General features: G+C 36.5%; 5 protein-coding genes and 2 pseudogenes across 5 annotated transcripts; 5 read left to right on the top strand and 2 right to left on the bottom strand.

The window, feature by feature from the left end:
- The first annotated feature begins 2,290 nt into the window (after positions 1 to 2,290).
- LOC138384928 (olfactory receptor 4C11-like) lies at positions 2,291 to 3,051 on the top strand (annotated as a pseudogene).
- Positions 3,052 to 13,214: 10,163 nt separating this feature from the next.
- On the top strand, positions 13,215 to 14,150 carry LOC138384417 (olfactory receptor 4C15-like). The gene has a single exon (XM_069469922.1). It carries the CDS (start codon positions 13,215 to 13,217, stop codon positions 14,148 to 14,150), a length of 936 nt encoding a protein of 311 aa, XP_069326023.1.
- Positions 14,151 to 24,076: 9,926 nt separating this feature from the next.
- On the bottom strand, positions 24,077 to 25,012 carry LOC138384416 (olfactory receptor 4C15-like). Its single transcript, XM_069469921.1, has one exon. It carries the CDS (start codon positions 25,010 to 25,012, stop codon positions 24,077 to 24,079), a length of 936 nt encoding a protein of 311 aa, XP_069326022.1.
- Positions 25,013 to 40,754: 15,742 nt separating this feature from the next.
- Positions 40,755 to 41,690, top strand: LOC138384415 (olfactory receptor 4C15-like). Its single transcript, XM_069469920.1, has one exon. It carries the CDS (start codon positions 40,755 to 40,757, stop codon positions 41,688 to 41,690), a length of 936 nt encoding a protein of 311 aa, XP_069326021.1.
- Positions 41,691 to 46,128: 4,438 nt separating this feature from the next.
- Positions 46,129 to 46,921, bottom strand: LOC138384414 (ARL14 effector protein pseudogene; annotated as a pseudogene).
- Positions 46,922 to 57,193: 10,272 nt separating this feature from the next.
- Positions 57,194 to 58,117, top strand: LOC138384413 (olfactory receptor 4C15-like). Its single transcript, XM_069469918.1, has one exon. The coding sequence runs from the start codon at positions 57,194 to 57,196 to the stop codon at positions 58,115 to 58,117; it is 924 nt and encodes a 307-aa protein (XP_069326019.1).
- A 10,727-nt stretch (positions 58,118 to 68,844) lies between these two features.
- LOC138384412 (olfactory receptor 4C16-like) lies at positions 68,845 to 69,777 on the top strand. Its single transcript, XM_069469917.1, has one exon. It carries the CDS (start codon positions 68,845 to 68,847, stop codon positions 69,775 to 69,777), a length of 933 nt encoding a protein of 310 aa, XP_069326018.1.
- Positions 69,778 to 72,089: the final 2,312 nt, after the last annotated feature.

Raw genomic sequence — 72,089 nt, 5'->3', positions numbered from 1 at the left:
TCACACAAAATAAATTATATTTGACAAATATTTATAGAAAAACTATTATTGCAAAGGACCATTCTAAGTAGCAATGAAAACAAATCTTATATTCACAGCTAACAATATATTGGATTATGCTCTTCAAAAACATTTTATAGCAAGTCCAGAAATTTTGTGAGTTCTCAGAACTTGAAAGTATTGCATGAATTTTTCTTCTACTATGGATTGCCAGTTTTAAAAGAGAATGCTTAAGTTTATGTTTTGAATTCCCTCTAGCACTATAACTTTCCCGTTTTCATCACAGATCTCATCTCCCCCAAACCCCAACACATACACATCAAATCCCCTTTCATTAGATCCTCTGGATCTCAGGTCAATAATAAGCAGAATCCTCTATCTCTCCAATCTCTTTAGTGAACATTTCTTTTCTTTTATTCCTTTCCTCTTTCTCCTCTCCATGTTTCCACTTAAATGAGGCATGTTTCTTCCTCTGTAGTTCTCATGCTGAAGGCCTCCAGATGAGACTTCATTCTGGTTGCTTCTCACTGCTACTTCCAGCTCATACCCCTGCTTCAATTTGTAATTATTCCGAGTTTCTAATCTCAAAGTGATCATGCCAGACTCCACTTTTCCTTATAAAAATCATTCACTGCTTCCAGGGTCATTTCCTCTTGTACCTTAAAGGTGCCAGCTCTTGGTTCACTGTCACTCACAGTGGTTCTGCCATACTTCTTGGAGATTTTAACATCCACACAGATGATCCTTCCAATATACTGGCTCCTAAATTGGCCAACTGGCCAATTTCCTTCTAGGAATCTCGTCCTTTAATCTATCGCAGCTTCTATGGTCATACCATAGACCTTGTCATTACCATCATTTTCAAAGCTTCATTAATCTCAATTTCATACTCACTAATATTCAAACACATATCCATTATTTCCAGCTTAATTCTATGAATTCTGCTCAACTCTAACAATTCTTTAACCCCATCACGACATACGAACCATTGTTCCCATCAACTTTTTACATGACTTCAGACACACTCCTGCCTAAGAAACTACGAAAAATAATTCTCTTTGTCTCAGTTATTCTTCCTCCAGATATGTGCATGTCTTACCTCCTCACTTCCTTCAGTTAATTATTCAAATGTATCTTCTCAGTAATACATTGTCTGACTGCCTTGCAGTATAGCAAATCCCAGCGACATTTTGTGAATCCTATTCCTACATTTCTGTTTAAGTTTTCTACTTAACATTTATCATCACCTAACATGTCATACAGCTTAGTTATTTTTTATTGTTTATACACTAGAAAATAATTTATAAAATGATAAGGATTTTTATCTTTCTCCAAAACTTTACTGTGGGATCTTAAAGTCAGATGATTAAAAAAAGAGAGATACTTTTAAATCCCCAGCACCTAAAATAGTATCTGGCACATAGTAAGTGTTCAATACATGCTTGTTGAATTGCTAAATGGATAATAAAAATAAATAAATGGACTTCCTCTCCTTGATGCAGTGCAATAACTCATGGCCAGAAATACTCTTGCTGAGAACAACTAGAAATGCCAGATAAAATATGGGACTCACCTGTATGAGCTACTGGAGACCCACTCAGAAAACCAAAACTGAAAGGGATAAGACTAGAGAGACAAGATCCTCAATAAAGTGAGCTAAATTTTGTGGCCACTTTTACCTTGGGAGCATGACTTGATTCTTGGCATTGGTGGGAGGTGGAGAGTCTGGGCTTTGCACCAGTGAAGGGTCACTGCTGGAAGTGGGGTCGAGGAAGAGACACCAATAGAGTTTTTGGAGAAAATTTGGAGAGCCTGAATCAGGCATCACTTTTCCCCCAGTTTTAGGGGCTGTATAGGATTGTTATGGATTGTATCCCTGCGAAAGATGTTGAAGTCCTAACCCCCAGTACTTGTGAATGTGACTTTATTTGGAAATAAAGTCTTTGCAGATGATCAAGTTAAGATGAGGTTGTTAGGGTGAATGCTAATCCAACAAAACTGTGTCCTTATAAAACTGGGAAACAGAAAAACACGCACACAGGGAGAATGTCACATGTAGAGGGAGGCAGAGAGATTGGGTGATTCAGCTATGAGCTAAAGAATTTCAAAGAGTGCCTGCAAATCATCAGAAGCAGGGGAGATAAATGGAACAGATTCTCCCTCTTACTACTCAGAAGGAACCACATATTACTTCCATGTGAGAACCTTAGTGTTGATCAGTTAGTGCCAGTTTAATGTCGAGTACATGTGGTGCTTATTCTTCCATTTTTGTGAAACCCCACTTTGGAGGATGGGCTCAAGCTCTATGAGGTACTTCTTCCTATTCCACCTGATGCAAGCTAATGCTTCCTTCTCTACAACCACAGCCACCAGCTTGATTGTGAATGTATTTTCTCAGAAGACCATTTCCTACAATGAGTGCATGACTCAGGTCTTTCCATCCCATTTCTCTGGATGCATGGAGATCTTTTTGCTCATCCTCATGGCCTTTGATCGCTACGCAGCTATTTGTAAGTCCCTGAACTACACAACCATTAAAAGCCAGTGTGTCTGTCGTACATTGGTAATTATGGCCTGGAGAGGGTCTTGTATCCATTCTTCAGCACAGATTTTTCTGGCTTTGAGATTGCCTTTCTGTGGCCCAAATGAGATTGATCACTATTTCTGTGATTTGCAGCCTTGTTGAAACATACCTGCACGGACACTTATGTGACAAATTTGCTCATTGTGTCTAATAGTGGGGACATATGCATGGTGAGTTTCATACCTCTGTTAATCTCCTATATTGTCATTTTATACTCTCTGAGAAATCACAGTGCAGAAGGAAGCTGAAAAACACCTTCCACATGCACTTCCCACTTTATTGTGGTTGTCCTATTTTTTGGTCCATATATATTTAGATACACACACCCTTGAACCACTTTTCCAATACACAAGATGGTGTCTGTGTTTTATACGATTGGCACACCCTTACTCAACTCTCTGATATATACACTGAGGAAAACAGAAGTAAAAAATGCCATGAAAAAATTATCATGTAGCAAAGTATGACATCAGCTGATAAATAATATATGAAGATTCTAATGCCTATTTCCTTAACCATTTAGTTTTGTTGCACATACTGAAAAGAAAAAATATTCTTGTCAGTAAATAAACAATCAAGACATGCATGCAGAAATGTATGTGTGCATGTGTGCGTATTTGTATATGCAAATATATAAGTATAGATGTATATACCTTGTTCTGAGAAGATGGCACTAGACTATGATAGCTTAAAGATCATAATCATTTTAACCAATCTATGATGGCCCTTACTTGGATTCTATCCACATCTGGCCATTGTTGCATGGTAACTTAGTTTCCTATACAAGTTTTCCTTTAAGAAGAAATGTACTGACTAATGGTAGAATGAATGTCTGTGTGTACAGCAATTGTTTTCTAGATTTTATTCTAGTCCATTGTGAATGTGATCATAAGAGGTAATCCACAGGACTCTGGACACTCACAGAACCAAAATTATTTTCTTGCCAACCTGAGAATTAAAGAGATTCTCCCAGAAAATTCTACTCTGCAAATAGATGCTTAATCCTGCCTCACTGGAGATATCTATCTACATTAATAGACCCTCAAACTCCAAAAAAAGATGAAGTATTCAGAGAAAACCTACTGCAAAACCACTCAAAATTCTTGGTAAGAAATAGGCATTGTTTTAGCCCATTTGGGGATGCTATGACAAAATATCAGAAACTGGGTATCTTATAAACAACAGATGTTTTTTTCTTAAAGTTCTGGAGGCTGGGAAGTCCAATGCAATGTGCCAGAAGACTCTGTGTCTAGTGACGGACCCTTCCCATTTCACAGGCTACAGTCTTCTTGATATAACCTTGCCTGGTTTAAAGGGAAAGGATCTCTCCGGGGCCTATTTTATGAGGGCTCTAATTACCTCCCTATCTGCTGATACAATTTACCACAGGGGTTAGAATTTCAACATATGAATTTATGGGGAAGCAGAAACATTTAGAATACAGCAGGCATAGAGTCATTTCAACACACTTTGTAACTCTACATCTATTGTGTCTAGTCAACACTCTACACATAAAACTTTGTTATATGTAAAATTTTAATTCATGAATAACATATCAACACTGGAATTCAATAGAATTTATTTTCATTTAAAATGAGATTGTACTTTACTCCAATTTGTTGGCACTGATATAAAGGTAGACTTCTATAGACAGAAGTTAATATGATTAAACTTATATGTTTTTTCCATTTCTGAGGTACCTCATTTAAGATAATGGGCACAAAGAGATATAAAGGACATTGGAAACCAAGGCAGGGAGAGAGTGGCAAGGGAATGAGGGTTAAAAATATCACCTATTGGGTACAATAAGCACTGTTCTAGTGACAGGCACACTAAAAGGCTTGAATTAAACATTATGCATGGTATCTATTTAACAGAAACATTCGTACTGCCTTAGTATTTTGAAATTAAAAAACCCTTATCTGTAAACAAGAAAGACTTCAGAGTGAATTGAAACTTCAATTGACTCTTCAAAGTGAGTGAACTGGGCAGAGACTGACTTTAGAAAGAGGTATTGAATTTCAGGATTTGAATTTCTTTCTGGTTCACTCTTGGTAGGTTGCATGTGTCTACGAATTTATCTGTTTGTGCTAGGTTTTGTAATTTATTGCCATATGATGGTTCACAGTAGTTTCTAACAATCCTTTGGATTTTTTTGATTTTTCAGTATCAGTTGTAATATCAACTGATAAGACAATTTTAAATCAGTAGGAAAGACTAGAATACTCGATAAATTCTGGAAAGGAAAATTACTATCCCCTATCTACTATTTCTTCTCCTTGGCTGTGACTCCCTCCGTCTCTATCTTTCTCTTTTCTGATTTAAATTTTATAAATAACTTACCCTATTTTTCATAACTGTATAAAAATAATGCTTCTTATATTATCTACCTTATTCCATCTTTATAATCATATTTTTATTTTATTCCATTTTGTTCCTCTAACAAAACAGATAATAAAGGATTAACCAATCAGGGCATGGAATGAAGTAAAAGATGCTAACTGTGGCTTGGAGTGAGAACGAGGATTTCAGAATGAATTGGTCAAGTGCATCGCTGAGTGATATTGATAAAATATCACCCTAACTAGGACTGTGGTCCATATCAGGTGATTCTTCTGTACCAGGACACACATATAAAATCTTAACCAAAAAAAATAAAAAAACACTTCTTTCTTAATTCCACTAATAGTCTAAGTGATGGTGCTTCTGGGCCTTGACTTTTCTGATAAATAACGTCAGTTTGGCATTTTTCTGTGAGTTGAGAATAAACATATAAGTAGGCAGGATAAAATGTTTAAAGACTGTATGAAGCAACAAATTGGTGTCATCCCTCTCTGAAGGGACATGAGCTAAGTTCAAGTTGTCCCTCAGGCTCCAGTCTCAATGCTATGCTTCCTTAGAGTAACCAGACCTACCCTAACTTCTCTTCAAATAATATGAAAAGAGAAAAATTCCTTTACTCTCTAGAAATTGTACTTTTATTATTTTTTTTTTTTTGTATTTTTTTTTATTTCATCTTATTGTTATGGGGGATACAGAATTGCAGGTTACCTACGTTGTCCATGTACCGCCTTTCCCCCCAAGTCAGAGCTCCAGGCGTGTCTGATCCCCAGATAGTGCGCGTTGCACCCATCATGTAGGTATCTATCCCTCCCTTCCCCACCCTCCCTTCCCGAGTCAGCACCTTCAAGCGTTACCATTCCCCAAACGGTGCACAATGCACTCATTGTGTAGGCATAACCCCATCCCCTCCCCCCACCCCCCACCTCAGTCTGATATCCGATTGGTGTCGTTCCCAGATGTGTATTTAGGTGATGTTCAGGGAAACCAATTTTCTGGTGAGTACATGTGATGCTTGTTTTTCCATTCTTGGGATACTTCACTTAATATAATGGGTTCCAACTCTCTCCAGCAGAACCATAGAGATGTCGTATCTTCATCATTCCTTATAGCTGAGTAATATTCCATGGTATACATATACCACAGCTTACTAATCCAATCATGTATTGATGGGCATTGGGGTTGTTTCCACATCTTTGCGATTGTGAATTGTGCTGCTATAAACATTCGGGTACATGTGTCTTTGTTACAGAATGACCTTTTTTCCTTTGGATATATGCCCAATAATGGGATTGCTGGATCGAATGGCAGGTCTACTTGAATCTGTTTAAGATACCTCCATAATGCTTTCCACAGGGGTTGCACTAGTTTGCAGTCCCACCAGCAGTGTATCAGTGTTCCTGTCTCTCCACATCCACGCCAACATGTGTTGTTTTGGGTTTTTTTGATAAAGGCCATTCTCACTGGGGTTAAGTGATATCTCATTGTGGTTTTGATTTGCATTTCTCTGATGATTAGGGATGTTGAGCATTTTTTCATATGTTTGTTAGCCATTTTTATATCTTCTTTTGAGAAGTTTCTATTCATGTCATTTGCCAGAAATTGTACTTTTGTTTTTAAAGTCATGGAACATCAAGATCAGTTCTGAGAGAAAAAAATAACATTTTGATTAATCTATGCATCTTTACATACTTACACATAAAATGTTATTCTTTAATAAGCACTCATTGCTACCCTAGTACCCAAACAATGTATGTTGTCCTTATGGATTGATGCTATCTTATCCCAGAACTCAGCTCTTTTACTTAGTAAGTACACAGGAAGTTGCCCTAAATCTGTTATTCCATCACAGTAGATACAGTACTCTATTCCTGAACATGAAGGAAAATGAAAGCATCTTGTAATAGAAACTGGAAGTTGAAAAAGAAAAAAGAAAAAATGCCCTCTAATTGATCAGGAACATAAAAGTTTTGCAAAGACTTGAGTAAGTCAAAGCACACATAATAAAACTGTGTCTTAGAAAATCATACTGATGGGAAATTCCCAAATCCTGGGGGAGTTGAGAAGCAATTTTACAGGTTCATGACCCCTCAGGGAAATTTCTTTAAATTACTGTAGGAAACCAAGGAGGAAACTTTTGCTGCTTTATTTTTTTTTCCCGAGACTATGTTAAATACAGCATTGATAGACCACAGGAGACATTCTCTACCTGTCTGCCAGAGATGCTCTTCCTCTCTCTTAGATCTACAAGGAATGGTTGGAAACAACCTTCCTGTTTTGGCCAGCCACCAAATGGACTTTTCTTCTAGAAAATGGGACATTACCATCATCAGAATCTGCAAGGAATTGAAAAATGGTGAGATTTATAATTCCCATGTTTGCATTTTCAGTGAGGATTTCAAATTGTGATGCAGTGCTTCAAAGTGTGGGTGTTGTGGTCTGGCTATAAAGTTTAATGCAATGCATGAGCCTATCACTTAAAACCGTGTACACTTGGGCTAGTTATATAACCTTTCTGGCTCTTAGACTCCTCATACTTAATGAGGATAATATTAATAATATTATCCAGCTGAAAATATGGGGAAAAAATAAAATAATACATGTGGAGCCCATAGAACTACACTTGATACATAAGTGTCCAATAAGCAGCAGCTGTTAGAAAGCAAATTAGTGTTTGTTTTGGGGGAGAGGTGGTAAGAACACCTAATTAATTCAATTCTAATGAAATTAAACCTATCTTCAGCCTTTCATGAGCAAGTTAAATCCACATAACTTAGAAAAGCAACAAATGCATATTTTTGTCCTTCCTCTCTAATAGTAGCTTATTTATTCTTTGTAAAATATTCTCATTTATCATTTATGCTCTGATGCTCTCCCCATCCTGATATTTTAGATTAAAAAGCAGATTTTTCTGCTGTTTAAAGGCTAAATAAGGAACACTGACATAATATGGTAAATTCAAGGGCTGCTGTACCGTATAGAGGGTTATTGATGTAGAATAAAGCACTTACTGTTTCCACAACACCCTAACAAATGGCACAGGGATGGACTTGAAGGGTAAGAAAACTGCCTCACATCACACAGTAGAGTCTTCTGATTTTAACTACGTCCACCTTATTTTCCTAAGCACATTTGATGTGACAAATACCATTAGGTTCCTGCCTCAGAATAGTTCAGGAAAATTTAAATTGCTTTAGTGCTCATTGTCCTGGCTTTATCTCACCCCTAAAATGAGCTACACCACTAAGACAACATAAGACAACAGAAGAAAAGAAGGTTCAGGCATGGATCAGAAAAGATGCCAGTGGACACAGAGAAAGGAATTTTTTTGTCTGTCTGTTTGTTTGTTTGTTTGTTTGTTTTTGAAATTCCAGAAATGGTAAGAGTATAAAAGTTGAGAGATTTAGGGAAATCAGCAGAGCAATGTAGAGAGGAGAGAAAAGGATCTGAAATTCTGACATTTGAAGAGACCATCCCAGGTTTCCAGGGAAAGGAATGTGCTTTGAAAGACAGGGAAGGAATAAATCTTTTATTGCTGAATAATAATCCTGGATCAAAAATATGGTGGATTTAAGAAACTTAACAGGGAGGGTAATTAGAAATAGGATTTCAATATATTCTTTTCCTTTGTAATAACAATATTTGGAAAAATGTATGGAAATGTGACTGATATGCACACATATGTACATATAAATGCATCTCAAATTTACTGCTTGAAATGTATCTACAAAACATTACGGGCTGGGTGCGGTGGCTCACGGCTGTAATGCTAACACTCTGGGAGGCCCAGGCCGGAGGATTGCTTGAGCTCAGGAGATCGAGACCAGCCTGAGCAAGAATGAGACCCTGTCTCTATTAAAAATAGAAAAATTAGCCTGGTGTTGTGGCCCACACCTGTAGTTGCAGCTACTCAGGAGGCTGAGACAAGAGGATCACTTGAGCCCAGGAGTTTGAGGTTGCAGTGAGCTATGATGATGCCACTGCACTCTACCCAGGATGACATAGTGAGATTCTCTCTCTCAAAAAAAAAAAAAAATTACTTGTAATGACAATCTTGCTACTAATTCCTCTTATAATTCTGAATGTTATGTATATTTCAACCTTGAAACAGAAATTCTATTATTTTCAGAACGACTGATGCTATGATTAGTTTTATGGCAAAAACTGATGGGAAAGAAATAGTAGGCAATGTGGATAGTGGGAATGAGGAGGTCAACTTCCCAAGGTCACAGTTCCAAGAGATGCTGCAAGGGGGACCTGGGCAATCTGAGGTGCAGCCCCAGCATATTAAGGGTGTGGCTGTCAGGAAAGACCAGGAGAAATATGTACAGAATAAGCTGCTACCTAGAGGAGAATGTGAATTTAACAGTGATATCAAAGTGAGGGCTTAGAGTACACAGAGGGCTGGTCCCGTGGTATGGATGTTTATGAAAAGTATACAGGAGTTTATAATTTTAATGTAAGATTCTGTGTAATCTTAGCATGTTAATTCCATCTATGCAAATGAATTATCCCCGAACCCCACCTCCTGTGTCTGAACTATTTAGATGATAAAATATATGGTATTGTGGTTTTTAAACTTGATGTTTAATTTTAAATATTCTAATAATAATATACATTGCAAATAAAAAGTCACTATAACTTTTATGATTCCTCCTAGATTATAAAATTATATTTAAAATATCTGTACAGATGAACAGAATAATTACAACATTTCCTGTTTTTCTCACTCATATTATAAAAATGCTTCTCCTATGTCCTCATAGTATTAGTGTTTTATATATATATAGCACCATGGGTTATTAAATTATGATAGCCTGGTTTACATAAACTTCCTGTCATTGAATATTTTAGATATTTCTCAATTTTCACTATTATAAATGACATGGTACCATCTTTCATTATAAAACTTCCCCATCTCATTTCAGCTTCAGAATAAATGTTCACAATTTTCACAATTGGGGTTACTAGTACAAAAAACACAAATATGTTTATAAATCTGAAATTATTTACTAATATGTTTTCTAAAAGGATTACAGGAATGAAGCAGTTTCATTGCAATTTTAGAATGGGTATAATTAAAAATTAGCATGATTTTAAAAACACATATTATATTCCTAAGACAGATTCAATTTTCTAGCTCGCTTTGTGTCCATAGGTAGATGCTGCTTAAAATTAATGGTGACATCAATATTTGATTTCTACTTGCAAAATACATTAATAATAACTGTTTATTTTACTTTCATGGGTCAGGCAGCTTGAACAAGTGTTACTATCTCTTTTATAGCAGAGGTGGCTGAGGCATAGTGATTTGCTCAATGACACGTGGCTAGTATTTGATGAAGCTGGGATTGCTTGAGTTTTGCTAGCACAAATTGAACAATTTTTACTTTTTAACTAATTTTTCATGTGGAATAATTTTAGATTAAAAGAAAAGTTACTAAGAGAGTATAGCAACTTTATTCAGTTTCCCTTAGTCTTATCAACTTACATTACCATGGCTACATTTGTCAAGACTATTAAATGTATGTTGACATATTACTCTTAACAATACATCACATTATATCCACATTTCACTAATTTGTCCACTAGTGTCCTTTTCTGTTCTAGGATTCAATCTAGGACGACACATTGCATTTAGGGCAATTATTTTTCAAATGATTTAAAATCATAAATCCTGTGGTCACAAACTGTGAGGACAATATAGTCTCCATTGTCAAAGCTTTAACACTAACTTTGGAAATTCCTTTGCCTGAGAGAAGAAGGAGTGGGTTTGTTATATCTGAATTATATTTTAATTCTAAAATGGTATTGCTCTTAGACTACCCACGATAAAGGAAGTGGAGCAATTAAGAATTGCATAATTATCAAATTAATACAGAATCTTCTGTTCCTTTCCACCACCCACCCAATTAGGTTTTCTTTGTGCAATGAAGCTGTCTGAACAGGAGTGGATGCCAGTGGGACTGAGAGCCACAATCTATTCAGGAATTATGAAGGATGTTTAAAAGTGTTATACATTTAAAAAATGTCACTTCTGTACTGAAACCGATCGTACAAAATATTTCACACTTGCCAGTTAATAACAGGATGTGTAAAAACCATGTTGCTCATGGTAAAGCAGAAATTCGGAGTAAAGATGTTATCATTTCTTCTCTGTGTCAGTGATTCTGGGAGCTTGTTCTTACCACTCATCATGACCTTCCATGCTTGTTAATGCATCAATGTTTTTGTGTGTGTTGCCTTATCTGATTCTCATAAGAACCCTATCAATAGACATTTTTCTTGTACCCATTTACAGAAGTGGCAGCTGAGGCTTTGAAAATTTGAAGAATTTTCAGTAACATGCTCCACCCCAGTGGAAGATCCCAGATTTAAACCCATGTCTGTCAATCTGCATGTGATGATGTTCTTACTCATTTCACTTCATTCTCTTTCAGCTTTGGTCCTAGGCTAAGCTGAGCACTGCTGGGGCATATGGTGATATTTTTTGCTTTGTGGTAAGTGGGAGTTGACTGATCCAATGACCTTACAGGGTTTGGTTGAACTCTTGATTTCTTGGCAATAACTTCTAACTGGATATGGGGTTCATCATGCAGACACCAGTAACAAAGACCCTATAGACATAGTGGAAATGGTTGTTTTAAAACTGTGTATTTGTTAGTTTTATTAACATTTGATTGTTTCTGTTAACTCTAAGTGGCATTCATAACAATCAGCTTGTTTACAAGTCTCACAATTCCTGTTTTTCTTTTATCCATTTATTTTTCAGCAAAAATATATATGTATACATATACAAATATTAACACATGCAGACATACATATGTGCTATTTGACTGATACATTTCAGTTACATGTACAGACGAGGATCCAATCATCCTGTGAAGCTGTGTCTACCTGTGGAAAATGAAGTCAAAAGTTGGATCATTATCTGGATGACTGAGTCCTTCTGTAGGTAAGGTGGATGGCTTTGTAAGTGAGATAATAGTAACTACAATGGGTAAGGGCACGTTATCATAAGGAGCATTTTCACATTTTCAAATTTGACCCTCATTATAATCCTGGGAGATGTTCAGGTAAGCTATACACACCTCTCTGCTTTATGATAATGTCAAATACATTTGAAACATGTATATCCTTAGTAGTTATACTGGATCAGACCTGACAACATGTAAATAATTGACAAATAGTTAATAAAGCCTCAAGACTCTGTCCTGTAGGCAACTTGTTTCTCTTCCTTGCCTATGGGGTGGCTGCCAATTTGTACATGTAAGTGCTTGTAGAAAGGTCAACCCTATTCTGATGTTCTGGTTGAAAAAAGAAAATCCCACTCTTCTCCTTGTTGATGCAGTAGGTGCTGGAGCCAGAGGCTCTGTGGTCAAAGCCCAGATCAAGCATCTGTTGTTTGCTGGTACTTAACCTCTTCAAGCATGAATTTCCCACCAATCAACAGGGACAATAGGACTATCACAGACTGTGTTTTAGCCAGTGGGTCCTGAGACCCACCTATTTCACTTGATCACCATGAAGACACTCTGATACAGGCATTATTATTTTTATAAACTTCTGTTCTCATTTTAAAATAACAGATTAAAAATAAACTGAACACTGAGTAGACACTTGTTATGTATTAAGTTTCCAGCTAGGCATTTGCCACCAATCATTCTCTTTTGCGAAGAATGAAGTAATTCATTTAAAGGCCTAATACAGTTCAGACTTTCAAACAAATATTTGAGGAGTAGCCATTATTTTCAAGAGGCTTTTCAACTGTATTTTATTTCTTGTTCTGTTTGTAGGTGACGCAGTCTCCAGATTAGGATGGCATACTGGTCACCCCTGCTCCCATTCCATGTCAATGGCAGGCATCACTAATAACTTACAGTTCTCTTTTACTCATAACTTGGAAGTGGCTTCAGAATGCTTCACAATAATTCACTCCAAGAAGCCACTAGTAAATAATCAAAGCTGGCACTTGAGATGAAAACTATTTCTCTTTTCTACCACTTGTAGATTCTTCCCTTCCCCAATATTGAAACTATGGCTCTCTTAAAGCATTCAGTAACTTATCTCCACCTCATTTCTGCCTGACCTTTCACTACTACCTTCAACAATTTCAAGTTTTGTGTTCTCCGTGAAGACACCAGTCACCCACACAATTTTGTATGTGGATGCTCCAAACTTGTTGATGACCATAATACTACAAATGGAACTGAAGCAAATTTTTCTTTATCATGACTGCAGATTCTATATGATCACCACTGTTGCAGATTTCACCTTTTCCTTGGAAATTATGCACAACCAAAGCTTTGTAACTGAGTTTGTCCTCCTGGGCCTTTCGCAGAATCCAAATGTTCAGAAAATATTATTTGTTGTATTTTTGTTTGTCTACATTGCAACAGTTGGGAGCAACACCCTAATTGTAGTAACCATCCTTAGCAGCCCTGCACTACTTGGATCCCCCATGTACTTCTTCTTGGCTTTCCTGTCCTTCCTCGATGCATGCTTCTCCTCTGTCTTCATGCCAAAGATGATTTTGGACTCCCTCTATGAGAGGAAAACCATCTCCTTTAAAGGCTGCATGATGCAGATTTTTGCTGAACACTTCTTTAGTGGGGCAGAGGTGATTGTCCTCACAGCCATGGCCTATGATCGGTATGTGGCCATTTGCAAGCCTTTGCATTACTCTTCCATCATGAACCGCAGACTCTGTGGCATTCTGATGGGGGTGGCCTGGACAGGAGGCTTCTCACATTCCACGATACAAATTCTCTTTACTTTCCAGTTGCCCTTCTGTGGTCCCAATGTCATTGATCACTTCAGTTGTGACTTTCAGCCATTACTGGATCTTGCCTGCACTGACACTCACATCTTTGGACTTTTTGTGGTCGTCAACAGTGGGGTTTTCTGCATCATAATCTTCTCCTTGTTGCTTATCTCCTATATTATCATCTTGTTCTCTCTGAGAACTCATAGTTCCAAAGGACGGAGAAAAGCTCTGTCTACCTGTGGATCTCACATTACTGTTGTTGTGTTGTTCTTTGTCCCATGCATGTTTGTATATGCACGACCTCCATCTGCTTTCTCCTCTGACAAAATGGTGGCAGTAGTTTATGGCATCCTAGCCCCCTTGCTCAATCCTCTGATTTATACGTCCAGGAATAAGGAAGTAAAAAATGCCATAAGGAAACTATGGAAAAGATTACTGGTGGTTTCCGATGGAAAATAAAATATTAAACTTTTTTTTATAAAATCAAGGTTAAGGGTAAATAAGTCAAAATAATATTGGACAAAAACTTTTTTGGATATACCTTGAGTATCTTCGGTGGGACACCTTTTATTACTGCATCTATCTTGTTACTTTTTATTGGTTTATTCAAGTTTTGGATTTCTTTCTGTTTGTATGTGTCTAGCAATTTATCCATGTATTCTGTGTTTTCCAATCTATTGGAATATAGCTGCTCATAGTAGTCTGTAAGGATCCTTGAATTTCTGCAGTCTCAGTTGTAATATCTCCTTTTTCTTTTTCTTTCTGTTTAAATAATTTTTTATTTCAAAATATCATGGAGGTAAAAATGGTATTTGTTACATGAGTCATTTTTGTAATGCTTGAGTCCTGGTTATAGGTGTGCCTGTCACCCAAATAGTATTCATAGTACCCATTATGTTGGTTTGTTCCCCTCCCCTCCCCCTCCGGGCTGCTTTCTACTGAGTTTTACTTTCCTCTGTGCATTTGAATGCTCATCAGTTAGTTGTTCCAATTTAATAGTGAGTACATGTGGTGTTTGTTTTTCCATTCTTGCAATACTTCACTTAGGAGAATGGTCTCCCATCAATTCATGAGTAGATTAATAAAATGTAGTATATGTACACCATGGAGTATTAGCCATAAAAAAGATGAATGGATATCTCCTTTATCATCTCTTACTTTATTTATTTGGCTCTTCTCTATTCTTTTCTTAGTATGGCTAAAGGGGTGTCTATTTAGTTTATCTTTTCAAAAACACAACTTTTTGTTTCATTGATCTTTTTTGTATTTTTTTTATTTCACTTATTTCTGCTCTGACCTTTATTATTTTTTTCCCTCTACTAATTTTGGATTTGGTTTGCTCTTCTTTTTCTAGCTCTTTGTGATGCATCATTAGTTTCTTTATTTGAAGCTTTTCTACTTTTTTAATGTAGGCACTTATTGCTATAAACTTTCCTCTCATTCATTATTGTTTTGCTATATCCCATATGTTGTGTTTTCATTTCCTTTTGTTTTGAGACATTTTAAAATTTCCTTCTTCATCTCTTCATTCACCCAGTGTTCATTCAGGACCATATTGTTTAATTTCCATGTGTTTGAATATTTTCCAATGTTCCTCTTGTTATTATTTTCTAGGTTTATTCCATTATGGTCAGGATAAATGCTTGATATAATTTCAAATTTTTTGAATTATTTGAGACTTATTTTGTGGTCTGCCCTTGAAAATGATCCATGAGCTGAGGAGAACAATGTGAATTCTGTAGCTGTTGGATGTAATATTCTGTAAATACCTATTAGGTCCATTTGGTCTATAGTGCAGATAAAGTCCAATGTTTCATTGTTGATGTTCTGTCTGGATGGTCTGTCCAATGCTGAAAGTGGAGTGTTGAGATCTCCAACAAATATTATTTTAGAGTCTACCTCTTTCTTTAGCTCTGATAGTATTTGCTCTATATATCTGGGTGCTCCAGTGTTGGGTGCATATATATTTAGAATTGTTATATGCTCTTGCTGAATTGACCCCTTTATCATTATATAATGACCTTCTTTGTCTCTTTTTACAGTTTGTGTCTTGAAATCTATTTTATCTGATAGAAGTATAGCTACTCCTGTTCTTTTTTGATTTTCATTTCCATGCAATATCTTTTTCCATCCCTTTATTTTCAGTCTGTATGTGTCTTTGTAGGTGAAGCATGTTTCTTGCAGACAACATATAGTTGGCTCTTGTTTTGTTATACCTTCAGCCACTCTGTCTTGGGATTGGAGAGTTTAGTCCATTTCCATTCAATGTTATTGACAGGTAAAGACTTACTACTGCCATGTTGTGATTTGAATTCAGGTTGTTTTGTGGTCTTCTCTTTCTTATTTACTGCCATCTTCCTTTGTTAAAGTGATCTTTCTGGTAGTGTGTTTTAATTTCTTGCTTTTAATTTTTTGGGTATCTGTCTTAGGTTTTTTGATTTTAGTCAGTTTGACTATGGCCAGACTGATGACTATGTGCCTTGACAATGCCCCATTTGCCATGACTCTTCCTTGTGTTCGATGACCTTTTTGTATCTGAATGTCTAAACCTCTATCAATACCATAGAAGTTTTCCTCCATTATTCCATCAAATAGGGTTTACATGTTCTTTTCTTTTTCCTTTTCTCTCTCAGGGATACCTATGAGTCTTATGTTTGTTTGCTTTACATAATCCCATATTTCTTGGAGAGATTGTTCATACTTCTTGATTCTTGTTTTATTCATTTTTAACTGACTGGGTTGATTTGAAAGGATATAGCCTGATCTTTTGTACCCCCATAATGAGCTGAAAAACAAACAAAACATAAAAAAAAATAAAAAATAAATAAAAGAAAGTCTTGTCTTCAACATCTGAAATTCTTTCTTTTGCTTTTTCTAGTCTGTTTTAAAACTTTCCACTGTATATTGAAATTCCCTAAAGGCATCTTTCATATCCAGAGATTCTGTTATTTTTTTTTTCAGATTATCTATCTTTTTAATGAATTTTTCCCTCATGTTCCCAATTATGTTTTTGGTTTATTTGTGTTTTTTACTACTTTCTCATCAATTCCATTGATCTTACCCAGGGAGAGGTCACTTAAAGGCATGCTTGAGTTTTGCTCTGGAAGATTGACTAGGCAGGAGGGGGTGGACACATTGTGAGTCTGTAACAGTGACATTCCTCTGCATCTCCCCATAGCCCTGTGGTTGTCACAGTCCAAGCATGTGCTGGAGGACACACATGTTGGATGGATGGGCTGGTCTCTAGGACACTGCTAAATTAACACTGACTCGAGGTGGGGGGCAAGAGCAATATATGTAACCTAAACATTTGTACCCCCATAATAGGCAGAAATAAAAAATTTCTATAAATGTAAAACTCTTATAAAAAATAATGTTTATGAAAAATATTTTAAATCTGTAAAAGAAAAAGAAAAACAAAAAGAAAGATATTTAAATAATTTTAAATCAAGATGAATAGTAGTGGCTAGTACACATAAGAATTCTAATCTTTATATAAAAGTTTGAATTTTGGCACTTATAACACTAATAAAAATAACTTGTAATATCTGTATTTCATTTTTAAATATTTATTGCATTTAGGCCATTGAAAGAAAAAGCACTTAAAGCATTTAAAGAAAAAGCACTCAGGAGAAATTTTTTACATTGGATAGTGTTAGATTAAAACCCAGAATATTCACTCTGCCATCTCAAAATATCAAAAAGAGGAAAAGAATGTAAAACATTATACATGATAAATCATATTTTTAAAAATCACGCATACTAAATAATACAAGAATAAGAAGAAAAAATAAGGAAAGATAAATTATTAATAACTAAAGTAATATATCAGATTTACGTCCAGGCAACCACTTGGTTTTTCCAGCTAGGGTTGGAGCAGAAGTGCCCAACCAATTTCCACTGGGATATCACAGCACATGTTATTATGCATTCCCATAACCTAATGCGGGAAGCTCTGATCTCAAATTCCCAGAGGCCTGGGCCACCATACAGTGTGCCCCACAGAGTTGATTTCAGACCTCATCCGGATGAGTTAACTTAACCAGACACCACTGATATTACAGTGATCTCTCTACATACTCAGGTGTATTAGCATCTGTTTCTAATGCTCTATAGCAAGAGTAGAAATCTTGACAATTATTGGTTCTTCAGTAGCTGAGAACCCTAGATAAATTTCAGTTGTGGACCTCCCTGCTAAGAAGTAATCTAGAGAGATCATTTTGAAAATGTTTGTGGGCACCATAACTGTTTCCTAGAGATTCCACTATCCCCAGGACTGAAGAGCTTATTTTCCATCCTGCCAATGACTGCATTTTTAACATGATCCAGTATATTTCTTCTTAACTTTTCTTTGCCTTCTTCCTGTTTCCTGCTCTATCCTGGAAGCATTACTTCAACATCTCACTGGAGAAATTCAACCAGATCCTTTCTATCAGCCATCTCCTTTACAAAGTCCAAACTAAACAAAAAATAAAAATATTGTTAAAATATAAATTTCATACACACTGAGGATTTGTACGTTTCTGAACACACACACACACACACACACACACACAACTATTACAGAACTATGCTAGCCCTATCAAATAACGTTATTAATTAGTGTAACTGAGTCCAAGCTCATCCCACTCACCACAGCACAGCCAACAAGTGGAGAGAGCAAGGTGTTGGGCAAAGGAAAGTGACTTTTATTCAGAGAGCCAGCAAACCAAGAAGATGGTAGACTAACAAACCAAGAACCATCTTAAGGTAGTATGAACTTTAGGCTCCTTTTTACTTTAAGGACAGGGGAAGAGGTGGGTTGGGCTGCGAGTGGTAATGGAGAACTGCAGACACCTGTGCATCAGTGAGGGTCTGAGGAAGTTGTAAAACTCCTTTGCTCTTGGTCAGTAAACTTTGGAGGATGAAGGTCAGGATACAACTCTTTCACATAGCATTGTTACTCATATGATGCTTTCCTTACCACCCTGGGGGTTACTTTTGGGAGAAGGAGGGTTGCCACCTTTCCTTTAGCCTATGTGCAGAGCTAAGCAGAAGCTTTTAACCTGAGGTCAGAAGCAAAATGGACCTAGTTATGCTAAGCTTCCCTTTCACTGTTGCATTTGTTTGAGACAAGAGATAAGAAAGGATTTCACTCATCAGCAATGAAGTAATATGTTTAAAAAAAGCAAAGGAAGGAAAAACTTGCACAATTTCAATTTGCTTTGTAACACTGTTCATGCTGGTTACTGAGGTGATTTACTTTCACTTGCAGCTGGGGCTGTCATGTCTGTGTTCACTTTTGCACAGGAATTTAGTATTAAAGCTATTTACACTATGAGAATGTCAGTTCATGTTTGACATGCAAAAAAAAAAAAAAAAAAGAAAACACAGCATGAAAAAAAAAACAACCCAAACAAGGAGATAGTCCTTCCAAGTCACATCTGGAATGTTCGCCAATATTTGCAAGTGAATATTTATATATTGACAATAAATCTGATTTACATGACTAATTTGTGATAGTGTCATTATGCAGATTAGGCATGATGATAATCTATGCAGTCACATCCCTGAAGGGCAGAGATGTCAGAAAACACACGGATGGAAGCATTTGGCTCTTCAGCCTTTCCATGATGGAGTCTAAGATGATCAATTATTTCTGGTCAATTTCAGAGCATCTCTATTTAAAAGCGACAGACAGTCTTGAGTGAGGATGCAGCTGTGCCCCTGCTCTGTGTGACAGGCAGGGGAGAAGAGGGATCTCAGGGAGATGCTCTATGCAAAGATAGAGAGTTGGCATGAATTCATAGATAGGAGAAAGGCACGAGGCCTCAGTCACAGTTCTTGACTGGGCAGGGCACTGGGGACAGAAACACTATGAAAGTGGATGATGTAATAAGTTAGAGCATCATTCATTTTGTTGGGGATTTTGAAACCTGCTAATAAGGGCTATGTTTTGGTAGCTCAACAGCAGGATTCAGCTGTTGGGCCTCTTGCCAAGAAACCATTGGCAGCTAGAAGTAGTCATCGCTGGGGAATAGAAACTACAGTGCCTGTTAGCCTGGAAGTGGTTTTGGCAAGAAAGACTCTGAATAATTAAAGTACTGCATCAGCCTCAGAGACCAAGACACCATTTGGAAGCAGATACTGACCACAGTTTGCCATATAATTCCAGGAATACACTTTTCCCTCCCCTTGTCCTGAACCAGAGTCAGCGGCTAGAGTTTCAAAGAATCTGTAAGCCGGGCTGATCTAAAGAAGGCATCAGTGCTTTCACTTCAGCATAGTTCATGATCTCAAAAAATCACACCCTAAACAAATGTGGAATATGCCTATAAATATCTCTACATCAGCAAATTAATCATTTGGGGGTTAAATTGTGAAATAGGATGAAGGTAAATGTATCTTTCGTTAGGCAATATTTTTGACCCCTTTGCTTTAAGGAATTTCCTAGAGGTGAAAATATCTGTGGAGTCTGCCCTCAGAAGGTATCAGGTCCATCTAAGGCTCACGGTTCTGGAAGTTCATTTATTCACTGAGATACCAAAAAAATCTGTAAGAGTGTGAAGACAATATATCTCATTATCACTTCCCTAAGAAGAGATCTTATTCTACTTGGGTAGGCTTTCAAGCCCAGGCTGTATTCCAGGAAACAATGATCTCTAACATATCGAACAATATTCTTTTGCATGTCTGATGGCTCAGCTTCCTTTGGTGTTGGCTCCACTTTTCATCAGGCAGTCTCCACTCATGGTAAGATTATGCGGCAGGAGTTCCGGGCCTGTCCTTTCTGAAACTCTATCAGGAAACAGAGAAAGACTTTTCTTCCTGATCTTCACAAAAGGATGGTGTTTGCATGTCATTTGCTACTAGATTTTATAACTATCACTCAATGACAGACTTGACTTGACCAATTCATTCTGGAATGCCTGTTCTCACTCCAAGCCACAGTTAGCATCTTCTACTTCATTCCATTCCCTGCTTTGCTTAATCCTTTATTATTTGTTTCTCTTAGAGGAACGGGGTGGATTAATATAAAAAATAAGATTGTATAAATGGAGTAAGGTAGACACTATAAGAAACATTGTTTTTTCACAGTTACGAAAAATAGGGTACATTATTTTTAAAGTTTAAATCAGAAAAGAGAAAGACAGAGACAGAGGGAGCCACAGCCAAGGAGAAGAAATGGCAAGTGAGGGATAACAATTTTCCTTCACAGATATTATCCAATATTCTGCTCTTTCCAACTGATTTAAAATTCTGTCTTCATCAGCTGATATTGCAACTGATACTGCAAAATCCAAAAATCCAAGGGATCATAAGACGTCACTATGAGCAAATATATGCCAATAAATCAGAAAACCTAGAATGAATGGATAAATTCCTGGACACATACAACCTACAAACAGTGAACCAGAAAGAAATTCAAAACCTGAAAAAATTAATAACAAATAACAAGATAGAAGCAATAAGAAGACTCCCAAAAGAAATGCCAAGACCCGATGGCTTCACTGCTGCATTCTTCCAAGCATTCCAAGAAGAACTAATACCAATGCTACTTAAACTATTCCAAAATATTGAGGAGGAGGGGATCCTCCCAAACTCATTCTATGAGACGTGTATAACCCTGATACCAAAAGCAAAGACACAACAAAAAAAGAAACCTATAAGCCAATATTTCTGATCAACATTGATGCTGTATGAGGTGAAAGTAGCAGTGAGAAGCAACCAGAACCAGTCTCATCTGCAGGCCTTCAGCATGAGAACTGTGGGAAAAGAAACATTCCTCACTTAAGTGAAATCTTGGATAGGAGAAAGAGGAAAGCACTAAAAGAAAAGATATGTTCACGTAAGAAATTGGAATGGTAGAGGATTCTGCTTAGTATTGACCTGAGATCCCGAGCATCTACTGAAAGGAGATTTGGGGTGTGTGGAGGGGGATGACATTTATGATGAACACAGGAAAGTTATAGTGCTGGAGGGATTCAAAACATAAACGTTCTCTTAAAATCTGGCAATCCCTAGTTGGAGAAAAATTCACGCAATATCTTCAAATTCGGGGAACTCACAAATGTTCTGGTCTTGCTATGGAATGTTTTGGAAGAGCATAATCCACTATACTGTTATCTGTAAATATAGAATTTTTTAATGCTACTTAGAATAGTACTTGGTAATAATAGGTTGTCAATAAATGTCAAATTTAATTATTTTGAGTGAAAAATTTTTCTTTGGATATTCCTGATGTCAGGTGCCTGTCACAGGGCTGATAATTGTCCAGTAAAACCCTTTCTCCCCTCCTGTGCAGTGAGAGATGAGTACTTGTCATGACCAACCAAGTACAGCCTACTTCACTCAGCCCGCCCTGCATCCACGTGTAGCTCTGTCACTAAATTTTTGTCTATTGAACATAAAAAGAAGGGATATGTGCAACACACAGGGGAAAATCGAAAATGTTGCCTTCTGTGTTCCCCAAGTTTATTTGCCCTGTAAACTGAAAATAAAATCTTAAGATCATGGACCCACTTAACTTATTAGACTGAATTTCATCATGACTAGGTCAACTCAACAACAAAAAAAATAAAATGTAAAGCTAAAGCAATAACTGTTTTGGGGAGAATTTTGCAAAATTCTGCTCATGAACCTAGTTGGAATGGAAAAGGCTAGCTACATGTCTTTCAGTATTTGCATTTTCATATGCTCAATATACTTTTTTCTTTTTTCATTATATATTATTACCAGAGACCACAATGAGAAGTTGGGAAGTCAAATAATTAAAATCAGTTTGAATTTTAGTGTTTCATGGGTCAAGCATGAATCTGTGTTGTTCACAAAAATCTGGCCAGAATAATGTTTTATTTTATAGTATATCACATCTTCAATTCACAGATTTATAAATCAATTCAGCCAGTGATACCAGATCATCAATCTCTAGCTAGTTCTTAGGGATAAAGGAACTATTTAACAATAAGAACCTCTACGTGAAGGGAAACAGACATTAAGAAGCTGCCCTTTCTACAATGACAGACAGATGATGAACAAGCCAGGGAAGGAAGCAGGAAAAGCTCCCCAGCATGTCCAAGCCCTTGTTGCACACTTGGTCTCCTACAGTGCAAACATTTATTCAGACAGTATTTTAGATCCTAATCTTAATCCCTCATGGACTTTCCCATCAAGATCATTGAAATCTTGCCTGTGCTCTGCCATATCTACTCTGAGAAAGAAAACTAATATACACTCTTCTCCCTTGGGACTGTCATGGACTATTAAGGGAAAAAGAAAAATATCACTCAGTGCCTTTGTCTATAATACTCGATTAATAGGCATTTTATTAGTCTTGAAGTGATAGGAGAAATGTAAAAGTTTTGCTGCAAATAATTCTATTGTAGAAGACACTTGGAAACCAGAGACTCACAAACCTTAAGTACAGGAATGACTATAAGATGTGTCTACACTTGAATGAACTCTTCATTGATAATTACTCAAATAGAATTATTTTCACTGGGTAGACAAAGTCAAGAAAATTCCAATCATCAAATAAAAAGAAAAGTAATCCTCTTTTGAAATCTGCTTTTTGTTCGCTGGGGCCTCTGGCTTCTATTCCTCTGTAGGGGGGAAGTCAGCTCACTACATCTACAGCTTTAGTACTGGTTTGCTATTAATGTGGTCTCTGAAGTGTTCCCCTAGATTGTACTTGAATAAAAGATAACCATTGCTAACTCCCTTGTGCAATCTGCTCCCTCTTCCTATCCTGTAGCTGGTTGGTAGAGTGTGGTTACCCTACACAAGGGGAACGCATCTATAATCATGACTGGGCCAATCACATTTTGTTTCTCAAGAAATTGACTGAGTGACTCAAATTCTATAGCAGTTGCTAGTGGACCCACATCAAATGATGGAGTCATGTGAAACAGAAACACCTGTTAGTTGAGGTTCTGTGAATGCCCTGGTCTGTGCTCTACCTCAGTCTTGGCTGTTCTTTTCCACAAACAAACTAATATCAGTGTCCCAAACATAACCTTCTTTTCAATTGGCATAGTTTCGGCAAATTCCTGTCCCTAATTTCTGACATATCGTTGTCTTCCTTCCAAAAAGGTTTTTCAATGCATGAAGTGAATGACAAGCAGTCTGATGAGGTAATTCATCTTATCATTCTTTTTTTATTATTAGATTCTAATTAAATATTAAATTCAACTCATTTAAATTTACATATGTGATACTGGACTGCCAACTCAGAGTTGATGAGAATCAGAGGGTGAAAGCATCATTTTCTGACCCCCATTAATGCTTTTGGTATAATATTATGCTGCCTCTTTCTGTACAAGGTATATCCCTTAAATTTTTTGTTGAAGAATAATTTTTGACTTTTTTAGTCTTAAACTTGACTTGATAAAAAAAAGTTTCATATTTTATTTTCCATCAGAAACCACCACCAATTTCTTCCATACTTTCCTCATGGCATTTTTTACCTCCTTATTCCTGAAAGTATAAATCAGAGGATTGAGAAAGGGAGCTAGGATGGCGTAAATTATTGCCACCATTTTGTCAGAGGAGAAAGTAGATGGAGGTCGTGAGTACACCAATATGCACGGGACAAAGAACAAAATCACAACAGTAATGTGAGATCCACACGTAGAGAGAGCTTTTCTCCACCCTTCAGAACTATGAGTTCTCAGAGAGAACAAGATGACGCCATAGGAGACAAGCAACCAGGAGAATATTATGATGCAGAAAAACCCACTGTTGGCCACCACAAAAAAGCCAAAGATGTGAGTGTCAGTGCAGGCAAGCTCCAGTAATGGATACAAGTCACACAAGAAGTGATCAATGACATTGGGACCACAGAAGGGCAATTGGAAGATAAAGAGTATTTGTATCATGGAATGCAAGAAACCCCCTGCCCAGGCTACCGCAATAAGAATGCCACAGAACCTTCGGTTCATGATGGAAGAGTAATGCAAAGGCTTGCAAATGGCCACATACCGATCATAGGCCATGGCTGTGAGGACAATCACCTCTGCCCCACTAAAGAAGTGGTCAGCAAACAGCTGTATCATGCAGCCTTGAAAGGAGATGGTTTTCCTCTCATAGAGGGAATCTAAAATCATCTTTGGCATGAAGACGGAGGAGAAGCATGCATCTAGGAAGGACAGGAAAGCCAAGAAAAAGTACATGGGGGAGCCCAGTAGAGCAGGGCTGCTGAGGATTGTTACTACAATTAGCGTATTGCCCCCGAGTATTGCAATGTACAGAAACAAAAATGCAACAAATAATATTTTCTGAATTTTTTGATTCTCTGAAAGCCCCAGGAGGATGAACTCAGTTACAAAGCTGTGGTTTTGCATGCTTTCCAAGGAAAATGAGACACCTCCAATGGTCACCATCATGTAGCATCTGCAACTATAACAAAAATAAATTTGCTTCAGTTCAATTTATAGTATTATAGTCATCAGTAAGTTGGCTCATCCATATACAAAATTATCTTAAGTGCTTCTGTTGTCACTGAGAACACAAAATTAGAAATAATTTGAAATGTCAGACAGAATTGGGTTGGAGAAAAATTATCAAATGCCTTAAAAAAGACCAAATTTCAATATGGAGGAGGGGAAGCATCTACATGTGGTAGAGAAGAGAAACAGTTTTAATCTCAAGTGCCAGCTTTGACATTAACTGGTGGCTTCCTGGAGTGAACTGTTGAGACGCATTCTGAAGCAACCTCCAAGTTATGAGGAAAGGAGGACTGTAATTTATTAGTGATGCCTGCCATTGGCACGGAAGGGGAGCAGGGGTGACCAGCTTGACATCCTAACCTGGAGACTGCCTCACCTACAAATAGAAGAAGAAATAGCATGTAGTTTAAAGCCACTTGAAAATCACAGCTAGTCCTCATATACTTCTTTGAAAGTCTGAACTGTATTGGGCCTTTAAATGAATTTAGTCATTTTTTATAAAAGAATGATCAGTTCAAAATTCCCAGGTATAAACTTAATACATAACAAGTACGTACTAAGTATTGACTTTATTTTTAATCTGTCATTTAAAATGAGAAGTTTATAAAAATAATAATGCCAATACCAGAGTGTTGTCCTGGTGACTATGTGAAGTAAGGTGGGTCTCAGGACCCACTGCCTAGAACACAGTCTGTGATAGTCCTGTTGTCCCTGTAGATTGGTGGGAAACTCATGCTTAAAGAGGCTAAATTGAAGCAAACAACAGATGCTTAATCTGGAGTTTGAACCCAGAACCTCTGACTCCAGCACCCACTGGATCAAGAGGGAAAGCAGTGGGATTTTTCTTTTCAGCAAGAACTTCAGAGCAGGGGTTACCTTTCTACAAGCACTTACAAGTAAAAACTGGCAGCCACCACACAGGCAAGGAAGAGAAATAAGTTTCTTATAAGACAGAGTCTTTATTAATTATTTGCCAATTATTTACACAATGTGGTCAGGTCTGATCAAGTATAACTACTAAGAATATAAATGTTTCAAATTTATTTGATATTGTCATAAAGCAGAGAAGTGTGTATGTATTAATAGCTTACCTGCTCATCAGGCCTACAATGAGGGGTAAATTTAAAAATGTGAAAATGTTGCTAATGATAACAACCCCTTATCACTTGTAGTCACTACTAACTCAGTTACAAAGCCATCCACATTACCCTCAGTCATCCCGATATTATCCAACTTTTGACTTCATTTTCCACAGGTAGACACAGCTTCACAGGATGTTTGTATCCTCATCTGTATGTATAACTGAAATTCATAAGGGAAATAGCACATACATATGTCTGCATGTGTTAATATTTGTATATGTATACATATATGTTAGTTACAAAATAGGTGAATAAAAAACTGGGATTTATTGTGAGACTTGCAAACAAGCTGATTTTTATTAATGTCACTTAGAGTTAACAGAAACAATCAAATGTTAATAAAACTAACAAATACACAATTGTGTATGTTAATATCTGTCTTTTGGCTTTAAAACAACCACTTCCATTATGTTTCCAGGGTCATTCCTACTGCTGTCCGCACTATGAACCCCATAGCCAGTCATAAGCTGTTGCCAGGAAAACAAGAGTTAAAATAAACCATATTAAGGTCACTGGATCAGTCAACACGCCCTTATTACAAAGCAAAAAATATCAATATATGACCCAGGAGAGCTCAGCTTAGCATTGGACCAAAGCAGGAAAGACAATGTAGTGAAATGAGTAAGAACATCAGTTCCAGACTCATAAACACCTGGGTTCAAATCCAGGATCTTCTCCTGGGGTGGAGCATGTTACTGAAAGTTCTTCAAATTTTCAAAGCCTCAGCTGCCGCCTCTGTAAATGGGTACAAGAAAGGTTTCTATTGATGGGGTTCTAGTGAGAATCATATAAGGCAACACACACAAAAAGATTGATGCAGTAACAAGCATGGAAGGTCATGATGAGTGGTGAGAACAAGTCATTGACAAAGAACAGAAGTCATAATGTCTTCAGTCTTAATTCGTCCTTCACCATAACCAAGACGTTTTTTACTTATCCATTTTTTTTAAGTTACAAATGTAATATATTTTGTTTGGTCAGTGTCAGTAATGAAATGATATTTTTAATATGTACAACACTTTTAAACATCCTTAGTAATTCCTGAATAAATTATTGTGGCTCTGAGACCCAGTAGCATCCACTTGTTCCAGACAGCTTCATTGTAAAAACCTAATTGGGTGGGTGGTGGAAAGGAAGACAAGGATCTATAATAATCAAATAACTAAATACTTCTTAATTGTTCCACTTCCTTTATCCAGGGTGTTCTAAGAGCAATACCATTTAGAATTAATATATTCATTAGATATAAACAAAACAGCCCCTTCTTTTCTTCAGATGAAAGGGATTTGTTAAATTAGTGTTAAAACTTTAAAAATGGAGACTGTGGTGTCCTCATGGTTTATGATCACAAGCTTTATGATTTTAAATCATTTAAAAGATAATTGCCCTAAATGCAATCTGTTGTCCTGGATTGAACCCTGGAATGGAAAAAGAACAGTAGCGGGCAAATTAGTGAAATGTTAATAAAATCTGATATTTAGTTAAGAGTAATATGCCAATGTTCGTTTAATAGTCTTGACAAACATACCCTGGTAATATAAGATGGTAATAGTAAGGGAAACTGAGTAGCATACAGAAACTCTCCATACTATCCTAGCAAGTTTCCTGTTAATCTAAAGTTACTCCCAAGAAAAAGTTAATAAAAAACAAAAGAAGTTGTTCAATTTGTGCTAGTAAAAAGCTAGCAATCCCAGCTTCCTTGTGCTCTGGCCATGTGTCATTGAACAAAGCACTATACCTGGATGGAAATGGAGACCACTCTGCTGTATTTTATATCAATAACTCTGTAAATGGCAGCACTTGAACTTATCATGTTATATCCTTGTTCTTTAAACAGCCTCAGAATATTCAGCTTCTTAATCTAAAACATCAGGATGGGGACAGTATCGGAGGATAAATGAGAATATTTTGGAAAGAACAAGTGAAATGCTATTGGAGAGCAAGGACAAAAAATATGCACTTGTTGCATTTCTAAGTTATTCAGATTTAACTTGAACATACAAGGCTGAAAATACGTCTATTTTCATTACACTTGAAGTAATGAGGTGCTCCCACCCTTCTCCCCCAATAAGCAAACAGCATTTTGCATTCTAACAGCTGCTGTTTATCGGACACCTTTTATGTGTCAAGTGCTGTTCTATCAACTCCACATGTATTATTTATTTGTTTCCAGTCCTTTCAGCTTGGTAATATTATGATCCTCATTAAGTATGAGGAGTCTAAGAGCCAGAAAGGTTGTGTAACTAGCCCAAGTGTCCACAGTTCTTAAGCGATAGGCTCATGCATTGCATTAAACTTTATAGCCTGACCACAGCACCCACACTTTGAAGCACTGCATCACAATTTGAAATCCTTTCTGAAAATGCAAAAATGAGAATTATAAATCTCACCATTTATCAGTTCCTTGAAAATTCTGGATATAGTAATCTCCCAATCTCCGTGGAGAAAAATCCATTCAGGGACTGGCCAAAACGTGAAGGTTGTTTCCAACCCTTCCTTCTACATCTGAGACCAGAAGAGTATATCTGGCAGACAAGGTAGAGAATGTCTCCTACCGCTTCCCAATTGCATCTTCTACATAGCAGAACTTTCCTCCTTGTTTTCCAATTGCAATTTCAAGACATTTCCCTGAGAGGTCATGAGCCTGTAGAATTGCTTCTCAGCTTCCCCCAGAGTTTGGAAATTTCCCTTGAGTATGATATTCCAAACACAATTTTATGTAGCTTGACTCACTCAGGTGTTTATAAGACCTTATGTCTCTGATCAATTAGAGGTATGTGTCTTTTTTTCTTTTTTTTAACTTCTCCTGGGTTTCTATTTGAAGATGCTTTCATTTTCCTTCATGTTCAGGAATAGAACACTGTGTATACTGTGATGGAATATGTAGTGTCTCTGCAGAATTAGGACAAACTCCCTGTGTACTTACTAAATTCAAGAGCTGAGTTCGGGCATAAGACAGCATCAATTCATAAGGACAACATGTATTGTTTTGGGACTAGGGTAGCAATGAGCACATATTAAACAATAACATTTTATGTATAACTATGCAAAGATTCATAGGTTGATCAAAATTTTATTTTATCTGTCAAAAACTGATCTTCAGATTCCAAGACTTTAAAACTAAGAGCACAATTTCTAGAGTTTAAAGGAATTTTTTGACTTTTTATTTTATTTGAGAAGAAGATAGATCATGTCTGTTTACTCTGAGAAAAATATAGCGTTGAGACTGAAGTTTGAGGGACAACTTGAACTTAGCTCATCAGATCCAGGGACCACAGCAATTTGTTTTATTTACATAGTGTTTAAATATTTTATTCTACCTATTTATATGTCTATTCCCATCCCACAGAACAATGCAAAGTGGAGTGAGTCAAGGCCCAGAAGCACCATCAATTCAATTGTCTGTAAAATTAAGAGAAAAGTGTTATTTTCTTTTAATCGAAATGTTTTATGTGTGTCCTGACACAGAAGAAGCACCTGATAGGAACCACAGTCCTAGTCAGGGTGATATTTTATAAATATCGCTCAGCAACAAGACTTCACCAATCCCTTCTGGAACCTGCTTCTCACTCCAAGCCACAGTTAGCATCTCCCGCTTCATTCCACGCCCTTCTTTGCTCAATCCTTTATTGTTACTTTCTGTTAGAGGAACAGAGTGGAATAACATAAAAATTAGATTGTAAAGATGAAGTGGGGCAGATAATACAAGAAATATTATTTTTGCACAGTTATTTAAAAAATAGAGGCAATTATATTTAAAGTTTAAATCAGAAAAGAGCAAGACAGACCCAGGGATCCATAGCCGAGGCTGAGGAACAGCATGTAGGGGAGGATAGTAATTTGCCCTTCCAGAATTTATCCAATACTCTACTCCTCATATTGATTTAAAATTCTGACTTCGTCATTGATTAAATAACAAAATTTATACTAAATTTTCAAAGATATATGGCTCGATTTCTCAGCAAGTTCTTCTGTTCCTTGGAATTCTTTATTATTCGGCCCTTTACAAAATTTTCGCAAACCAGAGCCTTAAGAAATCTTCTGATTTCCTGTGGATCTTCTCTTCCATCTCTATGCTTCTCACATGCTCTAATTACCACAGGCTGCTGTTGAACATAGGAACACATCCATGCAAATTTTAGAACTGGCTTATCAATTTATGTGAAATTGGATATGGTAACACTTTGTGTTCCTGTGTTGGTCTTAAGCCATCTGTGACAAGGGACGTGCCTTGCATGAGTCAAACCACTTTTCTTTATCCTCAGTCTGGTCTTTCATCTGTCCTCCCTCCCAGTAGTGGTGTGGAAGAGAGATTAGACATGAACAAGAAAAGAATTATTCACATTTTCCTGTATACTTTGTCCATCAGATTTGTGTCTGTGATCATTATTAACAAAGTATCTTTGAGAGACTCATTGGAAGCCAGTATTCATGGGAATCTCCATAAAAAATAAAGCATTATGAGTAATGAAGTAAAATAGAGTTAAATAAATAGTACTAAGGAATTGCACAGTCATAATTTCAACATAAGCAGGATCTGAAGAGAACAACAAGACAGAGTTCCTGGACCTGAATACAAAGACAGATGCCTGGACACCAGAAGAATCTTCAAGTTCTCTGATTGGACACCATACAAACATACCTAGGTGCCTCCTTTCTGCTCACATTCTAAATCTCTATCAATAAATCACTACATCTGACACTGACTCATTACTCTTCAGTCAAATTGTTTATTTTTTACATCAAAATAATCATGTAAACAGACCTACAGTAAAAAATATTAGGCTGACTCTGCACAGCCCAGCAGAGGTCTTAATTTAGAGATAATAATTTTGTGATGAATTAATACCCACCCATCCCTTCCGCCCCAAAGACAAAACATTTTTCACATAAATTGATAAGCCAATTTTAAAATGTACATGGATGTGTGTCTGTGTTGAATACCAGCCTTTGGTAATTAGAGAATGTGAGAAGCATAGAGATGGAAGACTAGATCCACTGGATATCAGAACATTTCTTAAGGCTCCGGTTTGTTTCTTCTCCTTGGCGGTGGCTCTGTCTGTCTCTTTCTCTTTTCTGAGATAAACTTTAAAAATAATTTAGCCTATTTTTTCATAATTGTGCAAAAATAATATTTCTTATACTATCTGCCCTACTTTGTCTTTTTTTGCATTTCTTTTATTTTTATTGTTTTTTTCTTTTTGTATTTCAGAATATTATGGGGGTACAAACATTTGGGTTACATAAATTGCCTTTGTACCATTTCAGTCAAAGTTATAAGAGTGCCCATCCCCCAGATAGTGTGGATTGTTACAGGTTAGGTGTGAATTTACCCATCCACTCCTCCTACCTCCCTCCTGCTTTGTTTCTGATGAATGTTATTTACATATGTGCACAGAAGTGTTAATTGATTAGTTCCAATTTAATGGTGAGTACATGTGCTGTTTGTTTCTTCCATTCTTGTGATGCTTCACTAAGAAGAATGGACTTCTTCTAATAGTTCCATCCAAGTTAATACAAGAAGTATTAGTTCATCATTTTTTATGGCTTAATGGTACTCCATGGTCTACATATACCACCTTTTATTAATCCACTCATGTACTGACGGGCTCTTGGGTTATTTCCACATCTTTGCAATTGTGAATTTTGCTGCCATAAACATACAAGTATAGGTATCTTTTAACAAAAACACTTAATAAGCCAAGAAAGGCATAGAATAAAGTAGAAGATGCTAACTGTGGCTTCAAGTCAGAACCGGGGTCCCAGAATGAATTTGTGATGTGTGTTGCTGAGTGATATTTCTAAAATACCACCCTGACTAGGACTGTGGTCCATATAAGGTGATTCTTCTGTGTCAGGACACACATATAACATTTCAATTAAAACAAACTAACACTTTTGTCTAAATTCCACAGACAGTCGAAGTGACGGTGTTTCTGGGCCTTAACTCACTTCAGTTTTGTATTTTTCTATGGGATGTAAATAGACATATAAATAGGTAGGATAAAATACTTGAAGACTGTATACAGCAACAAATTGTTTGGTGTGGTTCCTGGGCCTGATGAGCTAAGTTCAAGTTGTCCTTCAGGTTTCAGTCTCAATGCTGCGTTGTTTCTTAAACAGACATGACATATCTTCTTTTCAAATAAAATAAATAGAGAAAAAATCCTTTATCTCTACAAACAGCGCTTTTAGTTTTAAAGTCTTGGAATCTCAAAATCAGTTTCTGAGAGGAAAAGATAAAATTTTGATGACCCTCTGAATCTTTGCATACTTATACATAAAATGTTATCCGTTAATAAGCACTCATTGCTACCCTAGTCACAAAACAATGTACGTTGTCCTTATGGATTCATGCTGTCTTATCCCAGAACTCAGCTCTTTTATTTAGTAAGTACAGTTTCCCTAATTCTGCAGAGACACTAGATATTCCATCACAGTATACACAGTGTCCTTTCTCTAAGCCTGAAGGAAAATGAAAGCATCTTCAAAAAGAAACCAAGGAGAACTTAAAAAAGAAAAAAAAGCCTCTAATTCATTAGAGACATAAAAGTTTTCCAAACACTTCAGCAAGTGAATTCGCATAAAATTGTGATTGGCAAATCTTACTCATGGGAAATTTCGAACCCTAGGGGAAGCTGAGAAGCAATTCTACAGACTCATGACCTCTCAAGGAAACATATTTAAATTGCAATGGGAAACCAAGGAAGAAATTTGTGTTTATTTATTTTTCCCTAAACCATGTAGAAGACAGCACTTGGTAAGCAGCGAGGGACATTCTCTACTTCCTCTGGCAGAGATGCTCTTCCTGTCTCTCTTAGATGTAGAAAGAAGGGTTTGAAACAACCTTCACATTTTGGCCAGCCACCAAATGCATTTTTCTCCATGGAGAATGGTAGATTACTATCATCAGAATTTTCAATGAACTGATAAATGGTGAGATTTACAATTCACATTTTTGCATTTTCAGAGAGGATTTCAAATTGTGATGTACTGCTTCAAAGTGTGGGTGTTGTAGTCTGGCTATAAAGTGTAATGCAATCCATGAGCCCATCACTTAAGAACTGTGCACACTTGGGCTAGTTACATAACTTTACTGGCTCTTAGACTGCTCATACTTAAGGAGGATAATAACATTACCAAGCTGAAAGGATGTGGAAACAAATAAATTAATACATGTGGAGTCCATAGAACAGGACTTGACACATAAGGTGTCCAATGAACAACAGCTGTTAGAATGCAAATTCTTGTTTGCTTAATGGGGGAGGGCGGTAGGAGCTCCTAATTACTTCATGTCTAATGAAATTAGACCTATCTTCAGCCTTTCATATTCAAGTTAAATCTGAATAACTTAGAAATGCAACAAGTACATATTTTTGTCCTTCTTCCCCAATAGCATTTTACTTATTCTTGCTAAAATATTCTCATTTATCATTTTTCCTCTGTTGCTCTCCCCATCCCGATGTTTTAGATTAAAAAGAATAATTTTCTGACGCTATTTAAACAACACTGCTGTAACATGGTAAGTTCAAATGCTGCCATTTACAGAGTTATTGATATAGAATACAGCAGAGTGATCTCCAGTTCCATCCAGGTTAGTAAAAAAGTATTAGTTCAGTATTTTTTTGTGACTGGGGAGTACTGTATAGTATACATATACCACATTTAATTAATCCACTCATGTATTGGTGGGCATTTGGGTTATTTCCACATCTTTGAGATTGTGAATCCTGCTGCTATAAACATTCAAGTGCAAGTGTCTTATAACCAAAACGTTTGTACACCTGTAATGCTCTGAAATAAAAAAAAAAAAAAGAATACAGCATTTACTATTTCCACAATGACACCCAAACAAATAGCACAGGGAAGGACATTAAGTGTAAGAAATCATGACTCTCATCACAGAGTGCAGTCTTCTCATTTTAAATATGTCCACTTCATTTTCCCTAAGCACATTTGATGTCACAAATAGCATTACATCCCTGCCTCAGCATTATTCAGGAAAATTTAAACTGCTCTAGTGCTAGTTGTCATGGCTTTGGCTCTTCCTCAAAATGAGCTCGATCACTGAGACAATGGAAGAAAAGAAGGTTCACACATCCATCAGGAAGACTACCAGTGGAACAGAGAAAGTTTTTGTTTCCAAATTCCAGAATCAGTAACAGTATAAACTTTGAGAGATTTATGAAAATTTATAGAGCAACACTGAGGGGAGAGAAAAGGATCTGAAATTCTGAAATTGAAGGAGAACATATTTCTCAGGTTTCCAGGAAAGGAATGTGCTTTGCTTGACAGGCACGGAACAAATCTTTTACTGCTGAATAATAATCCTGGATCAAAACTATGGTGGATTTAAGAAACTTAACAGGGAGGGTAATTACAAATTTTAGTTTATACTTTTTCTTTGTCATAACAATTTTGATTTGAAAAAAGTATGCAAATGTGACTGATATGCCCACATATGTACATAAATTCATCTAAAATCTATTGCTTGAAATGTAACTACAAAACATTACTTTTAATGAAAACCTTACTATTAATTGCTCTTACCATTCTGAATGTTATGTATATTTGAAAATTGAAACAGAAATTCCATTATTTTTGGAATGAATGATGCTAGATTTAGTTTTGTTACAAAAACTGATGGGAAGGAAATAGTAGGCAATGTGGATAGTGGGCATGAGGAGGTCAACTTCCCAAGGTCACAGCTCTAAAAGATGCTGTGAATGGGACCTGAGCAATCTGAGGTGCAGCCCCAGCGTATTAAGGGTGTGGCTGTCAGGAAAGAAAAGCCCATGGAAGCTTCTAGGAGAAATATGGGCAGAATAAGCTGCTAACCATAGCACAATTTGATTTTAACATCAATATCAAAGTGAGTACACATAGGGCAGGGAGAGCTGGTCCCATGGTATGGCCATTTATGAAGAGTATACAAGAGTTTATAATTTTAATGTAAGATTCCTTGTTATGTTAGCATGTTAGTTCCATCCATGCAAATGAATTATCTCCAAACCCCACCTCCATTTTCTGAACTGCTTAGATGGTAAAAAATATGGCATTGTGGGTTTTAAACTTGTTTAATTTTAAATATCCTAACAATAACAATAGTGTATGCATTGCAAATAAAAAGTCGCTATAATTTTTATGTTTCCTTCTAGATTACAAAATTATATTTAAAATATCTGTATAAATGAGCAGAGTTATTACAATTTTTATTCTGTTTTTCTCGCTTGTATTGTAAAGATGCTTCACCTTCTATATCCTCTTATTTTTAGTATTTTGTTTAAAGCACCATGTGATATTAATTTGTAATAGCCTGACTTATATAAACTTCTTTCTATCATTGAATATTTTAGTTGTTTCTCAAGTTTCACTATTGTAAAAGACACGGCACAATCTTTCATTATAAAACTTCCTCATTTCTTTTCACCTTCAGAATAAATTTTTAGAGTTGGGGTTCCTTGTATAAAAAACACAAACATGTTGATGTTTCTGAAATTATTTACTAATATTTTTTCAAAAGGATTACATGGATAAAACAGTTTCATTGCAATTTTAGAATGGGTAAAATTGAAAAATAGCATGATGTAAAAAACATATATTCTTATAACTGATTCAATTTTCCAAATCACTTTATGTCTGTTGGAAAATGCTGCTTACACATAATGCGACATCAATATTTGATTTCTACTTTGCAAAACACATGAATAATCACTGTCTGTCTTACTTACTACTCACTTAGTTTCCCTTACGATTACCATCTTACATTACCATGTGTATGTTTGTCCAGACTATTAAATGAACATTGATATATTACTATTAACTAGATATCATATTTTATTCACATTGCACTAATTTGTCAATTTGTGTCTTTTTTCTGTACCAGTATTCACTCTGTGACAAAATAGTGCCTTTTGGACAATTACCTTTTAAATGATTTAAAATCATAAATCTTGTGATCATAAACTGTGAGCACACTGTAGTTTCCATTTTCAAAGGTTTTTTTTCTCAAAGTTTTAAGACTAATCTAAAATATACTTTTCATCTGAAAAAAGAAAAGGGTGGTTTATATCTAATGAATATTTTAATTCTAAAATGGTATTGCTCTTAGAAAACCCTGCATTAAGGAAGTGGAGAGATTTACAATTATGTAATGATTTGATTAATATCGAGCTCCTCTTCCTTTCCACCACCCACCCAGTTAGGTTTGTTTTGTTTTGTTTTTTATTTCATTTTTTTAACTGTTTTTTATTTCAGCATATTACGGGGGCACAAATGTTTAGGTTATGTATACTGCCCTTGCCCCATCAGAGTCTGAGTTTCAAGTGTGTCCATCCTCAACAGAATGCCCTGAAATAAAAAACAGTTAAAAAAATAAACATTTGTACATTACGTGTGTATATACCCATCCCTTCCTACCCCTCCATCTGCCCAACACCCAATGAATGTTATTACTATATGTGCACTTAAGTGTTGATCAGTGAATAGCAATTTCATGGTGAGTACTTGTGGTGCTTGTTTTTCCATTCTTGGAATACTTCCCTTCCTAGAATGGGTTCCAGCTCTATGCAGCATAACACAAGAGGTGCTAGATCACCATTGTTTTTTGTGGCTGAGTAGAACTCCATGGTATACATATACCACATTTTATTAGTCCACTCATGTATTGATGGGCACTTGGGTTGTTTCCACATCTTTGCAATTGTGATTTGTGCTGCTATAAGCATTCTAGTGCAGATGTCTTTTTTATAGAATGTCTTTTGTTCTTTTGGGTAGATGCCCAGTAGAGGGATTACTGGATCAAATGGTAGATCTACTTGTAGTTCTTTGAGGTATCTCCATATTCCTTTCCACAGAGGGTGTACTAGTTTGCAGTCCCACCAGCAATGTAAGAGTGTTCCCATCTCTCCACATCCATGCCAACATTTACTCTTTTGGGACTTTTTGATAAAGGCCATTCTCACTGGGGATGAGTGATATCTCACTGTGGTTTTGATTTGCATTTCCCTGATGAATACAGATGTTGAGCATTTTTTCATGTTTGTTAGGCATTAGTCTATCTTCTTTCGTTCATGTCCTTTGCTCACTTTTTGATAGGGTTGTTTGATTTTTTCTTGCTGTTTTTCCTGAGTTCTATATAGATTCTAGTTATCAGCCCTTTATCAGATGTGTAACATGCGAATATTTTCTCCCATTCTGTAGGTTGTCTGCTTGCTCATGTGGTAGTTTCTTTGGCTGTGCAGAAGCTTGTCAATTTGATCAGATCCCATTTATTTATTTTTTTGCTGTTGTTGCTATGATTGCCTTTGGGATCTTCTTCATAAATTCTTTTCCTAGGCCAATGTCTATAAGAGTTTTTCCAACATTTTCTTCTAGAATTCTTATAGTTTCACACCTTAGGTTTAAGTCTGTTATCCACCATGGGTTGATTTTTGTGAGAGGTGAAAGGTGCGGATCCTATTTCATTCTTCCACATATGGCTATCCAGTTTTCTCAACACCATTTATTGAATAAGGAATCTTTTCCCAGTGTATGTTTTTGTCTGCTTTGTCAAAGATTAGATGGCTATATGAGGATGGTTTTATTGTTTTTTTATTTCAGCATATTACAGGGGTACAAGTGTTTAGGTTGCATATATTGCCTTTGCCTCACCTGAGTCACAGCTTGAACCATGTCCAGCCCCCAGACCTAATGGGTGCGCCCTGCACCCATTAGGGTTTGTACAATGAAGCTATCTGAAATACCAGTGGATGCTACTGGGTCTGAGAGCCACAATAATTTATTCAGGAATTACTAAGGAAGTTTAAAAGTGTTATACATATTAAAAATATCATTTTGGTACTGACACTGAGCAAACAACATATATTACATTTGTAACTTAAAAAAAAGGATGAGTAAAAAACATCTTGGTCATGGTAAAGTATGAATTAAGACTGAAGATGTTACAACTTCTGTTCTGTGCCAGTAACTCTGGGAGCTTGTTCTCACCACTCATCAAGACCTTCCAAGCCCGTTACTGTATCAGTGTTTTTGTGTGCATTCCCTTATCTGATTATCACAAGAACCATATCAATAGACATTCTTCTTATAACCATTTAAGAAGTGGCAACTGAGGCGTTCAGAATTTGAAGAATTTTCAGTAACATGTTCCAACCCAGTAGCAGATCCTGGACTTGAAACCAGGTCTATATGAGTCTGGACCTGATGTTCTTACTCAGTTCACTTCGTTGTCACTCCTGCTTTGGTCCAAGGCTAGGCTGAGCACTGCTGGGTCATATATTGATAGTTTTTGCTTTGTAATAGGTGGGTGTTGACTGATCCCATGACCTTATAGGGTTTGGTTGAACCCTTGTTTCCTTGGCAACAATTTATAACTGGATATGGGGTTCATCATGCAGACACCGGTAGGAATGTCCTTGGAAACACAATGGAAATGGTTGTTTTAAAGTAAGCCAAAGCTATAAGAAACAATGGTGATGTAGCACCTCTTATATTTTCCTGGATAGAGCTGGAACCCATTCTACTAAGTGAAGTGTCCCAAGAATGGAAAAATAAGCACCACATGTACTCACCATCAAATTGGTTCCACTGATCAACACCTAAGAGCACATATGGGAATAACATTCAGCAGGTGTTGGGCAGATGAGAGCGGGGAGGAGGGGATGGGTATATACATACATGAGTGCAATGAGCACTGTCTGCAGGATGGACAGCTTGAAGCTCTGACTCAGGGTCAGGGGGCAAGGGCAATATACATAACTTAAACATTTGTACCCACATAATATGTTGAAACAAATACATATATAAAAGTAAATAAAAATTTTAAAAAAGTAAACCAAAGGAGAGATACACAATTGTGTATTTGTTAGTTTTACTAACATTTGATTCTTTCTGTTAACTCTATTTGCCATTCACAAAAAATCAGCTTATTTGTAAGTCTCACAATAAATCCCATTTTTCTTTTATTCACCTATTTTTTAACAAACATATGTATGTATACATATACAAACGTTAACACACACAGACATATATATGTGCTATCTAATGGATGCATTTCAGTTACACGTATAGATGAGGATACAATTATCTTGTGAGGCTGTGTCTACCCATGGAAAATGAAGTCAGAAGTTGAATAATTACCTGGATGACTCATTCCGAAGCTTTCTGTGGGTAAGGTGGATAGCTTTTCAACTGAGTTACTAGTAACTACAATTGATAAGGGCATGTTATCATAAGAAATATTTTCACATTTTCAAATTTGACCCACATTATAATCCTGGGAGATGAGCAGTCAAGCCATTAATATATACACAGCTCTCTGCTTTACAATAGTATCAAATAAATTTGAAACATGTATATCCTTACTAGTTGTACTTGATCAGACCTGACCACATTGTGTAAACAATTGGAAAATAATTAATAAACCCTCAAGAATATCTCTTTAAGCACCTTGTTTCCTTCCTTGCCTATGTCATGGCTGCCAATTTGTATCTGTAAGTGTTTTTAGAAAGATCACCCCTGGTCTGAAGTTCTTGCTGCAAAGAAAAATGCCACTCCTTCCCCTGCTGATCCAGTGAATGCCGGAGAAAGAGGTTGTGTGTTCAAACCCCAGATCAAGCATCTGTTGTTTACTTCAACTTAACCTCTTTAAGCATGAGTTTCCCACCAATCAAACAGGGACAATAGAACCTATCACAGACTGTGTTCTAGGCAGTGGGTCCTGAGACCCACCTTACTTCACATAGCCACCAGGACAACGCTCTGGTATTGGCATTATTATTTTTATAAACTTATTTTAAATGACAGATTAAAAATAAACTCAGTACATACTTGTTATGTATTAAGTGTACAGCCTGGTATTTTCCACAGATCATTCTATTTTATGAAGAATGAATTAATTCATTTAAAGGCCCCACACAGTTCAGACATTCAAAGAAATATTTGAGGAGTAACCATGATTTTCAAGTGGCTTTGAAACAGCACATTATTTCATTTTCTAGATAGATAAGCCAGTCTCCAGATTAGGATGGTTGCTGGTCAACCCTGCCACCATTCCATGCTAATGGCAGGCATGGCCAATAAATTACAGTCCTCTTATCCTCATAACTTGGAGGTGGCTTCAGAAACCTTCTTAAGAATTCACTCCAGGAAGCCACTAGTAAATGATCAAAGCTGGCACTTGAGATGAAAACTATTTCTCTTCTCTACCACATGTGGATGCTTTCCTTCCCCCATATTGAAACTCTGGCTCTTTAAGCCATTCAATAATTTATCTCCAGCCCAATTCTGCCTGACCTTTCCCTAGTACCTTCATTAATTTCGAGTTTTCTGTTCTCAGTCACGACATACACATTCAGATAATTTTGTATGTGGATGCTTCAAACTTGTCGATGAGTATAATACTACAAATTGAACTGAAGCAAATTTTTCTTTATCATAACTGCAGATTCTACATGCTGACCACGGTTGGAGCTGTCACCTTTTCCTTGGAAATTATGCAAAACCAAAGCTTTGTAACTGAGTTTGTCCTCCTGGGGCTCTCACAGAGTCCAAATGTTCAGAAAATATTATTTGTTGTATTTCTGTTTGTCTACATTGCAACAGTCGGGAGTAACATGCTAATTGTAGTAACCATCCTCAGCAGCCCTGCACTACTGGGGTCTCCCATGTACTTCTTCTTGGCTTTCCTGTCCTTCCTAGATGCATGCTACTCCTCCACCTTCATGCCAAAGATGATCGTGGACTTCCTCTCTGAGAGGAAAACCATCACATTTGAAGGCTGCATGATACAGCTTTTTGTTTCACACTTCTTTGCTGGGGCAGAGGTGATTGTCCTCACAGCCATGGCCTATGATCGATATGTGGCCATTTGCAAGCCTTTGCATTACTCTTCCATCATGAACCGAAGGCTCTGTGGCATTCTGATGGGGGTAGCCTGGACTGGGGGCTTCTCACATTCCACGATACAAATTCTCTTTACTTTCCACTTGCCCTTCTGTGGTCCCAATGTCATTGATCACTTCTTGTGTGACTTATATCCATTACTGGAGCTTGCCTGCACTGACACTCACATTTTTGGCCTTTTTGTGGTCGTCAACAGTGGCTTTATCTGTATCATAATCTTCTCCTTGTTGCTTGTCTCCTACAGTGTCATCTTGCTCTCTCTGAGAACTCATAGTTCCGAAGGGCGGAGAAAAGCTCTGTCTACCTGTGGATCTCACATTGCTGTTGTGGTTTTGTTCTTTGTCCCATGCATCTTTGTATACACACGACCTCCATCTCCTTTCTCCTCTGACAAAATGATGGCAGTAGTTTATGGCATCCTAGCCCCCTTGCTCAATCCTCTGATTTATACCTCCAGGAATAAGGAGGTAAAAAATGCCATAAGGAAAGTATGGAAGAGAATGGTGGTGGTTTCTGATGGAAAATAAATTATTAAGCTTTTTTTAATAAAATCAAGTTTAAGAGGAAAACAGTCAAAATACTCTTGGACAAAATCTTTATGGACTATACATTCTACAGAAAAAGGTAACATAATGTTATAACAAAAAGAACTAATGGAGAGTCAAAAAATTATATTTTTACCCTCTGATCACTCATCAACTCTGAATTGACAGCCCAGTATCCACATATGTATATTGAGAGAGTTCAAATTTATATTTACTTAGAATCTAATAATCTAAAATTTTCAATCACATATCCATTATTTCAAGCTTCCTCTATCAGTGCTCAATTCTAACAATTCTTTAACCCCATCACAACCTACAAACCATTGCCACTGTCAACTCTTTACGTGACCCCACATATACTCCTGCCTAAAAATCTATGTAAAATAATTCTCAGTGTCTCAATTATTCCTCCTCCAGGTATGTGTATGTCTTACCCTCTCACTTCCCTTGGCTGATTATTCAAACGTATCCTCTCAGTAATGCATTTTCTGACCACCTTACAATATAGCAAATCCCACCCACTAACATTTTGTGACTCCTATTCCTACATTTCTGTTTAATTTTTCCGTTTAACACTTATCATTACCTAGCATGTTATACAGTTTAGTTATTCATTTTGTTTTTTGTTTATACACTAGAAAATAATTTATACAAGGGTAAGGATTTTTATCTTTCTCAAAAACATTACTATGAGATCTTAAATTCAGATGTTTAGAAACAAAAAACAATTTTACTGTTAAAACCCCACTGCCCAAAACAGTCTGGCACGTAGTAAGTGATAAATATATAAGTGTTGAATTAACAAATGAACAATAATAAAGATATATAAATGGGCTTCTGCTCCTGGGTGTAATACAATAATTTGTGGCCAAAACTACCATTGCTGTGAATAACTAGAAATGCCAGACACAATATAGGAATCTGTATGAGGTACTGGAGACCTACTGAGAAAACCAAAGCTGAAAGGGATATTACTAGAGAGACAAGATCCTCAATAAAGTGTGTTGAATTTTGTGGCCACTTTTACCTTGGGAGCATGTCTTGATTCTTGATATGGGCCCGAGGTGGAGAGTCTGGGCTTTGCATAGGTGGAGGGTCCCTGCTGGAGGCGGGGTAGGGAAGAGACACCAACAAAGCTTTTGGAGGAAACTTGGAGAGCCTGAATCAGGAGGCAATACTTTTTTCCCAGTTTAAGGGCTGAATAAGATCATTGTGAATTGAATTGCATCCCCACAAAAAATGTTGAAGTCATAAACTCCAGTACCTGTGAATGTGACCATTTGGAAATAAAATCTTTGCAGATGATCAAGTTAAAATGAGATTATTAGGGTGAATCCTAATCTGACATAACTGCATCCTTATAAAAATGAGAAACAGAAAAACAGGCACACGGTGAATGTCACGTGAAGAGGAAGGCAGAGAGACTGGGTTATTGATCTACGAGCTAAAGAATTTCAAAGATTGTCAGCAAGTCCTCAGAAGCTAGGAGAGAGCAACAAAGCAGATTCTTCCACTTAGTCCTCACAAGGAACCACATAATGAAATGAAATAATAACAAGCAGAAGGCAAAAAAACAGAATGTAAAAATGAGGAGAACATGAACAAAGTCAAAACCTGGTTTTTTGAGTAGGTAAATAAAGCTGATAAATCCCCACCACTGTGGTAGTAGTTACCTGGGTGTATACATTTGTCAAAATTCCCCTATATACATTTTAAAAGGACACATTTTATTGTATGTCCATTATACCTTAAGAGGTAGATTTAAAATAAAAACATGTAAAAACAACCATTGTCTTCTTTCCATTCCCTTTCTCTCTTATCTCCTCTTCCCTTTACTGACTTGCTGATTTCAAAATATTATGAAAATTATAGGAGTTTTATTAGTTGTTGTCATTGTAATTACTCATAATGTATTTTAGCAATATCATTAGTATTAATAAAATTATTGATTATTAATATTTTGTCTTGATTATTAAATATTATATATAATAGTAATGTTTTCCAGAGGAGGAAATTAAGAGAAGTTAGAAAACTTGCCTAAAGTCATAGAAATACAAATGATGGATTTACAATTCAATTGTATTGGTATTAACATTTATTTGAGTCTTTATCTGGGCCATTCTAAAAGATTTGGCAGAAAGGAGGAAGCTTTTGGTAACTGTCAGTAGTCTACACCTGGATGTGACTCTGAGGACATGCCTGAGGGAGCAGCTGGTCACTGTAGCAGGAGGTGTCCCTTAGCTCAGGGAGGAGGGGAGGCAAGCTGTGAGGACAGAATCTTTACTTCAATTTGAGAATCATTTATTGGCACTCATATAAAATATCGACTAATATAAATGAAAGTTAGTATGATTAAACTTATATGTTTTTCCATTTCTAAGATACCTCACTTAGTATAATGGGCACAAAGAAATGTAAAGGACATTGGAAACCAAGACAGGGAGAGAGGATGGCAAGGGTACGAGTATTAAAAAGTCACCTAGTGGGTATAATAAACACTGTCCTGGTGACAGGCACACTAAAAGCCCTGACTTAAGCGTTATACTTGGTCTCCATTTAACAAAAACATTTGTATCCCCTTAATATTTTCAAATAAAAACTCTTATCTGTATGTAAACCGGGAAAACATCAAAGAAAATTGAAACTTCAATTGCCTCTTCAAAGTTAGTGAACTAGGCGGAGACTGACTATGGAAAGATGTACTGAGGAAAGGGGGAATAATAATCACTCCAAGGATAGGAGCAGGAAAAAAAAAGGTCTGAAAAACCAGTATTTGCCTGGGTCAATGGAAAAAAGAAGACACTAAGTGATCTCATAAGAGATCCGAGACAGCTCCTATAAAATCCCTTTGTGATTTACGTGGTCAGGGGAGCCATTTTCAGTTTCCCCATCTCCGCATTCAAGTGTGAGGCTTCTTTTTTATTCCTCCTCACTTCCCACTACCCTTCCCAGCCTCTGGGAAATAAGCTTTGCTTATTTCTTTTCTTTTTCTTTTTCTTTTTCTTCTATTTACAGTATTAAAACATTTTTTATTTGATGAATACATGAGGAGAAGAGAAATATATTTTAGCACTTAGACATGTAGATTATTTCCAAAATAGTTTAACACTTAACTGTCAGTTGTGTTATCATCAGTTTTCCTTGAAGTGGCATTGTTCCCAGCTACAGGCAGTCCTCGTTTTGCCACAATAACGTGGGACCATAAAAATGGCGATGCAAAGCAAGCTTAATAATCAATGGGAAAAAATGTGATTGTTCCATGACCTTTAAAAATCTGTCAAAATATTAAAAACTAGCAGTTATAAATGTAGAAGAAAATGCAAAAAAGTTTAAAAATACTTAGTATGTTGTAATTTAAAATGTTAGAAACATTGAGAATTAAATTGCCTCACTGTAAAAACTAACAGGAGTATGAAGAGTGCTTGTCTTTTTTTTTTTTTTTAATCTAATTATGATACTGAGTAAAAATCTTTTCTGTGTGGTGGAAAATTATCGTATTCAAGTTTGAATCAGTTTCTACCATTTTATTTGCACTTTCAATGTTGTAAAATATTTCTGTATCCACATTATATATCCTTTAATGTGAATTTTTTTTTTAACCACCACTTCCTCTGGAACATGTTTATCTTTTTCGTCACAACCACTTTCCTCCTTTATGTTGGTAAGTTTGCCTTCACTAAGTTCCCGTGGATGTGTATCCAGAGTCTCTAGAAAGGCAGCAGTGCAAATATTCCCATGATCAGTGATTTCCTGTGCAACTGTTGTTTCATTCAGATTTCACTTCCAGCATTATTATTTTTCATGTCTTTGCTCTGTTTCCATTTTTGTTGGCTCTTTCAATTGTCCACTTTTGTAAAATGTCAAGTGGATGACAAGGAGACCACACAAGCTTTGCTATGAGTGAATCAAGTAACAGATGCACAGGAACCAACCACTGGCAGAATTTGAAAGAAGCGACATGATTGGTCACTGATCATGATGCACATCTGTTGCATAGTGATCTGTGGACTGAAGAGCTAGCAGAGAAATTTGAACTTCATGCAGTTACTCACAGTTAATATATTGTGGTAAGTGAAATTCGAACCACGCTGTTAGGAGACTGGTATTACCTAATTAAGTCATGGTCACTGACATTTTTGCCTGTGGAAACCACGCAAATCAAGGACTGCCTATATACCTTAATTGTTTATATAGGCCCAGACTGGCTTAATGCTGACTTCTGAGAAATAGCCCATCTTAACTGCCCACCAAATAATGAATTTTAAAGCACTCAAAATGCAAAATAGTGCACACTGAGTGAATATTGAGGTGGTTTTCAAATTGTTGTCATTTGGCAATTAAGCTTAAAATATATTTTAAATTATAGAATTTTAGAAGTAGAGAGAGGACCTTTAAAGACCCCATGGTTTGATACTACAAATTATCCAGCATGTTTATTATGAATTATTTCTCCTCCTTCAATTTCAATTTGCTCATACAGCCACTTGCGGTCACAGTAGCACTCAGCTCCACATTTGGTAGAACCACAGGCAGGACAAGCATAGAAACATCCTAACCAGTCTTCATCGAGGCAGTCACAGAGTCCATCCCACTGAAAATCAGGAGACCCTGGCTATCATAGACTTTACTCTTCGCTGGTATCACTAGTCTGTCTGAACCAGTGGTTGCATTTTTTGTAAGCCTTCTTTTTTCTCTTTTACCAGTTTCTGGAGCAAATTCAGTTTCCTTTCCTGGATTTGTAAATTGTAGTGACCTCAAAGCTTTAGCAGTTCTTCCATCTGATTCAGATTTTCTTCTCTGGCCGTCCTCTGAATCAACATCCACACTTCCATTGATTATCTGTGTACATTTTGGACAAAGCTTCCAACCAGGTACAAGTCTTGTACCAGGTACAACCAGGTACAAGTCTTCCAAATTTTGCACTCAGAAAAGTGGCATCATCTAAGTCAATTACATGCAAATTTTTTTGGCTAGTTTTCTGTGCATGTTAAATGGGTTACAACATGACTTCTGCAAATCCTCAAATCTGTCAATGTAAATTTTTACATGATGAAAGCAAATTGTATTGTTCCCAGACAGTGTCATTCCAGTTCTAAGTTGAAGTAAGAGCATACCATTTGTTGACAATTCTTGCAAAGTCTTGAAACCTGTGTGATGGGTATAGTAGGTTTTGTGATACGAAGCTGGACTCTAGCTGAACATGGATCCATCATTCTTGATTCCATCAAATTTTCGCACTTATTTTGTTTAGAGATCTTTCTTTGATAGGTCATGTGCTGATCACCCTTAGCTTGAGCTCTCCTCCGTCCGGGTTGGAGCAGGACCCTAGTCAGCACTCAAGCTTTGCTTATTTCACTTAACATGATATTCTCCAGTTCCATCCATGATGTTGGAAATGGTGGGATTTCATTCCTTTCTGTGGTACATAATATTACATTGTGTATATATGCCACAATTTCTTTATCCATTCATCCATTCAGGGACACTTAGGTTGATTCCATATCTTGGCAATTGTGCATAGTGCTACAATAAACATGAGAGTGCAGATATCTTTTCAACATACTGAATTCCCATCCTGGGATATATACCCCTGGATATATACCCTGCAGTAGGAATACTGAGTCATAGCAGTTCTATTTTTAGTTTTATCAGGAACCTCCATACTAATCTTCATAGTGGTTACACTAATTCACATTCCCACTAACAGTGTATGAGGGTTCCCTCTTCTCCACATCCTCAGCAAATTTGTTATTGACTGTCTTTTTGATATAACCCATTTTATTGGAGTCAGTTGATATCTCAATGCAGTTTTGATATGCATTTCTCTGATGACTAATGATATTGAACACTTTTCATATACTTTTGTATATGTTTTTGTATTTTTGCCATACATGCCATAATGGCATACATATGTATATATGCCATTTGTATGTTTTCTTTTGAGATACGTCTATTCAGATCTTTCCCTATTTTTTAATCAGATTACATTTTTTTTCTTGTTGAGTTGTTGGAGTTCCTTACATATTCTAGTTATTAATACCTGGTTAGATGGGTAGTTTGCAAATATTCTCTCCCATTCTGTGGGTTGTCTGTTCACTTTGTTGATTGTTTGCTTTGATGATTAGAAGCTTTTTAGCTTGACATGTTCTCATTTGTCCAATTTTGCTATGGTTTCCTATGCTTTGGGGAAATTACTGAGGAAGTCCTTGCCCAGACCAATGTCCTGAAGCATATCACCAATGTTTTCTTTTAATAGTTTCATATCTTCACATCTTAGACTTAATTGTTTAAACTATTTTGATTTGATTTTGTATATGGTGAGAGAAGATGGTCTAGTTTCATTATTTTGCATATGGATATAGAGATTTCCCAATAGGATTTATTGAAGAGATTCTGCTTTCCTCAGTGTATATTCTTAGCAAATTTGTCAAACATAAGTTCATTATAGATGTGTGGATTTCGTTCTGGGTTCCCTATTCTGTTTTATTAGCCTATGTGTCTGTTTTTACACCAGTATCATGATGTTTTGGTTACCAAAATTCTGTAGTATAATTTGAAGTCAGGTAATATGTTCGTCCAATTTTGTTTCTTTTTGGCTATTCTGAGTCTTTTGTGGTTCCATATAAATTTTGCAATTATTTTTTCTATTTCTGTGAAGAATATACTTAGTATTTTGATGGGGATCGCACTGAACCTGTAGATTGCTTTGGGCAGTGTGGCCATTTTAACACTATTGATTCTTTCAATCTATGAGCATGAAATATCTTTTCATTCTTTTGTGTGCTCTTCAAGTTCTATCATGAATGTTTTGTAGTTTTCATTATAGAGAAATTTCACTTCTTTTGATAACTTTATTGCTGGGATTTTATTTGTAGCTGCTATAAATGAGATTACTTTCTTGATTTCATTTTCAGATTTTTTGCTGTTGGCAAAAAGAAATGCTGCTGATCTTTGTATGTTGATATTGTATCCTGTAACTTTACTAAATTTATTTGTTAGTTCTAATAGTATTTGGGTCATGTCTTTAAGTCTCTCTAGGTATAAATTCACATTATCTTCCAATAAGCATAATTTGACTTCTTTCTTTCCCATTTGGATATCCTTCATTTCTTTCTGTAGTCTGATTGCTTTAGCTGCAGCTTCCAGCACTACATTGAATAACACTGGTGAAGGTGGCATCCTGGTCTTGTTGCAGATCTTAGAGAAAAGGCTTTCCGTTTGTCTCCATTCAGTATGATACTAGCTGTGGGTCTGTCATTGATGGCTTTTATCAGGTTGAGGTAAGTTGCTGCTATATCCAGGTTTGAAAGCTTTTATCCTGAAAGAATTTTGAATTTTCCTGAATGCTTTTTCAACATTGATTTAAATGATAATATGGTTTTTGTCTTTGTTTCTGTTGATATGGTATATCACATAGATTTGTGTATGTTAAATCAGCCTTGCATACCTGGGATGAATTCCACTTGATCATGATGAATAATCTTTGTAATATGTTATTGAATTGGTTTGCTAGTATATTGTTGAGGATTTTTGCAATTATATCCATCAGAAATATTGGCCTGATAATTTTCTTTTTTTGTCAGATCTTTGGTTATGGTAATGGTGTTATACAGGGCTCATAGAATGAGTTTGGGAGGATCCCCTCCTCCTCAATATTTTGTAATAGTTTAAATAGCATTGGTATTAGTTCTTCTTTGAATGCTTTATAGAATTCAACAGTGAAGCCACCAGGTCCTGGGCATTTCCTTTGGGTGACTTTTTATTGCTGCTTCTATCTTTGTACTTGCAACTGCTTTATTCAGGTTTTGAATTTCTTTCTGGTTTACTCTAGGTAGGTTGTATGTGTCTAGGAATTTATCCATTTATGCTTTGTTTTCTAATTTATTGCCATATGGTGGTTCATAATAGTCTCTAGTGATCCTTTGGATTCATGGATTTTGCAATATCAATTATAATATCAATGGATGAACACAGAATTTTAAATCAGTAGGAAAGAGTAGAATACTCCATAAATTCTGGAAAGGAAAATTGCTATCCCCCATCTGCCATTTCTTCTTCTTGCCTGTGGCTCCTTCTGTCTATGTCTTTCTCTTTTCTGATTTAAACTTTAAAAATAACTTACCCTGGTTTTTCATAACTGTACAAAACTGTGTCTTATATTATATACCCTACTCCATCTTTACAATCATATTTTTGTATTATTCCACTCTGTTTCTCTAACAAAAGCAAATAATAAAGGATTAAGCAAAGCAGTGCATGGAATGAAGTAGAAGATGCTAACCTTGGCTTGAACTGAGAACCAGTGTTCCAGAATGTATTGGTCAAGTCTGTTGCTGAGTGATATTTATAATAAATTTTTTTTATTGATAAAATATCACCCTTACTAAAACTGTGGTTCATATCAAGTGATTCTTCTGGATCAGGACACACATAAAAAATTTCAATTAAAAGAAAATAACACTTCTCTCTTAATTCCATAGACAATTGATGGGATGATGTGCTTCTGGACTATGACTTTTAGCTAAATTACTTCAATTTTGCATTTTTCTATGAGGTGTGAATAAACATATAAGCAGGCAGGATAAAATGTTTAAAGACTGTATAAAACAACAAATAGTTTGGTATTGTCTCTCTCTAAGGGGAAATGCTGAGCTAAATTCAAATTGTCCCTCAGGCTTCAGTCAATGCTATTTTTTATTAGAGTAAACATATCTGCCCTATCTTCTTTTCAAATAATATGAAAAGAGAAAAATTCGTTTACTCTATAGAAATTGTACTTTTAGTTTTAAGGTCTTGAAACTTCAAGATCAGTTTCTGAGAGCACAAAATAACATTTTGATTAATCCAGAATCTTTGCACACTTATACACAAAATGTTATTCTTTCACAAGTGCTCATTGGTACCCTAGTCCCAAAACAATTTATGCTGTCCTCATGGATTGATGCTGCCTTATCCCAGAACTCAGCTCTTTTACTTACTAAGTACACAGGGATTTTGCCCTAAATCTGTGATCCCATCGCAGTAAACACAGTATTCTATCCCCGAACTTGAAGGAAAATCAAAGAATCTTCAAATAGAACCCAGAAGTTGAAAAAGAAAAAGAATACCTCTATTTGATCAGGGACTTAAAAGTTTTGCAAAGACTTGAGCAAGTCAAACCACATAAAACTGTGTCTTGGAAAATCATACTGATGGGAAATTTCCAAACCCTGGGGAAGCTGAGAAGCAATTCTATAGGTTCGTGACCTCTCAGGGAAATTTCTTTAAACTCCAGTAGGAAACCAAGGAGGAAACTTTTGCTGCTTTATTATTTTTTTCCTGAGACTATGTTATAAACAGTACTTGATAAGCAGTGGGGGACATTCTCTACCTCCTCTGCCAGAGATGCTCTTCCTCTCTCTCTTCGATGTAGAAGGAAGGGTTAGAAACAACGTTCCTGTTTTGGCCAGCCACCAAATGGACTTTTCTCCATAGAGAATAAGAGACTACCATCACTAGAATTTTCAAGGAACTGAAAAATGGTGAGATTTATAATTCCCATGTTTGCAATTTCAGAGAAGATTTCAAACTTTGATGCAGTGCTTCAAAGTGTGGGTATCGTGGTTTGGTTATAAAGTTAAATGCAATAAATGAGCCTATCTCTTAAGAACTATGTACACTTGAGCTAGTTACATGACCTTTCTGACTCTCAGACTTCTCATGCTTAATGAGGATAATGTTAATAATATTACGAAGCTGAAAGGATGTAGAAAGAAATAAAATAATACATGTGGAGTCCACAGAATAGCACTTGACATGTAATAAGTGCCCAAAAAACTGCAGTTGTTAGAATGCAAATTGGTATCTGCTTTTTGGGAGAGGGGATAGAAGTACCTAATTAATTCAAGTCTGATGAAATTAGACCTATCTTCAGCCTTGCAGGTTCAAGATAAATATGAATAACTTAGAAATGCAACAAATGCATAGTTTTGTCACTGCTCCCTAATAGGATCTTATTTATTCTTTGTAAAATATTCTCATTTATCATTTATGCTCTAATGCTCTCCCCATCCCGATGTTTTAGATTAAAAAGCACATTTTTCTGCTGTTTAAAGGCTAAATAAAGAACACTGGCATAATATGGTAAATTCAAGGACTGTTGTACCACATACAGGGTTACTGACGTAGAATAAAACACTATTTCCACGGCACCCTAACAAATGGCACAGGGAAGGACATTAAGGGAAAGAAATCTGTCTCACATCACAGAATGGAGTCTTCTGATTTTAACTATGTCCACTTTATTTTCTTAAGCACATTTGATGTCACAAATAGCATTAGGTTCCTGCCTCAGAATTGTTCAGGAAAATTTAAATTGCTTTAGTGCTCATTGTCCTGGCTTTGTCTCACCCCTAAAATGAGCTAAGTCACTAAGGCAACAGAAGAAAAGAAGGTTCAGGCATGGATCCGGAGGGAAACCAGTACAAACATGAAACGGTTTTTTGTTTATTTGTTTGTTTTCAAATTCCAGAAATAATAAAAGTGTAAGTGTTGAGAGTTTTAGGGAAATCAGCAGAGTAATATAGAGGGGAGAGAAAAGGATCTGAAAATCTGAAATTTGAAGAGAACATTGTAGGTTTCCAGGGAAAGGAATAAGCTTTGCTAGACAGGCAAGGAATAAATATTTTGTTGCTGAATAATAATCCTAGATGAAAAAAATGGTGGATTTAAGGAAATTAACGGGAAGATTAATTACAAATAGGATTTTAATTTATTCTTTTTTTTGTAATAATAATATTTGGAAAAAGGTATCCAACTGAATGTGCACGCATATATACATATAAATGTATCTAAAATTTACTGCTTGAAATATAACTGAAAAACATTTCTTACAAAGACAACCTTTATACTAATTCCTCTTACGATTCTAAATGTTATGTATATTTCAACTTTGAAACAGAAATTCTATTATTTCAAGAATGAATGATGCTAGGATTAGTTTTATTGCAAAAACTGGTAGGAAGGAAACAGTAGGCAATGTGGATAGTGGGCATGAGGAGGTCAACTTCCCAAGGTCACAGCTACAAGAGATGCTGTGAGGGGGTCCTGAGCAATCTGAGGTGCAGCTCCAGCATATTAAGGGTGTGGCTGTCAGGAAAGACCAGGAGAAATATGGACAGAATAAGCTATGACCTAGAGGACAATGTGAATATAACATTGATATCAAAGTGAGCGCTTAGAGGACAGGGAGGGCTGGCCCCATGCTATGGCTGTTTATGAAGAGTATACAAGAGTTTATAATTTTAATGTAAGATTCTGTGCAATGTTAGCATGTTAATTCCAACTATGCAAATGAATTATCCCCAAACACCACCTCTTTTGTCTGAAGAGTTTAGATGATTAAAAACACGATATTATAGGTTTTAAACTTGATACTAATTTTAAATATTCTAATAATAATACATAGTTTGCAAATAAAAAGTCACTATAATTTTTATATGTCTTCTAGATTATAAAAATTGTATTTAAAATATCTGTACAAATGAGCAGAGTTATTACAATTTTACTTCTGATTTTCTCTCTTATATTATAAAAATGTCCTCATATTTTTAGTGTTTTATATATAGCACTATGTGTTACTAATTTGTGGTAGCCTGATTTAGATAAACTTCTTTCTATCATTGTTTTTTAGATATTTCTCAATTTTCACTATTATAAATGACATGACACCATCTTTCATTATAAAACTTCCCCATCTCATTTCACCATCAGAATAAATGTTTACCATTGGGGTTACTAGTATAAAAAACACAAACATGTTTATCATTCTGAAATTATTTACTAATATTTTTTCCAAAAAGACTGCATGAATGAAGTAGTTTCATTACAATTTTAGAATGGGCATAGTTAAAAATTTGCATGATTGTAAAAACATATTATATTCCTAAGACAGATTCAATTTTCAGTCTTGCTCACTTTGTGTCCATAGGTAGATGCTGCTTCAAATTAATGCTGACATCAATATTTGATTTCTACTTTGCAAAAAATGTTAATAATAGCTGACTATTTTATTTTCATGGGTGAAACAGTTGAGCAAGTATTACTATCTATTTTATAGCAGAGGAGGCTGAGGCACAGTGGTTTCTTCAATGACACATGGCTAGTACACCATGAAGCTGGGATTGCTCAAGTTTTGCTAACACAAATTGAACAAGTTTTTTTTAATAATTAATTTTCATTTGGAGTAATTTTCAATGAACAGAAAAGTTGCTAAGAGAGTATAGCAACTTTACACTACTCAGTTTCCCTTACTCTCATCAACTTACATTGCCATGGGTACATTTCTCAAGACTGTTAAATGAACATTGATAAGTTACTTTTTTTGGGGGGGAACAGAGTCTCACTCTGTTGCCTGGGCTAGAGTGCTGTGGTGTCAGCCTAGGTCTCAGCAACCTCAAACACCTGGGCTCAGGCAATCCTCCTGCCTCAGCCTCCCAAGTAGCTGGGACTACAGGCATGTGCCACCAGGCCCGGCTAATTTTTTCTATATATTTTAAGTTGTCCAGCTAATTTATTTCTATGTTTTTAGTAGAGATGGGGTCTCGCTCTTGCTCAGGCTGGTCTCGAACTCCTGAGCTCAAAAGATCTGCCCGCTTCGGCCTCGGCCTCCCAGAGTGCTAGGACTACAGGCGTGAGCCACCGCACCCAGCCCCTAATAAGTTACTCTTGACTACACATCAGATAGTATTCACATTTCACTAATTTGTCCACTACTGTCCTTGTTCTGTTCTAGGATTCAACTTGAGACAACACATTGCATTTAGGTCAATTATGCTTTAAATGATTTAAAATCATAACTCTTTTGATTAAAAACCATGGGGACACTATAGTCTCCATTGTTAAAGTTTTAACACTAATTTTGAAATTCCTTTTACCTGAAAGAAGAAGGGGTAGATTTGCTTGTATCTAAAGAATATTTTAATTATAAAATAATATTGTCCTTACTAATAAAACACCCTGGATAAAGGAAGTGGAACAATTAAGAGTTACTTAATTATTCAATAAATATAGAGTAGTGTCTTCCATTCCACTACCCACCTAATTAGGTTTCTTTGTGCAATGCAGCTATCTGAAATAGGAGTGCACGTTGGTGGGTCTGAGAGCCACAATAATTTATTCACGGATTACTCAGGGTGTTTAAAAAGTTATACATTTAAAAAATGTTACTTCTATACTGAGATTAATCATACAAAATATGTTACGCTTGTAAATTAATAAAAGGATGAGTAAAAACCATGTTGGTCATGGTAAAGCAGAAATTAGGAGTGAAGATGTTTTCATTTCTACTCTGTGTCAATGACTCTGGGAGCTTGTTCTCACCACTCATCATGACCTTCCAAGCTTGTTACTGCATCAATGTTTTTGTGTGTGTTGCCTTACCTGATTCTCACAAGAACCCTATCAATAGACATCTTTCTTGTACCCATTTACAGAAGTGTCAACTGAGGCTTTGAGAATTTGAAGAATTTTAAGGAACATGTTCCACCCCAGTGGAAGATCCTGAATTTGAAACCAGGTCTCTGTGAGTCTGGAGGTGATGTTTTTACTCATTTCATTTCACTTTTCCTGCTTTGGTCCAAGGCTAAGCTGAGCACTGCTGGGTCATGTATTGATATTTTTTGCTTTGTGATAAGTGGGTGTTGACTGATCCAATGGCCTTACAGGGTTTGGTTGAACTCTTGTTTTCTTGGCAACAACTTCTAACTGCATATGGGGTACATTATGCAGACACCGGCAAGAATGACCCTAGAAACACAAAGGAAATGGCTGCTTTAAAGTAAGCCAAAGGACAGATATTAACATACACAATTGTGTATTCATAGTTTTATTAACATATGATTGTTTCTGTTAACTCTAAGTGATATTCATAAAAATCAGCTTATTTGTAAGCCTCACAATAAATCCCATTTTTCTTTTGTTCACTATTTTTTGACAAACATATATATGTATACATATATAATATTAACACATGCAGACATACATATGTGTTATATGACTGACATATTTCAGTTGCACGTATAGATGAGGATCCAATCATCCTGTGAAGCTGTGTCTACCTGTGGAAAATGAAGTCAGAGTTTGGGTAATTAGCTGGATGATTCATTTCAAACCTTTCTGTGGGTAAGGAGGATGGCTTTGTAAGTGAGATAATGGTAACTACAATTGATAAGGGCATGTTATCATAAGAAACATTTTCACATTTGAAGCTCATTATAATCCTGGGAGATGAGCAGGTAAGTCTTTAATATATACACATCTCTCAGCTTTATGATAATATCAAACAAATTTGAAACATGTATATACTTAGTAGTTACACTTGATCAGACCTGACCACATTGTGCAAATAATTGGCAAATAATTAATAAAGCCTCAAGACTCTGTTCTATATGCAACTCGTTGTTTCTCTTCCTTGCCTATGATGTGGCTGCCAATTTGTATATGTAAGTGTTTGTAGAAAGGTCAGCCCTGCTCTGAAATTCTTGCAGAAAAAGAAAAATTTCACTCCTCTCCCTGTTGTTCCAGTGAGTGCTGGAGACAGAGGGGCTGTGTTCAAATCCCAGATAAACCGTCTGTTGTTTGCTGGAACTTAACCTCATCAGCATGAGCTTCCCACCAATCTAACAGGGACAATAGGACTATCAGAGACTGTGTTCTATGCACTGGGTCCTCAGCCCCACCTTACTTCACTTAGTCACCATGACAACACTCTGATATAGGCATTATTGTTTTTATAAACTTCTCATTTTCAAATGACAGATTAAAAACAAACTCAACACTTAGTGCATACTTGTTATATCTTAAACACAGATCTAGTCATTTTCCATAGATCATTCTCTTTCATAAACAATTAACTAATTCATTTAAAGGCCCATTACAGACTTCCAAAGACATATGTGAGGAGTAGCCATGATTTTCAAGTGGCTTTTAAACTGCATGTTATTTCTTCTATTTGTAGATAAGGCGGTCTCCAGTTTAGGATGTCATGCCGTTCACCTCTGCTCACATTCCATGCCAATGGCAGGCATTACTAATAAATTACAGTTCTCCTTTCCTCATAACTTGGAGGTGGCTACAGAATGCTTCTCAATAATTCACTCTGGGAGCCACCACTAAAAGGTCAAAGCTGGCACTTGAGATGAAAACTATTTCTCTTCTCTACCATATGTGAATCATTTCCTTCCCCAATATTGAAACTATGCCTCTTTTAAGGCATTCAATAATTTATCTCCACCTCATTCTGCCTGATCTTTCAGTACTGCCTTCAACAATTTCGAGTTTTGTGTTCTCAGTGACAACACCAGCACTCAGATAATTTTGTATGTGGATTCTCCAAACTTGTTGAGGACTACAATACACAACTTGAACTGAAGCAAATTTTTCTTTACCATGACTGCAGATTCTACATGATCATCACTGTTGGAGCTGTCACCTTTTCCTTGGAAATTATGCACAACCAAAGCTTTGTTACTGAATTTGTCTTCCTGGGGCTCTCACAGAATCCAAATGTTCAGAAAATATTATTTGTTGTATTTTTGTTTGTCTACATTGCAACAGTTGGGAGCAACATGCTAATTGTAGTAACCATCTTCAGCAGCCCTGCACTACTTGGATCCCCCATGTACTTCTTCTTGGCTTTCCTGTCCTTCCTAGATGCATGCTTCTCCTGCGTCTTCATGCCAAAGATGATTTCGGATTCCCTCTATGAGAGGAAAACCATCTCCTTTCAAGGCTGCATGATACAGCTGTTTGCTGACCACTTCTTTAGCGGGGCAGAGGTGATTGTCCTCACAGCCATGGCCTATGATCGGTATGTGGCCATTTGCAAGCCTTTGCATTACTCTTCCATTATGAACCGGAAGCTCTGTGGCATTCTTATTGCGGTAGCCTGGGCAGCGGGCTTCTTGCATTCCACGATACAAATTCTCTTTACTTTGCAGTTGCCCTTTTGTGGTCCCAATGTCATGGATCACTTCTTCTGTGACTTGTATCCATTAGTGGAGCTTGCCTGCACCGACACTCACATATTTGGCCTTTTTGTGGTCATTAACAGTGGGTTTTTCTGCATCATAATCTTCTCCTTGTTGCTTGTCTCCTATGGTGTCATCTTGTTCTCTCTGAGAGCTCATAGTTCTGAAGGACGGAGAAAAGCTCTCTCTACCTGTGGATCTCACATTACTGTTGTGGTTTTGTTCTTTGTCCCGTGCATGTTTGTATACACACGACCTCCATCTGCTTTATCCTCTGACAAAATGGTGGCAATAATTTATGCCATCCTAGCTCCCTTGCTCAATCCTTTGATTTATACTTTCAGGAATAAGGAGGTAAAAAATGCCATGAGGAAAGTATGGAAGAGATTGGTGGTGGTGTGATGGAAAATAAAATATTAAACTTTTTTTTATAAAATCAAGGTTAAGAGGAAAAAAGTCAAAATTGTCTTGGACAAAATCTTTATTGGATATATCTTGCATATCTTTGATGGGAGACTTTTTATTACTGCTTCTATCTTGTTATTTTTATCGGTTTATTCAGGTTTTGGATTTCTTTTTGGTGTTTTGTTTCTCAGAATTTATCCATTTATTGTATGTTTTCCAATTTATTGGAATATAGTTGCTCGAAGTAGTCTGTAATGATCCTTTGGATTTCTACAGTGTCAATTGTAATATCTCCCTTTTCTTTCTCTTTTCGTTTAAATACTTTTTGTTTCAAAATATTATGGGAGTACAGAATATTTTTGTTACTTGGGTCATTTTTGCAATGCTTGAGTCCTGATTATAGGTGTGCCTGTCACCTAAATAGTGTTCATAGTACCGATTATGTTGGTTTGATCCCTTCCCTCTTCCCCTCTTCCTCCTGGCTGCTGTCTACTGAGTTTTACTTCCCTCTGTGCACTTGTGTGCTCATCAATTAGTTCCAATTTAATAGTGAGTACATGTGGTGTTTGTTTTTCCATTTTTGTAATACTTCACTGAGGAGAATGGTCTCCCATCAATTCATGAGTGGATTAATAAAATGTAGTATATGTGCACCATGGAGTATTAGTCAGCCATAAAAAAGATGAATGAATATCTCCTTTTTCATCTCTTACTTTATTTATTTCGGTCTTCTCTCTTTTTTTGTTAGTCTGGCTAAAGGAGTATCTATTTTGTTTATCTTTTCAAAAACCCAAGTTTTTGTTTCGTTGATCTGTTTTGTATTTTTTTGTTTTGATTTTATTTATTTCTTCTCTGATCTTTATTATTTCTTTCCCTCTACTAATTTTGGGTTTGGTTTGCTCTTCTTTTTCAAGTTCTTTGAGATGCATCATTAGCTTCTTTATTTGAAGCTTTTCTACATTTTTAATGTAGGCACTTATTACTGTAAACTTTCCTCTCATTATTGCTTTTGCTGTATCCCGTATGTTGTATTTTCATTTCCTTTTGTTTTGAGACATTTTAAAATTTCCTTCTTCATCTCTTCATTCACCCACTGGTCATTCAGGACAATATGGTTTAATTTCCATGTTTGAGTATTTTCCAATGTTCCTCTTGTTGTTAATTTCTAGTTTTATTCCATTGTGGTCAGAGAAAAAGCTCGATATCATGTCAATTTTGTTGAATTTTTTGAGACTTGTTTTGTTGTCTAACATATGGTCTGTCCTTGAAAATGATCCATGAGGTGAGGAGAATAATGTGAATTCTTCAGCTGTTGGATGAAATGTTCTGTCCACATTTGGTCTATAGTGCAGATTAAATCCAATGTTTCATTGTAGATTTTCTGTCTGGATGGTCTGTCCAGTGCTGAAAGTGGAGTGTTGAGATCTCCAACGATTATTGTTTTGTGGTCACCTTTCTCTAGCTCTGATAGTATTTGCTCTTTATATCTGGGTGCTCCAGTGTTCGGCACATACATATTTAGAATTGTTATATGCTCTTGCTGAATTGACCCCTTTATCGTTGAGGTGGCTCAACAGACCCGAAAAATCCTGTCTGCCTGTGAGAAGAACCCCACAGATGCCTACCAGCTCAATTATGACATGCACAACCCCTTCGACATCTGTGCTGCATCCAGTAGAGAAGTGTCCGCTCAGCGGGGCCTGCTATTACCCTGAGTTCAAGGGTCAAATCTGCAAGGTCACTACAGTGACAGAGATTGGCAAAGATGTGATTGGTCTAAGGATCAGTACTCTGCAGTTTCGCTAAGGCCCCCTTTGTGTGTGTGGGTCCACCACCATATGTTCCCCCCAGAATGTATTAGTCTTTATATCCTCCTCCTAACACCACTGCCCACCCACCTACCTCCGCCAACCCTGCAGCTACCCTTCAGATTAGTGATATTTGGCTCTCTCTGCCCTAAAGCGTAGTGTCATTTTCTCTTCTTCTATGGCAAATCAAAATGTCTAAACTTGACTTTTGAGGACATATCTTCTGAAGTTGACTACAGTTATGATCAGAGTTGGCCTCTCCTTTCTCACTTAGCTCCTTCAAGGAAAAAATGAATACTCTATAATGGACATATGTTTAGTAAATTCCTTCAGTATTTATTCCTCCCCTCCCCACCAGCTTTGTTTCCTGTCTACTAGAGAGGAGCAGGATGTAATAAACAAGATGCCGTTTTTGACTCAGCCATACCAACTCTTACTCATTTCCCATTTTCCATAGGCATTTAAACTCCCAAGAAGGTACCCTCAGTGTACTCAGAAACTTAAGGTCTGAGAAGAAATCATTTGGTTTTCCAAAATGCACACCACTTGTGCATAACCACTTGCTATTGATTTGTCCTTCACAGCCATTGTTCTCATATTTTGTTTCTCACACTAAATAAATTTCTATAAGAGCAAAAAAAAAAAAAAAAAACTCAGGTGTATTAGCACCTGTCTCCAATGTTATACAGCAAGAATAGAAATCTTGACAATTATTAGTTCTTCAGTAGCTGAGAAGCTGAGATAAATTTCAGTTGTGGACCTTCCTTCTAGGAAGTAATCCAGAGAGATCATTTTGAAAATGTTTGTGGGGACCAGAACTGTTACCTAGAGAACCCACTATGCCCAGGGCTGAAGAGCTTATTTTCCATCCTTCCAATGGCTGCATTTTTAAAATGACTCAGTATCTTTCTTTTTAACTTTTCTTTGTCTTCTTCCTGTTTTCTGCTCTATCCTGGAAACATTTCTTCAACATCTCACTGGAGAAATTCATCCAGACCCCTTCTATGAGCCATCGTCCTTTACAAAGTTCAAACCAAACAAAAAGTAAAAATATTATTAAAATATAAATTTCATATAACTTGAGTATTTGTATGTGTGTGAACTCACATGCACACACACACAAATATTACAGAACTATGCTAGCCCTATCAAATAACTTTATTAATTAGTGTAACTGAGTCCAAGCTCATACCACTCACCACAGGACAGCCAACAAGTTGAGAGAACAAGGTGTTGGGCAAAGGAAAGTGACTTTTATTCAGAGAGCCAGCAAACCAAGAAGATGGTAGACTAACAAACCAAGAACCATCTTAAGGTAGTATGAACTTTAGGCTCCTTTTTACTTTAAGGACAGGGGAAGAGGTGGGTTGGGCTGCGAGTGGTAATGGAGAACTGCAGACACCTGTGCATCAGTGAGGGTCTGAGGAAGTTGTAAAACTCCTTTGCTCTTGGTCAGTAAACTTTGGAGGATGAAGGTCAGGATACAACTCTTTCACATAGCATTGTTACTCATATGATGCTTTCCTTACCACCCTGGGGGTTACTTTTGGGAGAAGGAGGGTTGCCACCTTTCCTTTAGCCTATGTGCAGAGCTAAGCAGAAGCTTTTAACCTGAGGTCAGAAGCAAAATGGAGCTATTTATGCTAAGCTTCCCTTTCACTGTTGCATTTGTTTGAGACAAGAAGATAAGAAAGGATTTCATTCATTAGCAATGAGGGAATACGTTTTAAAAAAGCAAAGGAAGGAAAAACTTGCACAATTTCAATTTGCTTTGTAACACCATTCACGCTAGTTACTGAAGTGATTTACTTTCACTTGCAGCTGTGGCTGTCATGTCTGTGTTCACTTTTGCACAGGAAGTTACTATTATAACTATTTACACTATGAGAATGTCAGTTAATGTTTGACATGCAAAAAAATAAAAATAAAACAAGGAGATAGTCTTTCCAAGTCACATCTGGAATGTTCACCAATATTTGCCAGTGAATATTAATATATTGACAATAAATCGGATTTACATGACTAATTTTTAATAGTGTCATTGTGCAGTTTAGGCATGATGATAATCTATGCAGTCACATCCCTGAAGGGCAGAGAAGTCAGAAATGACACGGACGGAAGCATTTGGCTCTTCAGCCTTTCCGTGATGATGTCTAAGATGATCGGTGATACCGGGTGAAGGCTAAAGCTGAATTTCAGAGCATCTCTATTTAAAAGTCTTCAACAAGTACTCAAATTTGAGAAACAATTATCTACACACTATAAAGGTAACCTCAGGTTGCATGTATATAGACAATGGAAAATCCCAAGGGACGCACAGTCTTGAGTGAGGATGCAGCTGTGCCCCTGCTCTGTGTGACAGGCAGGGGAGAAGAGGGATCTCAGGGAGATGCTCTATGCAAAGACAGAGAGTTGGCATGTATTCATAGATAGGAGAAAGGCACAAGGCCTCAGTCACAGTTCTTGAATGAACAGGGCACTGGGGACAGAAACACTATAAAAGTGGATGATGTAATAAGTTAGAGCATCTTTCACTTTGTTGGGGATTTTGGGACCTGCTAATAAGGGCCATGTTTTGGTAGCTCAATAGTAGGATTCAGCTGTTGGGCCTCTTGCCAAGAAACCATTGGCAGCTAGAAGAAGTTATCACTGGGGAATAGAAACTACAGTGCCTGATAGCATGGAAGTGGTTTTGGCAGGAAAGACTCTGAATAATTAAAGTACTGCATCAGCCTCAGAGACCAAGACACCATGTTGGAAGCAGATATCGACCACAGTTTGCCATATACCTCCGGGAATGCACTTTTCACTCCCTGTGTCCTGAGCCAGAGTCAGGGGCTGGAGTTTCAAAGAATCTGTAAGCCGGGCTGATCTAAAGAACACATTATTTCTGTCACTTCAGCATAGTTCATGATCTCAAGGAATTACAGCCTAGACAAACGTGGAATATGCCTATAAATATCTCTACATCAGCAAATTAATCATTTGGGGTTTTAAATTATGAAATAGGATGAAGGTAAATGTGTCTTTCATTAGGCAATCTTTTTGACCTCTTCGCTTTAAGGAATTTCTTAGAGGTGAAAATATCTGCAGAGTCTGCCCTCAGAAGGTATCAGGTCCATCTAAGGCTCATAGTTCTGGAAGTTCATTTATTCACTGAGATACCAAAAAAAATCTGTAAAAGAGTGAAGATAAAACATCTCATTATCATTTCTCTAAGAGGAGATCTTATTCTACTTTGGTAGCTTTCAAGCCCAGGCTATATTCCAGGAAACAATGCTCTGTAAGATACCATACAATACTATTTTGCATGTCTATTGGCTCAGCTTCCTTTGGTGTTGGCTCCACTTTTCATCAGGCTGTCTCCACTCATGGTAAGATTGTGGGGCAGGAGTTCTGGGCCTGTCCTTTCACAAACTCTATTAGGAAAAAGAGAAAGACTTTTCTTTTTTTTATTTAAAAATATTATGGGGGTACAAATATTTAGGGTATATATATTGCCTTTGCACCACACAAGTCAGAGCTACAAGCATGCCCATCACCCAGATGGTGCGCACCGCACCCATTAGGTATGAATATAACCATCCCCTCCTCCCCTCCCACTTGCATGACACCCAGTGAATGTTACTTCCATATGTGCATGTAAGTGTGGGTCAATTAGTACCCATTTTCTTAATAATTTCCACAATAGTATGGAGTTTGCATCTCATTTGCTACTAGATTCCTGACCTGATCCTTCCATCCTTGGAGACATCTTTTCTAATTGACCCAGCAGAAGTCATATTCCTATTTTTGGGAGATCACACTACCCAGATCTTACAGACCGAATATGGAAAAGTTGTGATTTCTCAGAGGAAATTAGAGGTTATTTATTCAAGAAGGAAAATGGACATGGACAATCAGGGCCCACTGAGACAGTTTGTACAACTCACTTTCAGCCATCATTACACAGCAGGCCGGATGTATCTACAGAGGTGTTTAGACATTGTGCAGCAAAACAGCAAATGTCCTGCAAAGGTTGAATGCGTCCTCATTATAGATCCTGCATTCCACACTACATCATGGGAAAAAAGCACATTCTATTATGGGGACAACCTAGCATGTTGAATATCTCATATGATGTGTCTCAGTGCTGTTGATTGTGCTTGGAAATCACATCTATGAAAGGGACTCCTGGAGGAGTTTTCCAAGATCAGACTTCACTTCTGTAAGCTGCCTTCTAAATTAGTGGTCTTAGTGTGGTTCGGAAAGAATCAGAAGAGATTCTTATTTTATTTAACATTATAGAGGTAGTTTTTCAGAAAAGATTATATTAATAAATAGTTATTCAAATGCTTTTTCAATGTGGTTTCATTTGTTTTATTTGTGCATTCACTTACTAAATGATTATTAATTGCATACTATAAATCGTAGTTCATAAATACTATGGCAAATGTGGTGGAGAACAAGATAGTCACGAACCCTACCTTCAATAAGTGCTTGCAATTTATAGAACTTGCTAAGAGTTTGAGGAATAAAATAAGAATTCTTTCTGGGTTTCTATCTGTAGTGCAAATTTTTTCTATTTTAAAGTTATCTAGTTACTGATCACTTTGGTCAGGACCCGGATGTGTATGAGTTTGAGACTCTAGTGCTCTCCTTACACAGAAAACATGCACTCCTTGCTGAATTCTCCTTTAGGTTCCTGGGTACTCTTTCATGATTTTATCGTGATTCTTTGAACATTCTTCTTGAGATCCTTCAAGTATCCTTTTAAATGTTGGTGTAACCCTACATTTTGTTGCTGGCTGTCTTCTCTAACCTGCTTTCTTCAGGTGACCACACACACCCTCATGATTTAAATAGTCATTTACAAATACTGATTTCCAAATCTAGTTCTGTAGAACTGACTTGAAATTCATACTTGCAAAAACATTCAATGTCTACTGAAAATGTTCACTCATCTATCCATGGCTACCTGAATTTCAACCTGTCCTCATTACATTACTTTTAAGTCTAAGTTCCTCGGCCTGCAATACTGTCACTCAGCCACAGAAATGTCTTTCATCATCATCACTTTCTAGTGCTTCCTGGTTTTCAGTTTAGGCTAGTGTAAGGAAAATGTGTGGAAAGAGGAAAAACACAGAATAAAACTGTCATTAGTACAGATATCAATATTGAACTTACACAACATCAATCTAGGCAAGCTAATTAACTTCTGCGAGTTTCAGTTTTCTCTCATATGAAATGTCATCATTAATACCTTCCTCTTGGAATAATTAAGTGAATTCAAAGATATAACTGATGTAAAGTGGCAAGCCCAGAGCCAAGTATATAAAAAATATTCAATAAGTATTTGGTTAAAGTAAAATTATTTCAACAAAATGTATTCCTTAATAAATGTCTTTTTACTAACCTGAATTAGTAAAACAAATGGAAATGATTTTGAAAGAAAGATGAGATTCAGTGTCCATTATACATATTTAAATACTTGGACCGCATGTTACAAATCTGTGGTTCTTTGGTGGATGTTTTCTGTAGCCCACAGAACAGAACCTCTGGAGCACCACACTGCGCTCCCTGGGTTGTACTTGCAAATATATTACAAGTGTTTTACAGGAGCTAGAAAAGTTTATTTCCTAATGTATGAAGTGGCAATTTAGGGCACTACATGGGAGCAGAATTATTTCTTAGTGACCCACTTCCTCATTTACCAATGATACTATTAATATTATATTTTTTCATTTTCCTTTTTTCTATAATGCTCCCCACCATCCATTAGCATTTTTCTCCTCTTCTCTGGAACCTTTGGTGGGCCTGAGGCACCTAACATCTCCATACCTTTGTATCTCCTTACAGAATATGAAGAAGGTCATTGCTATTCTTATAGGCTAAAGACACAAACCAAAAGTTACATTTATCATAATATCTGAGATGTTTCTGATTCGAAAAAGAAGAGAAACTTTAGGGACTAATACTCCCTAAGATGCTAATATCTTACATCATTAGGCATTGAAATATTCCCTCTGGAGTGCACAATGAAACTTTGTTTGGTTTGTTTTTTGTTTTTTTTTAAGTATTCTACGGGAAGGCTGCTTTCAAAAGGGGATGAACAGATGACCCTAATTTAGAGAGTCTTCCAACAGGTAGGTGATAGGTTATTTCCATCTTTACAAGCTTAGAGTCATGATTACAAATTAATTAAATGATTTTTAAATATATTCCTATATGTCTTGTGATTATACTGCTTCCACATCTTCTGAGAAAGGAATAGAAAAAAATGAATAACCCAGTTTTCATAGGCTTACTGTTAATATAAGAATGAAATTGAATGAAATATAAGCTTTGAACTAGTTTATGAGTACCAGGTATGTGAAAAACCATCACTGTTGTGTGAGGAGAGAAGGATGCATTATATGTCTTAAGGCTTATTATAATTTCTTGAGATGACAGAGTATAGAAAAGTCTGTAATATTTTTTCCTTTTTTTAATGGAAGACAGCTGGGCAAGGTAAGTCTTCACGAAAGCTATGGGTACCAGAAACATAGAAGAGTTTATTCCTGATAAACAATTAGAGAAACTGTTAATAGAAAATAATAACCTTTACAAAATATCAGGAGAATGTTAGCTTTTCCATAGCCAAGTGACAAAATTGAATACAATATTGCATATCACACCATAGAATTATTATTCCACTTACGTTTCTTCAATAGTATCATAAGAATATAATTTAAAATTGATGCACATCTGACTTTTATTTTGAAAAGTTGAATAACTACCCCCTGGAAAACATTCAGAACAAACATGAAAATGCTCAGTCTAAACACTACATATTGAAGGTGAAAGATAATATGCCATATATGTGGTAGAGACATTGCTAAAAATATTTTGGGTAAAAACCTTCCCTTTTGCTCAATATGTGCTGCTGCTCCACCTTCTTCCATGTGTCATCTTATCTACCAGTGCATCTCCACCAATCTGCTCTTTGTCTAGTAAGATTTTGGAAAAGAATTAATTAAACATTAATTTTATGCCATTTGGGGCAACCAGATATGGAAGCATAGGCAATGAGTATTGAATTTTATAACATTTTGGTTCTCAGGCCAGACTATTTTCCAGGGCATCTCGTGACCAGATAGCAGGTATCATGGGATTCCATTACACAGAGTGAGGAGCTCCAGGTGGGTAGGTTATATCACTCTTTAATTTGGGCTTGTGGAGAATAAAGCAGCTTGGGACAACTTGTTTTCTTTTCCACAGAGAATCGGTAAATTCTGCATAGAATAAAGTCAGTATAGGAATTCTCCCAAAGATAGAGGTCTGGTATAACTGATTTACTGAGGTTTGGGCAGATAGAGAGACTCCTTAACAACGCCTCTCCTTGTGTCCTCTGCAATACAATAAAGAGGCACAGAAGGAGCCACCTGACACTGTGTTCCACCCTTATCCATCCTCCACCTCTTCTTCATTGCTTTTCTTTCAGCCTTTCTCTTACTATCAACACCAGCACATTGTCTATTTAATACTGTTTTGACCAATGTAGCCACCCTAAAGTTAGCCAATCCTGTTTGAAGAGTTGAGGTCAATGCAGTGGTTATTAGAATATGTGCTATATTACTGGAGCTGTTTTGTCTCCAGACCATTATAACCCACTTATTGTCTCATTCCTTTGAGAACCTTATGAAAAATGTTAATAGTCCTCCAGAGTAAAAAAAAATGGATGTAGAGTCATACATACAGAAATTCCCCAAAATGTGCATCAGTATCAGAAAGCTAAAAAAATGTCAAGGCTCTCCCTGCATTAGTTAATGGCTAAGAATTCATGAGAAACAATGACTAATTTCTAAGATGATCATTTTATGAGAGTCAAAGTCCCAGTGTCTTTCATGGCACCATCTTGCTGTGCAGAGTACAACATGTATTTCTCCAAGTTGTAAAGCTGACTCAGTAAGTTATTTAAAATAGCTCTCAGGCTTTTTTTTTAAAAGAGGAGCATATTTGTCAGGCTATCATATGTAATAGATAGACCTCGTATATTAATGATATGAATATATTTTGCAATCAGCATACTACTAAAATAGTCAATAATCACATAAATATTATCATATTTCAAGAGGTAAGAGAGAACATTCAGTTAAAAAACACTAAGCACCTGCATTATACATGACCTTTGGTTTGCTACAGTGGAGAATATTATCTTAAGAACACATAGCTTTCTAATATTCTCATTCCAGGGAGGAAGCTAAAAGAAGCACACACCTAATTGCATTTAAGCAAATATATGTAATAGCATAAGAAAAGATATTTTAAAAGCCATTAAAGAGCAGCAGAAATAATTTAATTTATCAAAAAGAAATCATTGAAGGCTTCACAGAGATTTTTCCACAGCTGGGTCTGGAAGTTTCCAGATGGTTGAAGTAGCTAGTAATGGAAAAGAATTCCAGGAAGGAAGGCAGCTATTGACTACTGATTAAACTACTGATTAAATATTTAAAGAGGACCGTCAGTCCATATATTTACACACACACACACACACACACACACACACACAAATGGGCCCCAATATCTCTTGAAAATGAAAAAAATGAAGTTAAAATTAAAATAGATCCATGCATCTTAACTTTTCATTTATTGAATTGGGCAAATTAATGAGATTCATGCCAAAGTTAACAAGAGTTTTTACTTGAAGAATGCTATTGGAAAGTATCATATTCATAGGCATATTTTAGCCTCATAATAGCACTATGAAGTAATGATTAAAACTGAGAAACAAGTGTTAATGTGACTTAAGAAATCACAAATGGAATGTCTCTGGTGAGGAATAATTAATTTTGCCTAAAATATTCCATAACATCACATAGCATGCTATGAATTAATTCCTTTATTTTTTGCAGATAAACCATTTCACACTTGCCCCTTCTCCTCATTCATGAAACCATGCAACTGAGTAATAATGTGACTGAGTTCATTCTGATTGGGTTGACACAGGATCCTTTTTGGAAGAAAATGGTGTTTGTCACTTTCTTGCTTTTCTATTTAGGGACGTTGTTAGGAAACTTGCTGATTATTACTACCATCAAGACCAGCCGGGCACTTGAGAGCCCAATGTACTTCTTCCTTTTCTACTTATCGTTATCTGATACCTGCTTCTCTACTTCCACAGCCCCTAGAATGATTGTGGATGCTCTTTTGAGGAAGGCCACTATCTCTTTCAATCAGTGCATTATCCAAGTCTTTACATCCCATTTCTTTGGCTGCTTGGAGATCTTCATCCTCATCCTCATGGCCATTGACCGCTATGTGGCCATCTGCAAGCCCTTGCACTACATGACCATCATGAGTCCCCGTGTCTGTGGTGTGTTGGTGGCCGTTGCCTGGGTGGGGTCCTGTGTGCATTCTTCAGCTCAGATTTTTCTTGCCTTGAGTTTGCCATTCTGTGGTCCCAATGTCATTGATCACTATTTCTGTGACTTGCAGCCCTTGTTGAAACTTGCCTGTTCAGACACCTACGAGATCAACCTACTCTTGGTTTCCAACAGTGGGGCCATTTGTACAGTGAGTTTTGTCATGCTGTTGTTCTCCTATGTGTTCATCTTGCGTTCTCTGAGAAACCACAGTGCTGAAGGCAGGAAGAAAGCTCTGTCTACCTGCATCTCCCACATCATCGTGGTCATCTTGTTCTTTGTACCTTGTATATTTATATACACGCGCCCTGCAGTCACCTTCCCCGTGGATAAGATGATAGCTGTGTTTTATACAATTGGGACACCTTTGCTCAACCCTGTGATTTATACATTGAGGAATGCAGAAGTGAAAAATGCCATGAGGAAGTTGTGGAGCAAGAAATTGATCTTAGATGACAAAAGATGAATGAATGTTTTAAATCCTTCTTTATAGTTTGGAGTGACCTAGAAGAAGTCAGTAGAGAATATTATCTTCTTATTGTTGATTTAGTATAATCCTGTCTTGGGGCATGAAGATTAGTTCCTTTAAGAAAAGCGACAATGTGAACACATACACTGGTTAATGTTGAGTCACATTCATGCAGAGAAAGAGACAGGTTGAGGTACAAAGAGGTACATAAAGCCCATCGCCTTCACTGTTGTTCACTGCTGTGTCTCTGGCTCTCTTGCCTGCCTCGTAACACTTATGGTTTTGGTCTGTTCTTTTTTATGCTCTTCCTCATGTTGATTTCTGGAGTTCCCTGCTGATAATTACTCAAATTTTCCCTGACAAATTTTCCCTCTTCCAAACAGTTTCCTTTATTAGACATTTTGGTTTCATCATATCTTATGCTCAACTTAGTTGTTCTTCCTGAGTCAGAAGAAAGCATCAGACTTAAATAATTGTAGAAGGTTCATGTTGTAAGAGATGGTATAAATAACCTAGGCAATCTCCCTTTCAATTCTTAGAGTTATACACTGAAATCTTACCTTACGTTTACCTAGATCCTAAAAATCAAGCCTTTATATAAAGATTAGAAGTTTTTCATATGCTAACCACTATTCTTCTTGATTTTAAGTTATTTATATTTGCAAGACAATTATTGGCTCAAAAGCCTATAACATACCTTCCAAAATTTTAGGTAGCCAACATACTCTCTTATTATGCACTTTTAGCATCAATCTATTTTTCTATGTATTTAATTTTGTGAAATCTCTTAATTTTTGTGAACTATTTAATATTCAGAGTTTTTATGACTATCATTAATATTAGTAAATTACTCTGATAAAATAAATGCATATGTACACCTCCACTTGCCTATAGAATGTCAACACACTAAACATGCAGGGAGGCTCAGATTCCCAGCACTTTGCTGACTGCAAACTCTCTCTCTCTTCTGAACCCAGTGAACTTAATGGAACCCTAGTGCAGAGCAGCAGCTGACACACATGCCCACTTCTATAATACATCACCATGCTGTCCTATAATTCTGAAATTTTGATAAATTCTATAAGCAAGAAAAAAATCAAACAACCCCATTAAAAAGTGGGCAAAGGACATGAACAGAAAATTTTCAAAAGCAGATAGACTAATGGCCAAGAAACATGAAAAAATGCTCAACATCTTTAATCATCAGGAAAATGCAAATCAAAACCACAATGAGATATCACTTATTTCCAGTGAAAGTGGCCTTTATCAAAAAGTCCAAAAACAGTAAATGTTGGCGTGGATACAGAGAGATAGGAACTCTCATACACTGATAGTGGGACTACAAACTAGTACAACCTCTGTGGAAAATAATATGGAGAAACCTCAAAGTGTTACAAGTAGAACTACCATTGGATCCAGCAATCCCATTACTGGGCATCTACTCAAAGAAACAGACATTCTATAAAAAAGACTTCTTCACTAGGATGTTTATAGCAGCACAATTCACAATTGCAAAGATGTGGAAACAACTCAAGTGCCCACCAATACATGAGTGGATTAATAAAATGTGGTATATATATACCATGGAGTACTACTCAACCACAAAAAACAATGGAGATCTAGCACCTCTTGTATTATCCTGGATAGAGCTGGAGCCCAGTCTACTAAGTGAAGTATCACAAGAATGGACAAATAAGCATCACATGTACTCACCATCAAATTGGTATTAACAGGTCAACACTTATGTGCGCATATAATAGTAACATTCGTGGGGTGTTGTGCAGGTGGGAGAGAGGAGGAGGGGATGGGTATATTCATACCTAACGGGTGCAGTGTGCACTGTCTGGGGGATGGTCATGCTTGAAGCTCTGACTCGGGTGGGGCAAAGGCAATATATGTAACTTAAACACTTATACCCCCATAATGTGCTGAAATAAAAATAAATAAAATAAAATAAAATAAAAGTAAAAATTGAAAAATCAAACAAAAATTGTTAATCTAGAATCAATATTCAACAAAAATATCTTTCAAAACAAAGGTGAAGTCAAACCTTTCAGATATACAGAAGTCAAGGAATTCATCAGCACCAGATTTCACTACAAGAAATGTTCAACAAGTCCTTTGGTCAGAAGGGCAATAATTCCAGATGGAAATCGGGATCTACTGAAAGAAACAAAGGCCACCAGAAGTGGTAAATGTATGTGTAAATAACAATAATATAATTTCTACATCAGCGAAGGTCAACATTGACTCATTTTTCCCTATTGTAAAATATAAGTTTTGTCACAAATAAAAGAATTTCATTCTAA

Source organism: Eulemur rufifrons, chromosome 6 (genome assembly GCF_041146395.1).
Source record: "Eulemur rufifrons isolate Redbay chromosome 6, OSU_ERuf_1, whole genome shotgun sequence".
In the NCBI taxonomy this organism is placed as follows: Eukaryota; Metazoa; Chordata; class Mammalia; order Primates; family Lemuridae; genus Eulemur; species Eulemur rufifrons.
The sequence above is the reverse complement of the archived record's forward strand: the minus strand, read 5'-3'. Positions and strand labels throughout refer to the sequence as shown.

Bases quoted from the DNA above. Each gene is read 5' to 3' on its own strand.
- LOC138384417 (XM_069469922.1), top strand. From the start codon at position 13,215: ATGCACAACCAAAGCTTTGTAACTGAGTTTGTCCTCCTGGGCCTTTCG.
- LOC138384416 (XM_069469921.1), bottom strand. From the start codon at position 25,012: ATGCAAAACCACAGCTTTGTAACTGAGTTCATCCTCCTGGGGCTTTCA.
- LOC138384415 (XM_069469920.1), top strand. From the start codon at position 40,755: ATGCAAAACCAAAGCTTTGTAACTGAGTTTGTCCTCCTGGGGCTCTCA.
- LOC138384413 (XM_069469918.1), top strand. From the start codon at position 57,194: ATGCACAACCAAAGCTTTGTTACTGAATTTGTCTTCCTGGGGCTCTCA.
- LOC138384412 (XM_069469917.1), top strand. From the start codon at position 68,845: ATGCAACTGAGTAATAATGTGACTGAGTTCATTCTGATTGGGTTGACA.